Source organism: Neomonachus schauinslandi, chromosome X (assembly GCF_002201575.2).
Source record: "Neomonachus schauinslandi chromosome X, ASM220157v2, whole genome shotgun sequence".
Taxonomy (NCBI): domain Eukaryota; kingdom Metazoa; phylum Chordata; class Mammalia; order Carnivora; family Phocidae; genus Neomonachus; species Neomonachus schauinslandi.
Window position 1 is genome coordinate 576,207 of NC_058419.1, and position 61,621 is coordinate 637,827.

At 39.7% G+C, this 61,621-nt stretch overlaps 2 protein-coding genes and 2 pseudogenes across 2 annotated transcripts in view; 1 reads left to right on the forward strand and 3 right to left on the reverse strand.

Annotated features, from left to right (window-relative positions):
- VBP1 (VHL binding protein 1) overlaps positions 1 to 2,814 on the reverse strand; it is a 16,853-nt gene extending 14,039 nt beyond the window's left edge. The window contains 2 exon segments of the mRNA XM_021682681.1: positions 2,604 to 2,717; positions 2,719 to 2,814. Of these exon segments, the coding sequence (XP_021538356.1) occupies positions 2,604 to 2,717; positions 2,719 to 2,814 (210 nt within the window).
- A 20,633-nt stretch (positions 2,815 to 23,447) lies between these two features.
- Positions 23,448 to 24,982, forward strand: LOC110574398 (annotated as a pseudogene).
- A 1,213-nt stretch (positions 24,983 to 26,195) lies between these two features.
- LOC123323413 (phosphatidylinositol-binding clathrin assembly protein-like) lies at positions 26,196 to 48,471 on the reverse strand. The gene is made up of 11 exons (XM_044911894.1): positions 48,393 to 48,471; positions 45,696 to 45,838; positions 43,302 to 43,377; positions 42,528 to 42,630; positions 42,301 to 42,394; positions 42,071 to 42,182; positions 41,291 to 41,397; positions 40,615 to 40,656; positions 35,932 to 36,011; positions 28,185 to 28,356; positions 26,196 to 26,240 (listed from the first exon to the last, which is right to left on the reverse strand). The coding sequence occupies exons 1-11, from the start codon at positions 48,469 to 48,471 to the stop codon at positions 26,196 to 26,198; spliced, it is 1,053 nt and encodes a 350-aa protein (XP_044767829.1).
- A 4,089-nt stretch (positions 48,472 to 52,560) lies between these two features.
- On the reverse strand, positions 52,561 to 53,426 carry LOC110574405 (annotated as a pseudogene).
- Positions 53,427 to 61,621: the final 8,195 nt, after the last annotated feature.

Sequence of the window (61,621 nt, forward strand, 5' to 3'; positions counted from 1 at the left end):
CTAAGAGACAGGGCCTGCCTTGTTTGTATCCTGGCTTCACCACGTACTAGATGTGTTCACTTTGGAGAAGTTACTGAACCTCTCTCTTTGCGTCAAGTTTCTCATCTGTAAAATGAAAATACCTTTTTCTCACAGGGGACTAAATGAGTTAGCATGTGTAAAATGCTTACAAGAATACATGACAGCTAGTAAGTGCTCAACAAACATTAGCTATGTTTATATATGTCTATAATACAATGTGCTGAGGGAACAGATGAAAGTGCCAAAAATTCTGTCTTGGGGCAGTGCTCAAGAAAAACTACAGGGAGGGGAGCTTGAGTGGCTCAGTTGGTTAAGCGTGCAACTCTTGATTTTTGCTCAGATCATGATCTCACGGTGGTGGGATTGAGCCCTACCCTGGACTCTGCGCTCAGCACAGAGTCTGCTTGTCCTTCTCCCTCTGCTCCCACCCCCACCTTGCAAGCTCTTTGTCTTTATCCCTAAAATAAATAAATAAAATCTTTTTTTAAAAAAAGAAAAACTACAGGGAGGTCATATCTGAACTAGATGTTGAGAGATTAAGACATCAGCAACCGGGCAAGGGGGAAAATGACAGTTCAAGCAGAGAAAGAAAACAAACTATGGCACCAGTGGGAATGGAGAAAAGGATGAGGTCTGACTTTTAACCAGAACAGTATAGGGCCTCCTATATCACAGAAACTAATATATATTAAGCATCTACTTGTTATACTGAAAGCACATATTGCTTCTCATAGCAACTCTCTAAATATTGTTATCGCTATTTCAGTGAAAGTAACTGAGGCTCAAAGTGGTAAAAAATAAAATGGTCAAGATGAAGCAGCAATTGCAAAGTAGAGGCAGGATTCAAACCCTGGCTACTTAGAAGCCAATGTTCTTTCTACAGTACCATGTTATTCAAATAATTACATAAAATTTGGATTGCTTATGTATTATATTCTACTGGTAGAAATCTCAAGGTCTAGAAAAAATAACCCAGAGCAATTTTAGGGGGAAAAGGCATTTTAAGATAAGACTTTATAAAGCCTCAGATAAAGTGTACCCTCTTGAATTAGTTTTTTGAAGCCATCTCTAGCTGAGGATCAAGAACGTATTATTTAAGGCACTATGGAAATTGAATTCAACATCTAGTTATGAGCTTATACTATGTGTCAGGTGCTGTGCTAGGACCAAGAGAAATGACACTGAGCCAAGATGACTACCTTACTTTCCTCCCACTGGCAGAGCATGTAAATAGGGGCTCTGGTGCTCCACAGATTGCCGAAGTTCAAATCCTGGATAACTTGCTTACTTTCACACTATATGACTTGGAGCCAAGTGACTTAAGTTCCTCAGTTTCATCATCCACAAAATGGGAACGATAATACCTATGTCCTGGAGTTTTGGAAAAGCGTTAGGAAAGTGCGTGGCACTCAACAAATTTTGTCTCATTACCATTAGTTGGGAAACGAATGTAAAGAAATAAATGGCACAGCTCAGGGAGAAAACACAAAATAACAAAAGAAAACAACTACAAAATTGAATCAGCAAATGCAAATATGCAATACAGAGTGTATATAAAAGTGGTCTAAATAAAGAATAAATAAAAGAAATGGGTATTTTGAATGATGTAAGGTATCATTAACAAAAAGGTGGAAATAAAGCAATATAGGTACAAACCAAAAGGTCAGGAAAATTCCGTTAAGACTTTATAGTAGCTCGGTCAGAACTGAGTGAAAGACAGATGATACTGACCTGAAGGCCAGTCGTGTTTTCTCTCATTATTCAAACAGTTTTGAAATACTATTTCTAGAATGGCTTAATGAAAGGACAGTGTTGAAGTTATCTAGTTGCTTCTCTTTGATTGGACTTGGGTTGATCCCCGTGTTCTGTAATGCCTCCAAATTGTATTCCCTACCTCCTCTCTCAACTCCACACGATGCATTCTCTACTAAGTTGTTAGAATGATGTACCTAAAACCAAACATGATTATACCGTGCCTTTATTTAGATACCTTCTAATGACAGCCCGTTGCCTACTGGATAAAAGCCTCAATTCCTTAGCAGGACACACAAAGCCTTCACACTCTGACTCTATCCTACCTTCCCATCAGTCTCTTCTTCCATTCCTGCAAGGCAACAGACCACTGCCTTCCTTGAACAGACTAGGTGTAATTTCCTATTTTCACACCTAAGCACCAGCTGTTCTGCCTACTCATTGTATCCTAAGTCACCATATAACCGTCGGTCCCTCCAGCATCCAGGGTGAGTCCCTCTCCGGCTGCTCACCGCCTCCCCCTTCCCTTTTCAAGCAGCAGAGGGTGAAACTCGGCATCCGGGGGGAGGCCCCTCAGACCGCCCCGCTCCACAGTCCTCCCGCCCGGCGTCCCCTTCTGTTCGCCGACCGCGTTTCCCTCCGGGGTGGGGGGTGGGGGGGTACCAGCAGTTCAGTTCGTCTAGGCGTAGAGGGGGAGAGCAGGCGAAGCGCTCTCTTCCAGTTCCATTTGCTCAACTCCTCCCCCAATAGTCGAGGCCGGGGTGAAGGCCGGGAAGTAGGGGTAGCCCGCGGCCTAGCGCCAACATGCCGAGGACCAGCGTGCGTCTTACCACAAACACCGCCTCAGGAATCCCTAGGTGGAGCCGCCGCCCGTTCCCTGTGGCCACTTCTCCTAAGCCACAACCGTCCTTCGCGGCCGCCATCTTGGGAAAGCGAGAGCGCGAGTAACTGCCTCCCGAGCCGCCAACCGCTGGTGGTCCCTGATTGGCTCGCTCACAGCTGCAGGCCCGCCCCCCCCTCCTTGTGAGTCTGCGGGTTCATTGGCGCGCAGGAAGTAGCCGCCCCTTCTCTCTCCGACGAGTCGCCCAACCTCCGGGTGCTGATTGGCTGTGCACAGGTGAGTGACAAGCCAGGAAGTGCCGCGGGGGGAGATGCTGGCTCTGCAGGAAAAACCAATGCAGGGTTCAAGAAGAGGGGTCTTGGGGATTTTGTGGGTGGGAGGGCTCGAGGACCCTGGGAATCAGAGACCGAACCTGACCCCAGTACCACCCCAAAACGGGCAACACCTTCCAGAATAGCCTTCGAAGCGACCCGATCCCCTCTCGGCTACAAGTGAATCTGGGACCTAGACGCCGCGACGGGGCCTTGGTCTCGGTGCCTTTCTGGTCCCACAATCCGAGCGAGCTTCCTGGCCCTCAAAGGGGACTTGTTTTGTGTCTGTTTCGGAATGGAGCCATTGGCCTGATTTTAATAAATATCCCGCCCACTGCACCAACCTTTCCTGAAAGCCATCCTTGATCGGAATGTTGCCACCCCAATTCAACCATTTTCAAAACTTCATATTCTACACACAAAATCCTAAGAACTCTTCCGAGGCTTCCAGCCCTAAGGACTTCCTCCCGCCTTTGCTTGCACTGGAGTGCTTTGCAGTGAAGCGGTGCTTCATCCACTCACACAAACCCTACAATGAGGCAGACCGTTTATGAATAAAGGATGTTAGTTCCCTTACTTAGTGGGGACACATATGTAATAAGAATAGTGATTAACATTTATTAAAAGCTAACTGTGTGCCAATCACTGAGTCATGCTATTTAATCCCCACAAGCCCAAGCTGAGAGGGACTATCATCACCCATAGTTAACAGACAACTATAAAGAACCTTAAAATGAACCATTTGTGGGGCTCCTGGGTAGCTCAGTCGGTTAAGCCTCAGACTTGATTTGGGCTCAGGTCATGACCTCAGGGTCGTGAGATCGAGCCTCACCTCAGGCTCCACGGTGGGCTCTGCTGGGCATGGATCCTGCTTAAGATTCTCTCCTACTCCCTCTTCCCCTCCCACCATCTCAAAAAAATGAACCATTTGTAAGATAATAGGATAAATGTTATAAGAGTCACATATTGGGTAGCAAGGGAGCACAGGTGAAGACACTACACTACCTCAGAATGGTCGAAGTTTCATTCTTCTGCATGAAGAATAACAAAGAATAACAAGGTATACCAACAAGAATGTTGTAAAGATTAAATGACATTATACATGTAAAATATCTAATATGTACCGGCCACACAGTAGAGTAACCAAATGATTTTACTTTCATTATCTTGCATCACATTGCCCAACTTCAAGCTATATTACAAAGCAGTGATCACCAAGACAGCATGGTACTGGCACAAAAACAGACATCTAGACCAATGGAACCCAAATAACTCAGCTCTAAGTCCAGTGTTCTTTATTTCATGAAGACAGACCTGTGGAATAAAGTAGAATATCCAGAAACAGACAAGTACGCAGAGGTGGCATCTCAAACCACTGAAACAAAGACAGACTTTTTAACAAATAGTGTTGTGACAGCTGGGTAGCAATTTGGGAAAAGCTAAAATTAGATTAATATCACAAACCACATACAAGAATAAATTCCAAATGGATTACCAAAATAAATGTTAAAAACCCTAAATCATGTAAGTACCAGAAGAAAATATGGGGTAATTCCACCTTTAACTTTGGTGTAAGACATTCTATGACTCATCCAGGGACAAAGAGAGAAAAGGCCAATATATTTGCCCATTTATGAAAAACAACAACATAACTCCTGCAAAAATGATACCAGAGCAAATTCAGACTGTAAATTCAGCTTGAAAAAATTCAGCAAAATTATGTCACATAGACAAAGTCATACTGAAAAATGGGCAAAAGACAACCAAAAGATGTAAAAGTTTCCTTTAAGCATGAAACGTGTTCAACCTCACAAACACTAATAAAATTCAAAATAAAACTACTGTGAGGGGAAAGCAGTAAGATGAATGAAGACCTACCTGAGAGCTGGGGGATGGGGATGGGACAGGGAAAGGACACGAGAGAGGGTAGAGCAGAGTAGGATAATGATGGAGCAAGGGGCAGGCAAAATGATTAAGGACCAGAGAAGGGAAGAAGAGCAACATAATTAAAAAAGAGGGCCATGGGGTGCCTGGGTGGCTCAGTCGGTTAAGCATCTGCCTTCAGCTCAGGTCATAATCCCAGGGTCCTGGGATTGAGCCCTGCATTGGGCTCCCTGCTTGGCGGGAAGTCTTCTTCTCCCTCTGCCCCTCCCCCTACTCACACTCCCTCTCTCTCTCTCAACTAAATAAAATATTAAAAAAAAAAAAAAGAGGGCCAGGCCAAAGGACATTGAGCAGGGCTGGAACTCTGAGACATGGCATTTATACAGGGACAAAGAAGAAAGGGAGACAGGGAAATTGGAGGAGAGGCACACCCTCCACTCTGAACACACTCAGGAACCTGCTCAGGGAGGGGAACATGGCTAGAGGTATAGGAATTGCAGCAGGACTGGAGTAGTAAAAACAAATGGGCAGGGATGGAGAACTGAGGAGTGGGAGGCAGGTGGATTGGAGGGGGGCAGAACTGCAGACCTGGGGGAACCAGGATGGGGAGGGCATTGGAATGAGGAAAGTGGCCAGAGCTAGAGGACTGGGGAGAGAGGAGGAGTTCCAGGACTGGGGAGATGGGAGAGGTTGCTGGAGTAGAGAGAGGGGAGGGAAAAGAGAACTGGGGAGAGGACTGGACTGGTATAATGGTGCTGGGGGAGTAAGGAAAGTGGGTGGGGCTTAAGACTAGAAAGAGGGGTGTTTGTAGAGGACCTGATAGAAGAGAGGGTTTGGAAGACTGGAAGGGGCAGAACTACAGGACCTGGGACAGGAAGAAGCTGAAGGACTGGACATGGGGTGGGGCTACAGGACTGGGGAAAGGGGAGGTGGTGGAGGGCTGGGAAGATGATTGATGCTGGAGGAGAGAAGAGATTGAGCAGAGAAGTTGGACTAAGGAGGTGGAGGGGCCAAAGACCGGAATGGGGCGGTGGTAGAGGGCAGTGGGAGCTTCTATATAGTAGTAACAAAACCTTAGAATATGAAATTAAATAGTACCATTATATTAGAATTAAAAAACATAAAGTACTTGGTAGTTAGATAATGAAATATGCTAGTTACCATTAAAAACTCCAAATCAACGGAGAGAATTTAAAGAATGCCTAAATAAATAAATGGAGACTTATGCCATGTTCATGGTTTGGAAGCACCGATATTGCTAATGTTTCTATATGTCTATTTTCTCCAAATTTAACTATAGATTTGGTGTAGTCCCAATCAAAATTCTCAGGTGCCTTTAAAAAAAAAGAAATTGATCAGCTGATTGTAATATTTTCATGGGATTTTCACAGAGAACCTGAATACCTGACACAACCTTGGAAAATATGAATGAACATGGAAGACTGTTTTGTGACCTACAGAAAACAATCATAATCAAGACAGTGTGCTGTTGGTCTAAGGATAGAGATACGACTCAATGGAACAAAACAAAGTAAAAAATAGAGCCATAAATTTGTTGTCATTGAGTTTTGAGAAATCTACCAAGGCAACCCAAGGGGAAAAGAATTTGCTTTTCACAAATGTTGCAGGAACAACTGCATAACTATATGAAAAAGTAAATCTCTACCCTTACCTGGCACCAAACATAAAAATGTATTTTAGATGGATCATAGATCTAAACATAGAAACTACAACTATAGACCTTCTCAAAGAAAATGGGAGGATATCTTCATGACATTGGGAGAATCAAATATTTCTAATGACACAAAAGGCACTAATCATAAAAGAAAAACTTCATAAATTAGATTTCAAAATTAGGAAACACATTTACTCACCAAATGATACCATTAAGAATGTGAACAGGCAAGCCACAGACTGGGACAGATTATTTGTAGAATATATATCTAACATAGAATTAATATTCAGAATATATAAATAACTACAAATAAACAGTCAAAAAAAAAGAAAACATTAAAATGAATAAAGTAGTTGAATTTCACACACACAAAAAAAGATTGGAATGACCAATAAGTATGTAAAAAGTTGCCTAGTCATCAGAGAGATGTAAATTAAACCACAATATTATGTTACTACAAACCCAATAAAACAGGCAAGATTAAAATGCTGATAGCAGTAATTGTTAACCAGAATTTGGAGTGCCTGGAATTCTCATACATTGCCAATAGGATAAAGTGGAACAGGTGTTTTTGGAAAACTTTTGACAGTTTTAATTTTAGACAAAGACCTACCCTATGACCCAGCCATTCTACTCCTAGGCATTTACCCAAAAGATATATCCACATTTGTCCACAAAAAGATTTGTACAAGCATGCTTATAGAACTTGTATGTATACATCAATTTAAAATCTGGTTTAAAAATAATGAGTAACAAGAAATATATTTTCAGATAAACAAAACTGAGTTTATTACAAGCATAACTATACTAAATGAACTTCTAAAAGTTGTACTTCAGGAAGAGGGAAATGATTCCAGTGCAAGAGGGATAGCGAACAAAGAATTTGTAAACATGTGGCTAAATCTAAGCAAAAACTGTTTCCATAAATACTAATCCTTCTTTTTTAAGTAAGCTCTATGCCCAATATGGGGCTCAAACTCACAACCCCGAGATCAAGAATTGCATGCTCTCCTGACTGAGCCAGCCAGTCTAATACTTTTAATTTGGGGGGCTAACAAAATGGGGCAGGACTAAAATATGGGACCACAAAGTATGTAAGTTGGGAGGGAATGTCCTTGTAGCTTTAAAGTGTTCTAAGGTCCGACACAGGGAAAAGATGGCGGAGGAGTAGGGGACCCTATTCCAACTGGTCCCCGGAATTGAGCTGGATATCTACCAGACCACTCTGAGTACCCACGAAATCTGTCTGAGATGTCAGACGATAGATCTGGATCTCTACAAACAGAAGATCACAGGTGGTTGGTTTCGAGGTACGAAGTGGGGAGCCGTGATTCCATGGGCAGATATCGGAGGATAAATGGCAGCAGGAGGGAGCCTGGCCGTGGGGATCCTACACCACCGGTGAGCGATAACCTCCCATGCTGGGGACAGGGCACAGACTCGCAGACCGGTAGCAGCAGGGAAAGGACTTTAGATGGAAACTGGAGCGGCAGGGTCATGCATGCGAACTGGGGGCAGCTGGCAGTTTTAAAAGCACAAAGGGCGGAGACATGCCCCAACCTGGAGGCAGGACTGGGAGTGCTGCAGAGGGGCGCACAACCCAGGACGCTGCAGTTTATAGCAGCACAGACAGAAACGGAGAGACTGTGGCCTGGAGAGCTCACTGAAGAACAGACTGCGATCTTTCTGCTCTGAGGCAGAGGGTTGGAAACAGTCTCTTCTGCTCTGACTCTCGGAAGAGACGCAGAAAGCCGCCAGGGAAAGCCACCAGAGAACAAAAGCCCCAAAAAACTGGTTCCCACTGACGCAATCCCCTGCCACAGGGGGGCAGGGCAACTCCAACCCAACAGGGTTGCCTGAGTAACAGTGCAGCAGGCCCCTCCCACAGAAGATGGGCTGGGAGAACAAGAGGCCAGCAACTCTAAGGTCCCAAAAAAACAGGTGCATCTTGCTTGGGTTGTGGTCAATAATTTGGACTCTATACATTCCCTCAAACACCCACCAACGGAATGACTAGGAGGAGGAACCCCCAAAATAGGAAAGACTCAGAGATTATGACTTATGCCGCAGATTTACAAATGGATGCAGATATAACCAAGATGTCAGAGATGGAATTCAGGCTAGCAATTGTGAAGACAATGGCTAGAATGGAGAAATCAATTAATGGCAACATAGAGTCTCTAAGGGCAGAAACGAAAGCTGAATTGGCAGAACTTAAATATGCTATTAATGAGATCCAATCTAATCTAGATAATCTAAGAGCTAGGGTAAGTGAGGCAGAAAAAAGAATAAGCGACCTGGAAGACAATATAATAGATAAAAAGGGAAAAGAGGAGGCCAGGGAAAAACAATTCAGAATCCATGAAAATAGAATCAGAGAAATAAGTGACACCACGAAGCGTTCCAATGTCAGAATTATTGGAATCCCAGAGGGGGTGGAGAGAGAGAGAGGACTAGAAGATATATTTGAGCAAATCGTAGCTGAGAACTTCCCTAATCTGGGGAAGGAAAGAAACATTAGTGTCCTAGAGGCAGAGAGGACCCCACCCAAGATCAAGGAAAACAGGCCAACACCCCGGCATGTAATAGTAAAACTCACAAATCTTAGAACCAAGGAAACTATCTTAAGGGCAGTTAGGGGGAAGACATTCCTTACGTACAGAGGGAGGAACATCAGAATAACGTCAGACCTATCCACAGAGACCTGGCAAGCCAGAAAGGCCTGGCAAGACATATTCAGGGTACTAAATGAGAAGAACATGCAGCCAAGAACACTTTATCCAGCAAGGCTTTCATTTAGAATGGATGGAGAGATGCAGAGCTTCCACGACCGGCAGAAACTGAAAGAATATGTGATCACTAAGCTGGCCCTGCAAGAAATATTAAGGGGGTTCTATAAAAGGAGAAAGACCCCAAGAGTCACATACAACAGAAATTTACAGGGACAATCTATAAAAACAACGTCTTCACAGGCAACATGATGACAATTAATTCATATCTTTCAATAATCACTCTCAACCTGAACAGCCTAAATGCTCCCATAAAACGGCACAGGGTTGCAGACTGGATAAAAAGACAGGACCCATCCATATGCTGTCTACAAGAGACTCATGTTGAACCTAAAGATACATCCAGACTGAAAGTGAAGGGATGGAGATCCATCTTCCATGCCAGCAGACCTCAAAAGAAAGCTGGGGTAGCAATTCTCATATCAGACAAATTAGATTTTAAACTAAAGACTGTAGTTAGAGACACAGAAGGTCATGATATCATTCTTAAAGGGTCTATCCAACAAGAAGATCTAACAATTGTAAATATCTACACCCCCAACATGGGAGCAGCCATCTACATAAGCCAACTGTTAACCAAAATAAAGAGTCCTATTGATAACAATACGTTAATTGTAGGAGACCTCAATACTCCACTCTCAGCAATAAACAAATCGTCTAAGCAGAAAATCAACAAAGAAACGAGCTTTGAATGACACACTGGATCAGATGGACCTCATAGATATATACAGAACATTCCACCCTAAAACAACAGAATACTCATTCTTCTCAAGTGCACATGGAACTTTCTCCAGAATAGACCACATACTGGGTCACAAATCAGGTCTCAACCGATACCAAAAGATTGAGATTATTCCCTGCATATTCTCAGACCACAATGCTTTCAAACTGGAACTCAATCACAAGAAAAAATTGGGCAGAAATTCAGACACTTGGAAGCTAAAGACCACTCTGCTCAAGAATGTTTGGGTCAACCAGGAAATCAAAGAAGAACTTAAACAATTCATGGAAACCAATGAGAATGAAAACACATCAGTCCAAAACCTACAGGATACTGCAAAGGCGGTCCTAAGGGGAAAATAAATAGCCATCCAAGCCTCACTCAAAAAAAATAGAAAAATCCCAAATTCACCAAGTAAGTCTACACCTTAAAGAACTAGAGAAAAAGCAACAAATGATGCCTAAGCCATGCATTAGAAGAGAAATAATTAAGATTAGAGCAGAGATCAATAAATTAGAAACCAGAAACACAGTACATCAGATCAACGAAACTAGAAGCTGGTTCTTTGAAAGAATTAATAAGATCGATAAACCACTGGCCAGATTTATCCAAAAGAAAAGGGAAAGGACCCAAATTAATAACATTATGAATGAAAGGGGAGAGATCATGACTAACACCAAGGAAATAGAAACAATTATTAGAAATTATTATCAACAACTATATGCCAATAAACTGAGCAATCTGGATGAAATGGATGCCTTCCTGGAAACCTATAAGCTGCCAAGACTGAAACAGGAAGAAATTGACAATCTGAATAGGCCAATAACCAGTAACGAGATTGAAGCAGTGATTAAAAACCTCCCAAAAAACAAGAGTCCAGGGCCTGATGGATTCCCTGGGGAATTCTACCAAACATTCAAAAAAGAAATAATACCTATTCTACTGAAGCTGTTTCAAAAAATAAAAACAGAAGGAAAGCTTCCAGACTCATTCTATGAGGCCAACATTACCTTAATCCCCAAACCAGGCAAAGACTGCATCAAAAAGGAGAACTTCATACCGATATCCCTGATGAATATGGATTCCAAAATCCTCAACAAAATCCTAGCTAATAGGATCCAACAATACATTAAAAGGACCATCCACCAGGACCAAGTGGGATTTATCCCCGGGATATAAGGGTGGTTCAACATTCGCAAATCAATCAGTGTGACAGAACACATTAATAAGAGGAGAGAGAAGAACCATATGGTCCTCTCAATTGATGCAGAAAAAGCATTTGACAAAATACAGCATCCTTTCCTGATTAAAACTCTTCAGAGTATAGTGTCGGGGGAACATTCCTCAAGTTCATAAAATCCATCTATGAAAAACCCACAGCAAATATCATCCTCCATGGGGAAAAGCTGAGAGCCTTTCCCTTAAGATCAGGAACACGTCAAGGATGCCCACTCTCGCCACTATTGTTCAACATAGTACTAGAAGTCCTAGCAACAGCAATCAGACAACAAAAATAAATAAAAGGTATTCAAATTTGCAAAGAAGAAGTCAAACTCTCTCTCTTCGCAGATGACATGATACTTTATGTGGAAAACGTAAAAGACTCCACCCCCAAATTACTAGAACTCATACAGCAATTCAGTAACGTGGCAGGACACAAAATCAATGCACAGAAATCAGTTGCTTTCCTATACACTAACAATGCAACTGCAGAAAGAGAAATTAGAGAAATGATTCCATTTACAATAGCACCAAAAACCATAAGATAACTCAGAATAAACCTAACCAAAGAGGTAAAGGATCTATACTCTAGGAACTACAGAACACTCATGAAAGAAATTGAAGAAGACACAAAAAGATGGAAAAACATTGCATGCTCATGGATCGGAAGAATAAACATTGTTAAAATGTCTATGCTACCCAGAGCAATCTATGCCTTCAATGCCATCCCGATCAAAATTCCAATGACATTTTTCAAAGTGCTGGAACAAACAATCCTAAAATTTGTATGGAATCAGAAAAGACCCCAAATCACCAAGGAAATGTTGAAAAAGAAAAACAAAGCTGGGGGCATCACATTGCCCGACTTCAAGCTATATTACAAAGCAGTGATCACCAAGACAGCATGGTACTGGCACAAAAACAGACATATAGACCAATGGAACAGAATAGAGAGCCCAGATATGGACCCTCAACTCTATGGTCAAATAATCTTTGACAAAGCAGGAAAAAATATGCAATGGAAAAAAGATAGTCTCTTCAATAAATGGTGCTGGGAAAATTGGACAGCCACATGCAGAAGAATGAAACTCGACCATTCTCTAACACCATACACAAAGATAAACTCAAAATGGATGAAAGACCTCAATGTGAGACAGGAATCCATCAAAATCCTAGAGCAGAACATAGGAGTAACCTCTTTGACATCGGCCACAGCAACTTCTTTCAAGATACATCTCCAAAAGCTAGTGAAACAAAAGCAAAAATGAACTTTTGGGACTTCATCAAGATAAAAAGCTTCTGCACAGCAAAGGAAACAGTCAACAAAACAAAGAGGCAACCCACAGAATGGGAGAAGATATTTGCAAATGACACTACAGATAAAGGGCTGGTATCCAAGATCTATAAAGAACTTCTCAAACTCAACACCCAAAAAACAAATAATCAAGTCAAAAAGTGGGCAGAAGATATGAAAAGACACTTCTCTGAAGAAGACATAAAAATGGCTAACAGACACATGAAAAAATGTTCATCATCATTAGCCATCAGGGAAATCCAAATCAAAACCACATTGAGATACCACCTTACACCAGTTAGAATGGCAAAAATGGACAGGGAAAGAAACAACAAATGTTGGAGAGGTTGTGGAGAAAGGGGAACCCTCTTACACTGTTGGTGGGAATGCAAGTGGGTACAGCCACTTTGGAAAACAGTGTGGAGGTTCCTCAAAAACTTAAAAATAGAGCTACCCTATGACCCAGCAATTGCACTCCTGGGTATTTACCCCAAAGACACAGATGTAGTGAAAAGAAGGGCCACATGCACCCCAATGTTCATAGCAGCAATGTCCGCAATAGCCAAACTGTGGGAAGAGCCGAGATGCCCTTCAACAGATGAATGGATAAAGAAGATGTGGTCCATATATACAATGGAATATTACTCAGCCATCAGAAAAGATGAATACCCAACTTTTACATCAACATGGATGGGCCTAGAGGAGATTATGGTAAGTGAAATAAGTCAAGCAGAGAAAGTCAATTATCACATGGTTTCACTTATTTGTGGAACATAAGGAATAGCATGGAGGACATTGGGAGAAGGAAGGGAAAAATGAAGGGGGGGGGAATCAGAGGGAGAGATGAACCATGAGAGACTCTGGACCCTGAGAAACAAACAGGGTTTTAGAGGGGAGCAGGGAGGGGGGAATGGGTTAGCCCAGTGATGGGTATTAAGGAGGGCACATACTGCATGGAGCACTGGGTGTTATACGAAAACAATGAATCGTGGATCACCACATCAAAAACTAATGTATGGTGACTAACATAATAAAAAAAAAAAAAGTGTTCTAAGGTCCTTGTGTTATTTGGGAGGGGAGATTAAGATACTAACTTTAGTTTTTGATAATTTTGCAGGGTAACATTTCAAGGATAACTATTAAAACAAGAGAAGTAGAATGTATCACCTCCAAAACATTGAATTGAAGAATCTCACAGTACTGAATGTTCAAATGAATGTTTATTTTACTTGGAAGCTGTGGATGATTCAGTTCAGGCTGTAGAGAGATCATCACCTTTGTTCACCTCTGAATCTGAATCTTTTTGCTTTGGTACTTCTACATGGATTGTGTCTGCATGAAAGAAAGATAGATATGTAAATCTTTTATCATTTCTACATATTTTTCTTTGTGGTTCTAAAATAAATTACAAATATTTTTACATAAAACTCTGGTCAATCTTATTATCTAATACCCAAAGCTTTGTCAGGCCTCCTAAAACAAGCATTCAGGAACCCGAGGGCCCAATACATCACCTAAAGACTCAAGGAAGAAACCTTGTAAAGACTTCTAGAAAATAATACTCTGAAGCCATGACACGGTCTGCCATATGCTTCAGCTACATTCATCCACATTTTCACTTCCTGCATCCACTTCTCTGCCCACACTGTTTTCTCTGTGTATAATGCAAAACTTCTATTATCTATACATCTACTGATTGAAATCCTCCCTATCATGTGATACCCCTTACCCTGGAACCTTCCATCCCTGATCTAATCATTCCCTCCTTTGATCTCTCATGGTGCTTTGTGCTTTCCTCTCTGTTTATATGTTTATCTGGCCACCTATTTTTAAATCTTAGCAATCAACTTAGGTATCATTTCTCTGGAAAGTTGTTCCTGAAATCTCCAGGCTGAGTTATCCACCTCTCCAGCACCGATGACAGTTAGGTTTGTTGAATGAATGACTAAAACTGAATAGGTATCAGAACCCAGTTGAGGTTTAACAACACAAGTTTGTAGAGGACCAGGTCTGCACAGTTCTGTGTCTTTTTATAATGCTGAAAATGTTAGAATTAGTTTTTCTTCTATGAGAGACCAACAGTACACAAAAGATGTATAGAGTGTAAGACTCTTCTAACACTGGTCCTGCCTCCAGGGATTATACATCTCTGCCAAGGCCCTAAGCAACAGAAGTTCAAACATACGTTATTTCTTGTGAATGGAGCAAGAATTGCTGGTGCTTAAGCCTGGTTGCGTATGAATCATAGGTTGAGGTGCCATCAGGGAAGGAGCTCCCATTGGAGTTTGAACCTATGAATTCAAATGGAAAAGAAAACAAAAAGTGAAAACTTAATTACTATTTCTCCTAATATAATAGTGCCAAGAGGACAGGCAACCCCCCACGGTAAATATTACATTTGATGAATGTCAACTGAAAGGAATGCTAAATGCTGGAGAGAAAAATAGATCTGTGAAGGAGCTGCTTGTAATAAAGTGTGAAGGAAAAAGACCTAAAGAATAGTTCTTGAGGGGCGCCTGGGTGGCTCAGTCAGTTAAGCATCTGCTTTCGGCTCAGGTCATGATCCCAGGGTCCTGGGATCGAGCCCCGCATCAGGCTCCCTGCTCGGCGGGAAGCCTGCTTCTCCCTCTCCTACTCCCCCTGCTTGTGTTGCCTCTCTCACTGTGTCTCTCTCTGTCAAATAAATGGATAAAATCTTTAAAAAAAAAAAAAGGTTCTTGAAAAGGAGAGATGAATTAACTGCCAATAAGGCCTACAAAGGACTCTTTATGAGGAAAAGAACTCCTACATCTCAAAGCCAATAATCCTCATGGGAAAGAGAAGGGAAGTCTGTAGGTAGACATGGAACATATTAAATATACAACGAGATGTATGTATCTTTGATGAAATACTTTAGTACAAGTATGTGATTTGATATGACGATTTAAAAGTTAAATGTAAAGGATATATAGAAATTTTCCTGGTGAAAGGACGGAGGGAAGGGCAGGCAGGCACACCATCAAATCTTGCTTTGACATCTCTCTAGTTTGTATTATCTTTCCAGTGACCTGATAAGTTTAGATTTTTTTCCAGCTTTATTGAGGTATAATTGACAAAGCAGTATATATTTAAAGTGTACAACATTATGATTTGGCATTTGTATACAGATTTTGAAATATATTTAAAAGATGAAAGGACATTTAATGAAAGACAAATATAAGGAGGTTGCACAGACCTATTAAGATAAGACTCTGACCATCTCCTTCCCCATTTAAACCTCTTAAATGGATCCTCACTAGTGCAGACAGTGTGAAACTCCTCAGCATGACTTTCCAAGCCTACTGCTTCTCGATCTGTATCTATTGCACTTTTTCCTCACAAGTTGAGGCAGTATGGGCTATAGTTAAGGACAACTGGGTAAATTAGAAACTGTTGAAATGACTCATATCTAAAGATGAATGATTAATGTGTTGACCTGCTGAGAGGTTTCTGGTGATATGCTGCAGGACTATGTCCTTGGTCTTCCAGATTATCTTTATCTAAGTTATTAATGAAAATGTAGGACACTTGTGCATTGAACATGTGAATAACATATATATATTGGAAGGGATAATAAATATATTAAATAGACTCAGAAACATTAATGTGCTTGCCAGGCTAGAGATAGGATCCTAAATGAACAGATTAATTTTAACAGAGGAAATTGTTAAGTTTTGCTCCTGGATCTTAAAAATCCCCATGGGGGTATTGGTAGAAGTGAATAGGGGAGAAGTGAAAAAGACTAATAGAAGTTTAGTTGATAATAAGGTTAAGTTTTCCTGTCCTTCTTTCTTCTTTAACATTTATTTATTTGAGAGAGAGTGCGTACCCATGTGCACACAAGTGGAGAGAGGGGCAGAGGGAGAGGAAGAGAGAGACTCTCCAGCAGACTCCCTACTGGGTGAAGTGCCTGATGTGGGGCTCGATCTCACAACCCTGAGATCACGACCTAAGCCGAAACCAAGAGTCGGACACCCAACCGACTGAGCCACCCAGGAGCCCCTCCTGTCTTTCTTGTCTTAACCCTATGCCAGCAATTTAGAAGCAGCTCCCAGCTATCTTCAGTGTACAGGGCTGCCACTTCTGCAGGACCAAACAAAGGGCTTGATAAGACTTCCTGCCTTACAGGAATAGAGACAATATACAGTAACAGTCACCTTACAGGCAATAAAATGGCACTAAATTCGTATCTTTCAATCGTTACTCTGAATGTAAATGGGCTAAATGCCCCAATCAAAAGACACAGGGTATCAGATTGGATAAAAAAAAAAACAAGACCCATCAATATGCTGCCTACAAGAGACTCATTTTAGACCCAAAGACACCTCCAGATTTAAAGTGAGGGGTTGGAAAATCATTTACCATGCTAATGGACATCAAAAGAAAGCTGGGATGGCAATCCTTCTATCAGACAAATTAGATTTTAAACCAGACTATAATAAGAGATGAGGAAGGACACTACATCATACTTAAAGGGTCTATCCAACAAAAAGATCTAACAATTGTAAATATCTATGCCCCTAACATGGGAGCAGCCAATTATATAAGCCAATTAATAACAAAATCAAAGAAACACATTGACAATAATACAATAATAGTAGGGGACTTTAACACCCCCCTCACTGAAATGGACATATCATCTAAACAAAAGATCAACAAGGAAATAAAGGCTTTAAATGACACACTGGACCAGATAGACTTCACAGATATATTCAGAACATTCCATCCCAAAGCAACAGAATATACATTCTTCTCGAGTGCACATGGACCATTCTCCAGAATAGATCACATCCTGGGTCACAAATCAGGTCTCAACTGGTACCAAAAGACTGGGATCATTCCGTGCATATTTTGGGACCACAATGCTTTGAAACTAGAACTCAATCACATGAAGAAAGTTGGAAAGAACTCAAATACATGGAGGCTAAAAAGCATCCTACTAAAGAATGAATGGGTCAACCAGGAAATTAAAGAAGAATAAAAAAAAAATTCATGGAAACAAATGAAAATGAAAACAACTGTTCAAAATCTTTGGGATGCAGCAAAGGCGGTCCTAAGAGGAAAGCATATAGCAATACAAGCCTTTCTCAAGAAACAAGAAAGGTCTCAAATACACAACCTAACCCTACACCTAAAGGAGCTGGAGAAAGAACAGCAAATAAAGCTTAAACTCAGCAGGAGAAGAGAAATAATAAAGATCAGAGCAGAAATCAATGAAATAGAAACCAAAAGAACAGTAGAACAGATCAACGAAACTAGGAGCTGGTTCTTTGAAAGAATTAACAAGATTGATAAACCCCTGGCCAGACTTATCAAAAAGAAAAGAGAAAGGACCCAAATAAATAAAATCATGAATGAAAGAGGAGAGATCACAACCCACACCAAAGAAATACAATTATAAGAACATATTATGAGCAACTATATGCCAGCAAATTAGATAATCTGGAAGAAATGGATGCATTCCTAGAGACGTATCAACTACCAAAACTGAACCAGGAAGAAATAGAAAACCTGAAGAGACCCATAACCAGTAAGGAAATTGAAACAGTAATCAAAAATCTCCCACAAAAACTAATGATGTAATGTATGGTGATTAACATAACAATAAAAGAATTTTTTTTTAAATCTCCCAACAAACAAGAGCCCAGGGCCAGATGGCTTCCCAGAGGAATTCTACCAAACATTTAAAGAATTAATACCTATTCTGAAACTGTTCCAAAAAATAGAAATGGAAGGAAAACTTCAAAACTCACTTTATAGATGAACCATGAGAGACTATGGACTCTGAGAAACAAACTGAGGGTTCTAGAGGGGAGGATGGTGGGGGGATGGGTTAGCCTGGTGATGCGTATTAAAGAGGGCACATACTGAATGGAGCACTGGGTGTTATAGGCAAACAATGAATCATGGAACACTACATCAAAAACTAATGATGTAATGTATGGTGATTAACATAATAAAAAAAACTCATTTTATGAGGCCAGCATTATCTTGATCCCAAAACCAGACAAAGACCCCATCAAAAAGGAGAATTACAGACTAATATCCTTGATGAACATGGATGCAAAAATTCTCACCAAAATACTAGCCAATAGGATCCACAGTACATTAAAAGGATTATTCACCACGACCAAGTGGGGGATTTATTCCTGGGCTGCAAGTTTGGTTCAACATCCACAAATCAATCAATGTGATACATTAATAAAAGAAAGAATAAGAACCATATGATCCTCTCAATAGATGCAGAAAAAGCGTTTGACAAAGCACAGCATCCTTTCTTGATTAAAACTCTTCACAGTGTAGAGATGGAGCGTACATACCGCAATATCATAAAAGCCATCTATGAAAAACCCGCAGTGAATATCATTCTCAATGGGGAAAAACTGAGAGCTTTTCCCCTAAGGTCAGCAACACGACAGGTCACCACTGCTATTCAACATAGTACTAGAAGTCCTAGCCTCAGCAATCAGACAACAAAAAGAAATAAAAGGCATCCGAATCGGCAAAGAAGAAGTCAAATTCTCACTTTTTGCAGATGATATGATACTTTATGTGGAAAACCCAAAAGACTCCACCCCAAAACTGCTAGAACTCATACAGGAATTCAGTAGAGTGGCAGGATATAAAATCAATGCACAGAAATCAGTTGCATTTCTATACACCAACAGTAAGACAGAGGAAAGAGAAATTAAGGAGTCGATCCCATTTACAATTGCACCCAAAACCAGAAGATACCTAGGAATAAATCTAACCAAAGAGGCAAAGGATCTGTATTCAGAAAACTATAGAATACTCATGAAAGAAATTGAGGAAGACACAAAGAAATGGAAAAATGTTCCATGCTCACGGATTGAAAGAACAAATATTGTGAAAATGTCTATGCTACCTAGAGCAATCTACACATTTAATGCAATCCCTATCAAAATACCATCAACTTTTTTCAAAGAAATGGAACAAATAATCCTAAAATTTGTATGGAACCAGAAAAGACCCCGAATAGCCAGAGGAATGTTGAAAAAGAAAAGCAAAGCTGGCGGCATCACAATTCCGGACTTCCAGCTCTATTACAAAGCTGTCATCATCAAGACAGCATGGTACTGGCACAAAAACAGGCACATAGATCAATGGCACAGAATAGAGAGCCCAGAAATGGACCCTCGACTCTATGGTCAACTCCTCTTTGACAAAGCAGGAAAGAATGTCCAACGGAAAAAAGACAGTCTCTTCAACAAATGGTGTTGGGAAAATTGGACAGCCCCATGCAGAAGAATGAAACTGGACCACTTCCTTACACCACACACAAAAATAGACTCAAAATGGTTGAAAGACCTAAATGTGAGACAGGAATCCATCAAAATCCTTGAGGAGAACACAGGCAGCAACCTCTTCGACCTCAGCTGCAGCAACTTCTTCCTAGAAACATCACCAAAGGCAAGGGAAGCAAGGGCAAAAATGAACTATTGGGACTTCATCAAGATAAAAAGCTTTTGCACAGCAAAGGAAACAGTCAACAAAACCAAAAGACAACCAACAGAATGGGAGAAGATATTTGCACATAATGTATCAGATAAAGGGCTAGTATCCAAAATCTATAAAGAACTTATCAAACTCAGCACCCAAAGAACAAAGAATCCAATCAAGAAATGGGCAGAAGACATGAACAGACATTTCTGCAAAGAAGACATCCAAATGGCCAACAGACACATGAAAAAGTGCTCAACATCACTAGGCATCAGGGAAATACAAATCAAAACCTCAATGAGATACCACCTCACACCAGGCAGAATGGCTAAAATTAACAAGTCGGGAAACGACAGATGTTGGCAGGGATGCGGAGAAAGGGGAACCCTCCCACACCGTTGGTGGGAATGCAAGCTGGTGCAGCCACTCTGGAAAACAGTATGGAGGTTCCTCAAAAATTTGAAAATAGAGTTACCCTACCACCCAGCAATTGCACTACTGGGTATTTACCCCAAAGATACAAATGTAGTGATCCGAAGGTGTACGTGCACCCCAATGTTTATAGCAGCAATGTCTACAATAGCCAAACTATGGAAAGAGACAAGATGTTCATCAACAGATTAATATTATGCAGCCATCAAAAAATGAAATCTTGCCATTTGCAACGACATGGATGGAACTAGAGGGTATTATGCTAAGCGAAATAAGTCAATCAGAGAAAGACAAGTATCAAATGATCTCACTGATATAAGGAATTTGAGAAACAAGACAGAGGATCATAGGGGAAGGGAGGGGAAAATGAAACAAGACAAAACGAGAGAGGGAGACAAACCATAAGATACCCTTAATCTCAGGAAACAAACTGAGGGTGCTGGAGTGGAGGGGGGTGGGAGGGATGGGGTGCCTGGGTGATGGACATTGGGGAGGGTATGTGCTATGGTGAGTGCTGTGAATTGTGTAAGACTGATGAATCACAGACTGGTACCCCTGAAACAAACAATACATTATATGTTAATTTAAAAAATGAGAATACCTGAAAAGACATTTTTCCAAAGAAAAATGGCTAGATGGCCAATAGACACATGAAAAGATGCTCAACATCACTAACCATCAGGGAAATACAAATCAAAACTACAATGAGGTATCACCTCACACCAGTCAGAATGGCTAAAATTAACAACACAGGAAACAACAGGTGTTGGCGAGGATATGGAGAAACGGGAACCCTCTTACTCTGTTGGTGGGAGTGCAAGCTGGTGCAGCCACTCTGGAAAACAGTATGGAGGTTCCTCATACCCTATGACCCAGCAATTGCATTACTGGGTATTTACACCAAGAAAATGAAAATACTAATTCAAACAGATATATGCATCCCTATGTTTATGGCAGCATTATTTACAATAGCCAAGATATGGAAGCAACCTAAGTGTGTACTGATAGACAAATGGATAAGGAAGACAGAATATTATGCGGCCATAAAAAGGGATGAGACTGTGTCATTTGCAACAACATGACAGGACCTAAAGGGTATTAGCCTAAGGGAAATAAGTCAGACAGAGCGAGACAAATATCATATGATTTCACTGATGTGTGGAATCTAAAAAACAAAACAAATGAATAAACAAACAAGCAGCAGAATCAGACCTGCAAATACAGAGCACAAACTGATGGCTGCACGAGGGGAGGGGGGTGACGGAGGGGTAAAACGGGTGTAGGAGAGTGGGAGATACAGACTTCCAGTGATGTAATGAATATGTCATGGGAATGAAAGGCACAGCACAGGGAATATAGTCAATGATACTGTAACAGCACTGTATGCTGACCCATGGTAGCTACACTTGCGGTGAGCATAGCATTACAGAGAGAGATGTTGAATCACTATGCTGCGCACCTGAAACTAATGTAACATTGTCTGTCAACTATACTCAAATAAAATTTTTAAGAACGTTAAAAGAAAAGAGGTAGGAGGAAGGGAGGAAAACTAAGAAAGTGCGGTGTTTCCAAATCTAAGAGTGTTTCAAGAAACATCCTTCTTCCCTCACTGGCTACTCCTTTTCTACCTCCTTTGTAAGTTCCTCTGCATCTCCCTGCCCCATGAATGGCAAGTCATCCCAGAGCTCACTCCTTGGACCTGTGTTACTGTCTACACTCACTCCTAGGTGATCTCATCTGCTCTCTCCTGACACTCTTCAAGACTTCTGCATTGACCACTCCCTCTCCCTGGAACTGATCTTCCACATGGCCTATTCCCTCTCCTCTTTCAGTTTTCTACTTAAGACTGAGTCATATTCTCAATAAAGTGTTCACTGGAAACCTACCCCAATTCTCTAAATTCTCCTTCCCTGCTTTAAATGTCTTCCTAGCATGTCACTTTATTTATTTTATTTATTGTTTGTACTCCCCACCATTAGAATGTATGTCCCGCAAGGGCATGGATTTTTGTTTCTTTTGATTATTGCTATATGCTCAGCTTCTAAAACAGTACCTAGAACATAGTAGATGCTTAAGAATATGTGCTGGCTGAGTGATAGAAGTGTTGAGTAAGATAAGGACAGAAAAGTAACTCATTGGGTAATAGTGGGGTACCATTTATATGGGGTAGTCAAGAATGGACTCATTTGTTCAGATCCCCGAAGGAAATAAGGTAGTGAGCAAAATGGGTATCTAGGAAAATAGTGCTGCAAGGCCAGGGCACAGAAAGTTGCAAATGCCCTGAGCTGGGAGGATGCCTGGTGTACTCAAAGAGCAGCCTAGAATGAACTAAGCCAGGCAAGAGTGCCAGGATATGAAGACAGAGAGAGAGCATGGAGAACCTTGGCTTTTACTCTGAGAGAAATGGGAGGGGGGCAGTTATACCTGAGTGGCTTGGTCTAACTTATACTGTAAGCCAATCACTTATGAAGCAAAAAAAAGAGAGGCGTCAAGCAGGACTCCAAGGTTTTTGGCCTGAGCAACTGGAAAGATAAAGTTACCATCAGCTGTGATTAGGATGGCTGTGGGTAGAACAGCTCTGAGGAGATCAAGAGTTCAGTTTTGGACACATACTGTTTGAGATGCCTATTATGCATTCAAGTGAAGATGTCAATTAGGTAGTTGGATATATAAATTGGTAGCAGGGAAGAGCTCTAGACTGGTGATACAACTTTGGGAGTCATCAGTATATAAATGTACATTTAAAGCCATGGTGTAGATGGAATCACCAAGGGAATGAATGTTGATAGAGTAGGTACTCAGAGATTGATCCAGAGATTGATCCTGTCCAATATTTAGTGACAGGAAAGAGGAAACTGAGAAGGAACAAAAGGCTGAGACTATGATGTCCTAGAAGTTAAGTGAAAGAAAGTATTCAAGGAGGGAGCAATCAGCTGTATCAAATGCCATTGGTAAGACATGATGTGGACTGAGGAGGGGCCATTGGTTATCATAATATGGAGGTCACTCATGACTGAGATAAGAACAATGGGGGCAGGCAGAGTCCTTACTAAAATAGGTTCAAGAGAATTCTTTGGAGGAATTTTTCAGTAAAGGGATAAAATATACTACTACATGGTAGTATTCCTATGTAGAATGCCACTGAGCCATTATAATTAATAAGCACCAATCTATATAGATCTCAAAAACATAAGTAGGAAATGATAATGATTATAATCAGTTTTTTAAAAAATCATATAAAATAATACTACTTATTTTTCCACAGTAAAGAATGGAAATGTTCTGGAAGGCCATACATAAATTCGTCACAGTCATTGTCTCTGGAGAGGTGGAGAGTGACTAGCACTAGGAGTGTGCCAAGATTATTTTGGTTTTATTTGTAAAATTTCATTAAAAATGATCTGGAAAAATGTATGACAAAATATTAACACTTAGTAATTCAGGGTGTTGAAGCATGGATGGCTATTATCTTCTGTACTTTCCTGTATTTTTAACATTTTTCCAAATTAACAGCACCAACAAGAACATGAGTGAGTTGGTGGTGAGGCTGTGTAGACTGAACTTCAGAGTTTCCATTAACTGTATTATATCACATGAAATTTATGTAAACGCATTGAAGCTATAAAAACTATAAGAACTTATAAGCTATAAGAACTGCTGATTGCAAACAGTTTTTAAGTAAGTAAAGAAAAATTTTAAATCATGAAAACATTGCCAAATCGGCAGAACAGAAATAACAGATTAAATGAGCTAGAAAAGGGTTGGATAAAAAGCCTGAAATCAGAAAAATTCCAGATATTTTGCTTGTATTAAAATTTCTCCCATTGCAAGTCTTGAACAATAAGAACAAATTCAGCTTATTAAATTTCACTTTTTTTACCTGCTTGATAAAGAAGGGAAATGATCCCAAACAAAACAAAATGAAATAACAACAAAATCCCTGCAGAAAGGGAGGAAAACCAGCAGCAAACCAGGTCTAAACTTAAGAGGTAAAACTATAAGAATCTTAGAAGAAAACATAGGGGCTCCTTGCTGCTATGGACTGTGGGCTGCCGGGGTCGGTGAAGGATCTCAAGATGGCTGGGGCAAAAACTTGCTCTAGAAACTAGTGACTGGGTAGCTTTTGGGGAGATCATACCCTGAAACCAGAAGGCCATTGCTAACACCCTGAAATCCTGGAATGAAACACTTACCTCCAGGTTGGCTACTCTCCCTGAGAAACCACCTGCTATCAACTGGGCTTACAACAAGGCCAATGTGGTGAAAGCTGGTTTGGTAGATGAGTCTTTGAGAAGCACTTTAATGCCCTGAAGTTTCTTGTGCCAGAGAATAAATACACTGTTCAGGTGGATGCTGAAGAAAAAGATGTGAACAGTTGGGCTGAGGTTTTGTCTCTCTCAAAGGCCAGGATTGAGGAATATGAACAAGAGCTGGCGAAGATGAAGAACATAATTCCATTTGATCAGATGACCACTGAGGACCTGAATGAAGTCTTCCCAGAAACCAAATTAGACAAGAAGAAGTATCCCTATTGGCCTCACAAGCCAATCGAAAATTTATAAACTTGAGTTGGGGAGAAAGCTCTGGCCCTCGTATTATAAACGCTGGACATTTAAAATAAAGAAAAAGAAGAAGAAGAAAACATAGGGGGTAAATTTCATACCACTGGATTTGGCAATGAATTCTTCAATATGACACCAAAAGTCCAGGCAACGAAAGAAAAAAAAAATAGATAAACTGGACTTCATGAATGTAAACTAAGGCTTAGTTGAATCTCTATTATGTGCATATTGATTATTCCTATTTTGGATTATCTATTAATTCTAGAACAGCTTTCTCTAAACTATTCCACTACCACACATCCCTTCTCCTCCCCATTTCTAGGGTTCCTTTCTCTATTCCCTTTATCCATCACACAAAGCCTTTGCTATATCATTTCTCAAAGGGCTGCTATTTCTTTTTCCAATGTGAGGGAAGGACATGGATGGACTACCTTCCATTTTAAATGATCTATATCATGCTTTTTTTGTTAGTGCAATCCATGAGGAATTTTACCTATATCTCTCACTCTTGATATCTTAAAAGGGTTTTTTCTTACCGTTCTATATATAGGCACTTGCTGTGAAGTCACTGGATAGCCCACTGGAGGCAATACCTTAAAGAAAAGTGTCAGTTACTATATAGTACATTTTCTACTAGTATTTAATAAGAAATGTTGTAAGATACAGAAAAAAATTCTGCTACATATTTAATTTTGAGAACAAATATATGGAACCATTTCTAGCCAGGACAATGATCTTTCCTTGAACATGACAAATTTAGGACTAGACAGACATATAAACCAATGAAATAGAAGAAGGAGCACAGAAAAAACCCTCACATATCTAGTCAATTGATTTCTGACAAGGGTGCCAAGACCATTCAATGGAAAAAGGACAGTCTTCGACAGATGATACAGGGACAACTGGATAGTCACATGCAAAACAATAAAGTTGGACCTTTACCTCACAGTATATACAAAAATTAACTCAAAATTGATCAAAGACCTAAACTTAAGAGTGAAAACTGGAAGAATCTTAGAAGAAAACATAGGCGGTAACTTTCATACCATTGGATTTGGCAGTGAATTCTTAAATATGACACCAAAAGTCCAGGCAACAAAAGCAAAAAGTAGATAAATTGGACTTCATGAAATCTCTAAAAATTTTGTGTATTTAAGGACACAATCACGGGAGTAAAAAGACAACCCACAGAATGGGAGAAAATATTTCCTAATCATCTATCTGATAGGGGATTAATATCCAAAATGTATAAGAACATCTACAATTTAACAACAACAAAACAAATAACCAAATTCAAAAATGGCCAAAGGTTTTGAATAGACATTTCTCCAAAGAAAATACACAAAAGGTAAAAAATCACATGAAAAGATGCTCAACGTCCCTAAACATTAGGGAAATGAAAATGAAAATCACAATGAGATATTAATTCACACCCATTAGCAGTGGCTATAATAATTTTTTTTAATCCAGGAAACAAGTGTTGGTGAGTGTGTTCAGAAGCTGGAACCCTCATGCATTGCTGGTAGAAATACAAAGTGCTTTAGCCACTGGAGTAAATGGTATGACAATTCCTAAAAAAATTAACCATAGAATTACGATATGATCCAGCAATTCTACCTCCAGGTATATACCCGAAGAATTGAAAGCAGAAACTCAAACAGATATTTGTACACCAGTGTTCATAGCAGCATTATTCACAATAACCAAAAGATGGAAACAACCCAAATGTCCATCAGTGGATGCATGGATTAAAAAATGTTGTAAATATATACAATGGAAAATTATTTCGGCTTAAAAAAGAATGAAATTCTGAGGCTACAACATGGATGAATCTTGAAGACATTACACTAAGTGAAATAAGCCAGACACAAGAGGACAAATAATGTATGAATGCACTTATAATGAGGTACCTATAATAGTCAAATTGATAGAGACAGAAAATAGAAAAGTAAACATCAGCAAGTAGAGTACGGAAAACACCAGAATTAAAAGTACCACTGAACTGGAAGTGAATTTATCCTTTTTCCCTTCCATTATCCTCCACAATGGACTGAAAGCAGCCTGAAACCTGGAAGAGATCACTATTGTACAGATGAGAGAAAATTCCAGAAGTCTAGCTCTGACCTGAGTAGCTCTAAAGAGAACTTCTAAAGCTCAGAGAGAGTCAGAAAGTCCCCCAGTGTTTTTCCTTTTTCCTCCTTTTTCTCTATTCTATCACACCCCAGCTCCCAGTGCTATCAGGGCAACAAAGGTGGCCAATATTCCAAGGAGAGAAGTTTTCTTCTCCATTAGGTGGAGCTGTGGCTCCATGAGCGGAGGGACAAATATATATATATATATATATATATATACATATATATATTTTTTTTTTTTTTTAATTCTCTCTGTCCTACCGCCACTTGGAACGCTGACTTGTCTCAATCACAGAAGTGAGTAGGGTTTGGGACCAGAGGAAAATACTGGAGAGAAAGCAGAGAGAGAAAAACACAGGGAAGCTGTTTGTGAACTCCTGCGCTCATGGTGCCCCTCCCTCCACCTGTGCAGGGGTAGGTTTGATTTTCTTTTAATTAAGTTTTTATTTAAATTCCAGTATAGTTAACACAGAGTGTAATATTAGTTTCAGGTGTACAATATAGTGATTCAACACTTACATACAACACCCGCTGCTCGTCACAACAACTGCACTCCTTCATCCCCATCCCCTAGCTCACCCATCCCCCCGCCCACCTCCCCTCTGGTAACCATCAGTGTCTTCTCCATAGTTAAGAGTCTGTTTCTTGGTTTGCCTCCCTCTTTTCTTCCTTTTGCTCAATTTGTTTTGTTTCTTAAATTCCACATATGCGTGAAATCATAGGGTATTTGTCTTTCTCTGACTGACTTAGTTCACTTAGCATACTAGCTCTATCCTTGTCATTGCAAATGGCAAGATCTCATTCTTTTTTGTGGCTGAGTAATATTCGTGTGTGTGTGTGTGTGTGTGTGTGTGTGTGTGTGTGTGTGTATACACACCAAATCTACCAAATCTTTTCTTTCCTCAGACCTTAGAGTAGGGTTCAGTGTAGGGCTGGATAATTTATTGGGGACCCATATTTCAACTTTCAATCTATTAGCAACTCCTGTCAGTTCTCTCTCTCAAATCTCTTTCTTTTGATCTACGGCTACCATTCTAGCATTCTAGGTAATAATACCTAATAAACATTACCATGTGGGGAACAGGAGGAATAGAAATATGTTTCCAGAGCGTTGATGTGCAGGTGTAGGTATTCAACTGCCACTTCATTCCACCAGGAATTTCCATCTCTGAAGGCTGAGGCCACTTCATGTCAGATCTAAGATGGGATTTATAAATCAGCCCATTTTGGAGAATGACAAATCTACGATTTAAACATAAAGTCAGGATACAGCCCTTGAGACAATGTTCATGCTTCTCAACAGGTAAGAGATAATAGGACGGAATCACAAAACAACGCCAAAAAAAAGACCATTGGCTGTTTTTGTATAGGAAATTAAGTTATCATTTCAAAACTAAAAGTTTCTACTGGGTTTTGCTAGATAATGCCAAGTTTAAATTCCCCACTAATGAAGTTTGAGAGTTAATAGAAAGAATTCAGTAGTAGCAGTTTCCCATAAATAAAGTGACTTGAGTGAATATATTTTATTCTAAACTATCTTAATAGTGTATCTGGAGAAAAAAACTGTTGCATAAAGTATTTTTAGTGTATTTTAGTCTCGCCTACACCTGTGGTCATGTCAGCCCTCTTAATCTTCATGTTGTTATACTTTTACACTCTTTTCTGCTTAGTCAGAGGATCTTCTTTTATTGGACTTTACAAAGAAATAAGTTTTGCGTTTATTTGTTTTTGTTTGCAATTTTATTAATTTGAGCTTTTATCTTTATAAATTTTATCTAATTTGTTTTTTTACAATTTTACATAGATTTCTTAAGATAAAAACTAAATTCTTATTAATTTCTCTTTTTTACAATGAAGAAATTTTCCTCTGAGTTTACCTTTTGATAGTTATCAAACTATGTATTTCCTCTTTGGCAAAGGTTAAACTTATAAATAGTTAAGATTTTCATGCCCAATTTTTTATTAACAAGTTCTGATTTCATTAGATTATGACAGAATGTAGCCTGTAAAATTCTTTAGTTTTTTGTCATGTTTTTCTTTTTGGTTGCTTTGAAGAAAATAAACATTGTGTGTGTATGTGTGCGTGCACACACTCAGGATTATTATTTATTATTTTCTTTTCTCAAGTTCTTCCTGTATTTCTAATAATTTTTACCTTATATATTTAAATTTGTGTATACATAAAACAGTGTCTCCATAATAAGTGTCTTTTATCATTGTATGATATCCTTCCTTATTCTGTTTAGTGATTTTAAACTTACATTCCACAGTGTTTATTGTTAATATTATCACTTCTGCCTTCCTTTGGTTTCAATTTGCCTGCTTTTTGGAGTTTTTTTTGGCTGAAAATGTAGGGATTCACACACTGAAGTAACATTGATTATCTTAAGATGCTGAGGAGCTCCAACTGGTGGTTTTATTGTCTTTGTTTAACAAAATAAAAAATAAGTATTATTCATTTAATACAGTATATATAATAAAGTAAGAAAAGAACCAAAAGTACAAAAAATTTGAGAAATGCCAATATTTAAAACATGCTTAGAAAAAGAAGATCCTTCAGATGAACCATAAAGGGATTGTCAGAGGGGTAGAAGGAGAACCATGCAATACATAATACATTGCACTTTAACCAAGAACTTCACCTATAAAAACTGGGATAGAATATAAAGAGTAAATTCTCTACTTTAATTTTTGAAGGAAAAAAAATTCACATATTATAGAGTTTTGTAACAAATGATTCCTATATCGAATTCTAAAATAATTATTTTCTAGTTGTTATTCTCATGAGTCTCTTCCTCTAACGTGTATGTGTTATCGGCTGTCCTTTTTAAATAATAAAAACTTACTTGTTGACTGGGCTTTCTCCAAGGTTAAGATCTGTTTCATAAAACAAACAAATTTTACATTAATTTTGTATGCTTTTTCTTAAAATGCATTTAAAAATATATATATATCTGGATTATTGATTTAAAAATAGATGCTTACTTCCTACAAGGCTAGCAAGTGAGCCATCCAGATTGTTCGCTATGGTTTTTCCACATTGCTGTCTGGCTCCAACAGGTTTGTGGGCTTGTGAAGGTAATGTTGGTTATAATATATCATATAGGGAAGATAATCTGAAAATAAGAGACAGAATTAGATGAAAAACTAAACCAAATTTATATCAATAATGATATATATGTACCTCCCATTACAAACTAACAGCACATCAAGTTCTTAGGTTAATGAGTTTAAATAAAGTCATGTAAAATTATTCATTAAATACATTTTAATTGAGGATTCGTTAGACACCGTACTAGGTGCTAAAGATACACCAGTGAAGAAAAAAAAGATAAAAATCCCTGCCTTCTTGTAGCTTACATTCCACTGGAGACAGAAAATAATCAATACAAATGAAGTATATGTTAGATTGTGGTAAGTGCCGAGGGAAAAATAACAGAGAAAGAAGTATGATATGTTGGTGGGGGAGGGAGTATGTAAATTTAGATAGGAAAGGCTCACTGAGAAGAGGACTTTTTTTTTTTTTTTAAAGATTTTATTTATTTGACGGAGAGAGACACAGCGAGAGAGGAAACACAAGCAGGGGGAGTGGGAGAGGGAGAAGCAGGCTTTCCGCTGAGCAGGGAGCCCGACGCGGGGCTCAATCCCAGAACCCTGGGATCATGACCTGAGCCGAAGGCAGACGCTTAACGACTGAGCCACCCAGGCGCTCCGAGAAGAGGACTTTTAAGTAAAGACCTAAAGTATGTGAAAAGTGAACCATGTGGACCCAGCAGAAGGAACAACATGAGCAAAGGCCCTCAGGAAGGAGTATATTTGAAGAATAGTGAAGAGGCCAATGTGTCTGGAGTCAGAGTAATCAAAGGAGTCAGAAAGGCAATTGAGGGCCTTGTAAAGAATTGTAAGGACTTTGCATTTTACTCTGAGGCCACCATCTTAGGCCAACTTCCCTGAGATGGGGAAGCCACTAGAGGGATTTGAACAGAGGAGAGACATGATCCATCTGACTTATATTTTAATCGGATGATTAAAGAATGGACTGTAGAGGGCAAGGGAAGAAGCTAAGAAGTGATGGTAACTTGAACTAGGGTGGTAGCACTGAAGATAGTGAGAAGTGGTCAACTGTAAAATCAGCAGGTTTGGGATGGAATATCAGAAGCTTAGTTTTAGACATATTGAGTTGTAGAACCCTATTAGATAATTCAAGTGAAACCACTGGATAGACACTTGGATATATAATTCTGGAGTCCAAGAGAAATGTCTGTAACTAGAGATACTAATTTGGGAGTCCTTATCATGTAAACAGTATTTAAGGCCTTGAGTCTGGATGAGGTCATCTAGGCAATGAAAAAGTATACATAAAGAGGAGAAATGAGGGAAAATCAGTATAAAAAAAAAAAGTCTAAAAAAGAGCCAAGAGTCGCATAAGAAGAAAACCAATAGGCAAACTGAAGAAAGTGTATGAAGGAAGTGGGAGGATGAACTAGGGGGCCTAATAAGAGGAAGACCAAGTAATCACCATCAGATCTTGCAACATGGAGGTGACTGGTGACTTTGACAAGAGTCATATAGTGGCGTGGAGGATAAAAATAGTGCTTAACATAGCTTATGAGGAAACAAGGGAAATTTTAACATACCTTTCTTAGTAACTCTATGAACAAGCAGGCAAAATAATGAAGATACAGAGGATTTGAACAACACAATTAACAACCTCAACCTAATGGACATACACAGAACACTGTATCCAGCAATTACAGGATACAGTTTTCCAGTGCACATAAAACTTCTACCAAAAAAAAATGATTATATGCTGGGCCATGAAGCAAGTATCAACAGATTCCAAAGGACTGAAATTATAAAGAAGGTTCTTTGACACAGTGCAAGTAAGCTAGAATTCGGTAGCAAAAAAGATCATTAGAAGATCCCATTTATCCAATAGACACATGAAAAGATGCTCAACATCACTCAGCATCAGGAAAATACAAATCAAAACTACAATGACATACCACCTCACATCTGTCAGAATGGCTAAAATCAACACCACAGGAAACAACAGGTGTTGGCAAAGATGTGGAGAAAAAGGAACCTTCTTGCAGTGTTGGTGGGAATGCAAACTGGTGCAGCCACTGTAGAAAACAATATGCAGGGTCCTCAAAAAGTTAAAAATAGGACTAGCTTATTTTCCAGTAATCTCACTACTGGGTATTTACCCACAAAATACAAAAACACTAATGTAAACAGATATGTGCATCCCTACATTATAGCAGCATTATTGACTATAGCCAAATTATGGAAATGGTCCAAGTGTCCACTGATAAATGAATGGACGAACAAGATGTGGTATATATACACAATGAAATATTACTCAACCATCAAAAAGAATGAAATCTTGCCATTTGCAATGACGTGGATGGAGCTAGAGGGTATTACGCTAAGCGAAATGAGTCAGTCAGAGAAAGACAAATACCGTATGATTTCACTCACATGTGGAATTTAAGAAACAAAACAAACGATCACGGGGCGGGGGAAGAGAGAGACAAAACAGACTCTTAACTATGGAGAACACACTGATGGTCAGCAGAGGGGAGGTGTGTGGGGGGATGGGTGAACTTGTCCTGAGGAGCCCCAGGTGTTGTATGAAAGTGTTGAATCACTATATTGTACACTTGGAACTAATATAACACTGCATGTTCACTATACTGGAATTAAAATAAAAAATAAGATTAAAATATCCCCATTTCCCATATACATGAAATTTTAAAATGCATTTCTAAGTAACACATGGGTCAAGCCCTGTTCTAAGCACTCTAGAAGTATTGATTCATTTATCCTGACAGCAACCTTATGAGGATCAGGAAGCTGAGGCACAGAGAGGTTAAGTGGTCTGCCCAAAGTCACACCATCCATGAATGGTAGAGTGAAAATTGAACCCAAGCACTCCGGTTTCATGGCAGGTACTTTTAAATCAGTGATTTAAGAGAAAACGTGCTTTCAGCTGATCATAGGATTGTCAACAGAATTGGTTCAAGCAATGAGGGTAAAGGCAAGCCATAGGGCTTTATAACAGAATGGTAGTAGCTCCCCATTCCCCCTGTACTTGGTTTGGAACTCACACTTACAACAGACTGAAGCCACAGCTTGTCAAATACTATATTTACCCTTCTTGTAATATCTGTTGTAAGCACTAATGGTTCCCAAACCACGGGAACTCAGAAAAGCAGTCATTCTTTTGGAAACAAATCAAACGTGCCACTTTTGCTATAGTAGGATTTTACTCAAAGGACTTATGTTCCTCAAAATTTTGGTCAAACTCACCCATTGAAAATGCAGAAGTTGTGTCCATTGAGAGTATATGTACAAAAGAAAAGTAAAAACATTTAAAATAGATACAGTTTAAGTCTTCAAGTTAAATTAAGAACAAACTTTAATTCAAACAATATAAACTCTATGGTAATATAACATTATTACATGAATTTGTGTCTAGAGGATCAAGTGACATCACTGAAACGCAATCACCCATTAAAGAACAGAATATGACTGATTATGAGCTGTCATGTGCCAGGAAATGTATAACAACCAGCTCTCCAAGAAAAACAAAAGGCCTGTCTTACAGTGTTTGTCCATTTCTGTGGTGTAAATACTTTCATCATGGCCAATTTCAAGTTACCAATGTGACATCAACCAGCTTGCAAAATTCCTGAAAATTCAGCACACTACTGAAGTATGAGGCAAACTAAAGAGGTTACAAAAGACTTCCATGTTAAGCATAACAAAGTATCACACCGTATTTCTGTATGTGTTTCTTTGTTAAATTTATCTTTTAATTAGTAATTATTTACAAGTACAAAAATCAAAAGTTACAAAATGGTATAGTGAGGACTCTCCCACCCATCCCTTTACATGAACCACCACGTTCTTCGTGGAGGCAGTACATTTTATTCATTTTTTGTATATCTTTCCAGAAGTACTCTTTAAGAAATTATACAAATGTATATATTCTTTTTTCTGTTTTTAAAAATGAAGATGGGAGCATACTATACTTTGTTTCACACCTTGCTTATTTTCCATTTAACAATATATCTTAGAGATCATTCCATTTCAGTACATAAAAACAAGCCCCTTATTGATAGTCATTTTGCTATCACAACATTGTTAACGGATATCCCCGTTCATATATCATTTCACAACCCTGAATGTATACATTAGATAAATTCTACAAATGAAATCACTAGGTCCAAGACTGCTTCAGGAAGAGGCAACAGACACAGTAGGTGGTTAAGCAGTGGAAGAATTAAAGACTCTAATTCTGCTTTCAGTGATTACTGATATAATCATATAATCGAGTTATGTTACCTGCAAACCAAGCTCTGCTTGCTGAAGCTTTCATAACTGGATTATTTGGGATAGAGGGGGTCAATGCATGCTGGAGACTTAAAAGATTACAAGAAAAATGAGACACACTGGAGAATAAATAGAATCACATATATCCTACCCAGCTGAGCCTACATTTCCTCAATTCAACCATTTATCCATCCATTATTCCAACCATCCAACTTTGTACCAACTATACATCTATCTATGATAAAGAAAAGAAACAGTCAACAGACTTGTTGTCTAATAGGACATGAATATAAGTCAATTGTAATCAATATAACCTAAACAGTGGAATGAATGAATAATACATGAGCCTTATAGAAATTCTGAACAATACTGAAAAGTAAAAAAAAAAAAGAAAAGAAAAGAAAATTGAAATCAACCATAATTTTTCCACTCAGAAATAACTCACATGAACATTTTGAAGTGATATACCTCAAAATTTGTATTATTTAATTTGTATATATACTTTTTTAAATTTTATTTTATTATGTTATGTTAATCACCATACATTACATCATTAGTTTTTGATGTAGTGTTCCATGATTCATTGTTTGCATATAACACCCAGTGCTCCATTCAGTACGTGTCCTCCTTAAAACCCATTACCAGGCTAACCCATCCCCCCACCCCCCTCCCCTCTAGAACCCTCAGTTTGTTTCTCAGAGTCCATAGTCTCTCATGGCTTGTCTCCACCTCCGATTTCCTCCCCTTCATTTTTCCCTTCCTACTATCTTCTTCTTCTTTTTTTTTAACGTATAATGTATTATTTGTTTCAGAGGTAAAGGTCTGTGATTATCAGTCTTACACAATTCACAGCGCTCACCATAGCACATTACCTCCCCAATGTCCATCACCCAGCCACCCCATCCCTCCCTAGAGGGTATTATGCTAAGTGAAATAAGTCAATCAGAGAAAGACATGTATCATATGACCTCACTGATATGAGGAATTCTTAATCTCAGGAAACAAACTGAGGGTTGCTGGAGTGGGGGGGGGTGTATATATATATATATATTCTTATATAGAGGAGTGTATATATGTATGTGCATATACATGTGTATAGACACAGATCTTGAATGTTACTATGCACACTGTTTTGTGGATAAATATTAAATAATCGTCTACAACAGTTATTCTCACTAGAGGAGCCTCTAAGAGAAGAAATCAAATTCTTCAAAAGAGGGTTTATTCCAGTCCCAACTTCTGACTTTGAGAATCATTCAACATAATAAAAGATGTTTCCTTGGGAAGCATATCACCCCTGTGGAGAGTATGGGATCCCAGAAAAGACTGAAAACCTCTCTTCCATATTATCATTTAAAATGTGTTCCAGCATGTTCAAAGCCTATTATTTACTTAGTCACTTTCATATTGTTAAAAATAGGGAAATTATTTAGAGAGAAACAAAAGTAATCTAAATTAAGACATTTATTATCTTACCTGTAAGGAAGCAAACTGTCATTGTTCTCTTCCAAAGAAGCTAAATGCTGTTTTAGTGCTTCAAGTAAACTGTGGGGTGCCTGAAGATAAAGTTATTGTGAGAGACATATTTTCTGAAAGTTCTTAGCAAATTCATACTCTCTTACATCATAAAAAGGTTCTGAACAAAAATGAAGACACCTATGAATGAACAACCACAGTTGACCTTCAAACAACGTGGGAGTTAGGGGCACACACCCTTGTGCAGTTGACTCCCCCAAAACTTAGCCACGGATAGCTTACTATTGACTGGGAAGCTTTACCAATAACATAAACAGTCTATTAACACAGATTTTATATGTTATATGTATTATGTGCTGTATTCTCACAACAATACTTAACTTTTTCTTCATTTTTTCACTATTTATAGCCTACACAGTTCATCTGTGAGTTTTTTCAAATTGTCGCAAATCTCCAAAAAACTTTCCAATATATTTATAGAAAAAAGCTCCACATATAAGTGGACCTGCATAGTTCAAACCCATGTTGTTCAAGGGTCAACTGCAATTGCTACAAACAAATTCATTATGAAAAGCAGCATCTTGATTTCAAATCAGATTTTCAAACTGTGCTTTTGTGTACATTTTTTTAAAAATGGCCAAAGCACTGCTAAAACATCTATCTCTTTTGGACTTGAAATCATTATTTTTGACTCCTTCACAAGGAAGGGCAACAAACACATGGGCCTGAAAACAGAGGGGCCTACCTAGCACTCAGTGAGAATGACACAGCCAAGCAGATACCTGCTCAGAGGGCGTTGGAGCCAAATGTGGGGACCAGGAGAAGACCTGTCCAGGAATGCCTCTTCACAATGTGGGCACCCTGAGTACAGAAGACTTAGAGAATCTGTCCCTTGACAAAGCCCACAGGCACCTCAACAGTGGAAAGACCAGGACATCTGCAGCCTCGGGTGAACCTCAAAGCCTCAAGCATACAAGATGGGCAAGAAGGGGCAATGGGACACCCAAAAATGATCAGGGGGACTGCCAGTTTCATTAGGGCAGACACACGGTTGCCAAAGGGATAGAGTATACTGGTTCATTCATTCAGTCATTCAATAAATATATAACAAAATAACTACCAAAGAATAACTAAAATAACAAAATAACAACAGTTATCAGGAAATTTGAACAATGTTTGCTGGAAAGAATCCTTTTCATCCGAGTTGTTTTCAGACAATTCACTGACAGCTATAAATCTGTGGCCATGCTGCTGCCCAAGGTTAGCAGACGTGATTAGCAGAACACTGCTTAGGACTACCGGAAACTTAAAACGCACCAAGGCGCTTTACAATGGAAGCATAGATATGAATCTGTAAGACCTCTTCTGTGAGGCACGCAGTTACCCTCCACCCACCAAAACCACAGAAACACTGTGGTGAAGTGAGGAGAATGCATCCAGGTATACATTAGGGTGGAACCATCTGGTAGGTCTTTTGAGCTCTGACGAGGGATGTGGCCCAGAGACGTATGTCTGAATATGCTGGTGTACAATAAAGATGCATCAGATGGCAGACGGAGCAGACCTTGCCACCAGAGTTTCTGGGAGTCCCATCGAGCACAAACAGCACAGAATGGTGGAACAGGGAGGGACAGACACAGACACATGAGACAGTCACTCACAGGAGGAGGCTCTGTGAGCCCCAGACCATGTCGAAATCAAGGTAGAAAGGGTTAGCTGGAGAAACGGGGGAGATTTCCTTTTAAGAAAACACAAGGGTTTGGGCGAGCCTTAAAATGGTGAGCCTGCACCGAACAGTTCAGCATCCATTCATATAGTAAAGACTGATGGAACCTACAGCATGTCACTCCATTCCAGGGTTCCCAGGGCACCCAAGAAAGCACATCATGGGAGCAGCTCTGCCAACCCTATGCCATGACAAATGACTTTCTGTACTGACTGAGGGCCAGGGGCTGGCGTACTGATAAGGAAGCGCTCCCAGTAAAAGGAGTTGATTTACGGAGGAAGGAATGAAGCTCTACAAGAAAGTTTAGCAACAAAGAGCTTCGCCTGTCTTCCACAGCCTCTCCCATAGCCATCTACTTTGTTTTTGATTCAGGGATCCTGGGAACCAGAATTGAGGTAAGGAGGAGAGAGGGTGGCCCAGTGGGAAATGTGGTCCCCCATCCTGGGACTCCTTCTGTCTGATATTCCCCTTGAAGCTCTGACCACAGGCACTGAGCAGTGAAGGAGGCCAAGGCCAAGGTGCCAAGTCCAGCTCAGTTAATGCTTGCCTGTGCCCTCATGATGGCCAAACTGCAGTTCTCAGCAAAGGAACCCTTCCCACCTCTACCACCTACCTGAAGAAACTGAGGTTAATGTGGAGAAAATTCAGAGAGAGGGCTACATTTTGGGAGTTATCTAGGCATGCTTCTGTAGTCTTTTTCAGGAACTCAGGAGCGGGGACTGTGTCTCATTCATTATAGCTCCTTCCTCCTGAAGGGGTCAAGCATGTGTTTGTGAATGACTGTTGATTGATATCCACCAGTTGAGGTGCCTTTGGGCAATGAAATCCCATGTTCTCCCCTAGTCACCCAGACATTCTCACTTTTTCTGTGTTCTGGTTGTCTGCTTTCTCATTCAGGAAGCTGTGAATTACTTCATCCAACAGTGGGGTTCAATGTCTGTGCACAAGTCCCCTTTGTACTTGCGCTGTGTATATGTTAGAAAACACATTTCTTTAAAGATGTATGGGAAGACATCAGACAGAAAGTCCCTCCTTCTCTGCCGCCAAACCTAACATTTATTTGCATCTACAACCATCCTATCCTTGCCTCCTCCATCCTCTTACTGCTACTCCTTACTCCTCCTCCTCCATCCTCTTACTGCTACTTACTCTTCTTACTGCCACCGCTACATCCACAGTGTTCTGGATCCAATGTCCTATAATTCCTGAGGGGACCTCGATCTACTACCCCTGTCTCCCCCTACTTCTTCACCCTCTCTCTCTTCATATGACTGCCACCTGTCTGAGTACTTCACCTTCCTCCAGTCCCAACCAAGGCAGGCCTGCCACACCAAGGTCAGGGTTGGGCTTTGAAGCCCTGACTTACGGGATGGGGAGAGCTGGGGGACGGCCATGAAAGTCCTGAGTCTCTGGGCTATGCTGCAACTTAACTGTAGTTAGAGGCCTAGAGGCCAGGAGTGGGTGGGGGAAAATCCTGATGGGGCATGTAACCTGTGGGGTGGAGATCTCTGTATCTTAAATAGTCTCCACCTACCCTCCAGGCAAAATAGTAAACAAAAACACAATCACCTTCCAGGAGGATGCAGAAATTGGTGCCAATCTTAAAGATAAAAAGGATGCAGGGGTGATGTCCCCATCATATCTCCATGTAATTCACCATTATGGCCCCAAAACCAGTCAGGCCCTGGAGAATGAGAAACTACAGCATAATCAATCAAGTAGTAATCCAACTGTAGCCACGTGCCAGGTACAACAGTTTCTCCGGTACAGGTAGATTAATGTAGTCTCAGATGCACGGTATGCATGAATGTTCTGCTTTCCATTGCTATCAAAAGTGTAAATCACAAAGAGCTTGTAGGCATGGACTGGACAACTGTATACACTTACGGTTTTGACCCAGAGTGTGTTAACTCTTTCAACATTCTGTCATACTATGATCAGAAGAAGTCTAGATCATCTGGTTATCCCTCAGAAAATCACACTGATCCACTTATATCCATGATGTCATGCTAACTGGATCAGATGAGCAGGAAGTGGCCAGTATAATAGAGACCCAGAAAGCTACATGTGTTCCAGAAGGTAGGAGCTAAATCCTACAAAGATTCAGGGGCCTTCTATTTTGGTAACATTTTTAAGGTTCCAGTGGCCAGGGATTTACCAGGAAATTCTATCCAAAATAGAAGATAATGTAGTGCATCTTGGACCTCTCACCATCAAAAAGGAAACACAACACCTGTTAGGCCTCTTTGAGTTCTGGAGACAGCATGTTCCCGCCCCAGGGAAAATAATGCTTTGGCCCATATCCCAGATGACCTAAAAGCCTGCCACATTAGTTTGGGGCCCAGAGCAGGAAAGGACTGCTCAAGCCCAATGGCACGTGTGGGACAGAGCACAAGCGAGTCCAAAAGGCACGTCAGGCTGCCTGAGCAGGTTGCCAGACCTTCGTTTCCACCACCCCTCTACCTCATATCCCACCCACTGCCACGTGAGAGATTCCTGATGAGCGGCTTCTAGGGAAGGAAAAAGCCTGAGTTCATTTGATTCGCACAACACTGCTATGAGAAAGACAACAGTATTACACCCATTTTGCAGCTGCATAAGTGAGCCGTGGAGAATGGAAATGAGTTGCTTGAGAGCCCAAATATTCTGCTGTTGCCACTGATCAGTTCTGTCCATTTAAAAAGCAGAGTCTAGTTGTTCTACTACGAGTCACCTTTTAGCACTCAGCAGGGACTGGCCTCTTTTATAAAAGCAACAGCTCAAAGACCTGTTCAGAAAACACATGTCTATGTATCTACATATGTATGTATGTGTGTATGTTAGTCATGAGGAAATGAAAATACATATGTATATTTATGGCAAAGGATGGAGTCTCATATGATATATTATGAATATAATAAATACATATACATAACAACAACAAAACTCATTTAAACACATAGGAAAGATACACTGACCTGTGTAAGATATGGAATGTTGTTCTGGTCAATTCCAACTTGCTGAATTCACAAACGAGGAGGGAAAGTACACATTACAACAGGGAGTGGCAACAAAGAAAAGTAACTGTGAGATCAATGTGCACACAAAAGAGAAAATACCTAGTTGATCAAGAAAAACATGTCAAGCTAAGGTAGGCCTTATACACTCAAACTTATAGTCACCCTAAGGATAAACCTATGGAAAAAAAAAAAAAAAAAGACCTGCCAGATATTGAATCTTTGCTGTTCTGGAAAGAGCTAAGCTACATTTTGGATATTATACAAATGTGTTCTAATTTGTCAAGTACTCAGAAGTCAGCTGTTATACAGATTGTTGTTCTCCTGTGAGTAATACGTTGTGTTTTGTTTTTGTTGTCTTGTGTTTGCTTTGCTTTGGTTTTCAGAAGTTCAACTGCTTCTGAGTGTCAGGGGAAATGTGTGGGTCACCTCATGTGTTTCCTTCTTCAACTGATCACAGACCTATTGTCCACTGCCTGAAAAGACAATATGTCATATGAGCTGTTTCTGGCAGAAGGATAAGCTTGGCAACAGTTATCTTCATGGCTACAAACAAAAATCCTTAAACTGCTTAATTTTAGTGTATAGTTTCACTGTTTTGTAAAGAAAAGCCTTGGATAGAAATAGATTTCCACACCTCTGCAACTTTCAGGAACTGTACCAGTTTGGATGTTCTTTCGAGGAACTTGATGTAAATATCCAAACTTTCCTTGCATTCGTTTTTCCTCATATCAAAATATTTGTCTAAAAATAAAAAAAAAATTACCATGAAGGAGCCAGGATCTATTTTAAGCTGAATCTATATATCATTTTAACTTGTTCAGAACAATTATAGCTTTAATCCAGTTATAGTCTGTCTTAGCAAGCAACGACACTATTCAATCCATATAATCAACAGATTTTTATGAAGTACCATATGCTAAACACTGATGCTGGGAAGATATCTAGAATTTAATAGCATACACAGATAGTTTAGTTTAGTTTAATCTCTACAACTTCCAGTCTGTAATCTTATTTACTAACATCAAGCTCTGAAGCTTTTTGAGGGAATGAGCTGTGTTTCCTACTCTTTTATAACTCTACAAATGTACTAGATACTCCTTCAGTGTAAGAAAAATCATGGAAGCTTGGAGAACACTTCCTGCAAAATGAATCATTCATGAAGGCTAAATTAGGACAGAAATTTCCCAGAAATATCAATTAGCACTTATACAAAAACTATACAGTTCTGTGGCTAATTAGTCAAGGAATTTTTATCCAAAAAAGCAATATGATATCTCATTATTTTAAAATATGTTTGACCTTAAAAGATCTTCTATTTGGAATCTAAAATAAATGTAGTCTACGTTAGTCTAAACATAGAGGTAAAAGGTTTTTACCAGTTTATTTTTTAAGCAATGTTTATTCTTTAGCCTACCTAGCAAATTAAGGATCCCCTCATTATAGGCTGCAAAGAGGCGAAGAGAATCCTTAAAGAGGAGCATGAAAGCAGCATGTATTATACCATTCGTTAGTTCATCAGGATTTGCCTGGAAATTAAATAAAAGAGTAATCAATTACCACCACAGTTTAAAACAATTCCTTCTCCACTTACTGCTAAACAACGTCATTTACCAGTATGTTTAACAGGATTCATAAAGCTCTTACGTTAAAATTAAGAAGAGCATCAAACTGAGTTTGAATAACTGGAAGAGTGTTTAGCAGCTGTTTTGTATCCATAGTTCTCATCATACCATCCATCCTATAAAAGAGAAAAGAGACTCATGATATCAGTAATTAAGAGTTTAAGAAGCACTGTGTTTTTGGTCAACGACATATCGGAGGACTTACGTATTTCAGTATTTCTTGCTTACAAACTAATGATATTTACTGACCCTCTCTTGGTTTTGGTGATGTCAGATGCGATCAGTCTATATGCGAGTGACTTCTCATTCAAGTACCTGCTATATCGTCTGATGAAGGTTGACATAGCATAGCCTAAAAATGAAATACTTCATTATTTTCAATTTATTTTTTATTTTTTAAATTATTTTTAATTAACATATAATGTCTTATTGGTTTCAGGGGTACCAGTCTGTGATTCATCAGTCTTACACAATTCACAGCGCTCACCATAGCACATACCCTCCCCAGTGTCCATCACCCAGCCGCCCCGTCCCTCCCACCCCCCACCTCTCCAGCAACCCTCAGATCGTTTCCTGAGATTAAGAGTCTCTTACAATTTAACCAATACTAACCATTTACAATATATGTCAATAAATGCACAGACTTATCATTTCACATCCACCCATATACCTCAACAAATCTTTGAAGCACAAAAGCTAGAATGGACCTTACTAATTATCTAGTCCAATATTCCTCACACTTTCTGCTAAAGATTATTTCTTAATTCCTCAAAGCCTTGAAATCACCTCATGATGTAGTGTTGATGGTGACATTCCTGAATAGAGGAAATAATTGAACTTTATCAGTTTCTTTCACATCTCCACAGAAACTATTGTAAATTCTTAACATTTTCCTGAAACTCCCCATTCCACTGTCACCATCCCTTCTCAAACCTCCCATGTTTTGAAAACCAGGCATGGTTTTCAAAACAGAGCTTTTCCCTCCTTGCCACATGGACTATTTCCATCAAAGAATCATCTTACCTTCCATGACACTTTTATCCAGGAAGTTGTGTAAAGTGAACAAAGAGTTTCTAGATGCAAGATGTTGGATAAAACGCTGTCAAATGTGCCAAATTATAAAATTAGCTTCTGTCCACAAATAGAGCTCTTTAATGAGTTTATCATTGTGAATACATATTTAACATAATTCTATCATATAGCTTCTAGCTATTTCAGGAGCATTGATTAAGGTGAGCGTGATCATATCCTGGGTTACCCAACATAAGAATATGCACCGTTGTCAATTCTCCTCTGTCTATATACCTCCCAGAGAAAAAAGGGGTTAAACATTAAAGCTCGTGGGAATATACAGTCTTTGCCCCCAGGACTTTCTATCTAGCCATTCCCCCCTTTTTTATTTTGAGAAGTTTTAATTAATTACAGAACTATTTCAATAGTGAACCTTAAACTATTTAATAATTTAATTTGCAGAAAATTTTAAAATAATTTGATACATCTGGGTGCCACACTACCCAGAAATGATAACAGCTAACTTTTTAACATAACTGCTTCAAGTCTATTTTTAAAATAAGAAGAATAAAGTTTTATAGACAAAGTTGAAAGTGCCCTTTGCCCATCCCCAAGTTCCATTTCCTTTTCTTCCCCTGGAGGTAACTGCTATCATAATTTTAATCTTTATAGTCTATTTTCTTTATAGTTTCAGATATATTTGTTTCATGGACAAATATTAAGTATTTTTAAATTTACATAAACAATATTATATCTGAATGTCATTCTGCAACTTACTTCCTCTATTAGCATTGTTTTTGAGATCTAGCCTCATTGGTATTCATCCCATGTAATGTTATATGGTACTTCATTGTATATATGCACTTCGTTTTAGCTATCTGTTCTGTACTGATAGAAATTTAGGTGATTTCTACTTTTTAATTATTATAAATATGCTATAAGATGTGGATGTCCTGGGTCACTGGGCTTGGCATTTTCAATTTTACTAAACATGTCTCAATGATCTCCTCTCCCCAGTCATAAATTCCAGCAACTAATATTTTACATGTCATCCACAGGGTATGTGAATTCTCATTTCCTCAAGGCCTTCCCAACTCTTGATACTGTCATGCATTTTAAATTTTATCTGAGCACATTCTCAGATGGTTATCAGCAATTCTGGTTTCCTTTTCTATGAATTCTCTGTTCATTTGTCTTGTGCATTATTCCACTATACTGCTTTTTTTCTTACTGGTCATGTATCCTGAACATTAATCTTTTTTCTGTAATATATATGTTGGAAATTATCTTATTCCAACTTTATGGTGTCTCCCCTACTCAAATGTTATAAGCATATTCTCCTACATTTTCTTCAATTTTAAAATTTAGGTTTTTGCATTTATAGATGTTTCATTCATGGGGAACTTATTTTTGTATACTGGGGTAAGATTAAGATCTCATTCTATTTTTTCCAAAGGATGTTATTTCTACCAAAAGGCTTTATTTTATTGTATTGTATTTAAATTCTAGTTAGTTAACATCACTTATATATGACACCCAGTGCTCATCACAACAAGAGCCCTCCTTAATACCCATCACCCATCCAGCCCCCCCATTCACCTCCTTCCATCAACCCTCAGTTTGTTCTCTACCTTTAAGAATCTCTTATGGCTTGTTTTCCTCTCTCTCTCTTTTTTCCCCCTTCCCCTATGTTCATCTGTTTTGTTTCTTAAATTCCACATATGAGTGAAATCATATTGTCTTTGTCTTTCTCTGACTTATTTCACTTAGTATAATACACTCTAGGTCCATCCATGTCGTTGCAAATGGCAACATTTCATTCTCCAAAAGGCTTTATCTTAAATTCTATACTTTCCCCCACATTTTTTGTGCCACCAAGTTCCCATATAAATACATAGTTCTACTTTTTATCAATACCATACTGTATAATTAGTTGCTTTATAGTACGTTTCAAAATCCAGTCAATTTCTAAATCCTAATTTTTTAATGCAAAGCTTACTGAGACAAAATGTTAAAGGAGAATAAGTAATTTGATGTTAAAGAACATTTCAGTTCTGTAAAATACAAAGAGTGTATGTGGGGAGAGGTGGACAGGTGATGATGTAATCCACTCAGGCACCTGGTTTCTCCTGGTAAAGTAAAGCAATACATCTTTGAGGGTTTTCTCTCTTTGGTCTAAAGAATCTAAAGAATTGAGAGAAATGTCCACTCTATTACCCTCCAATAAAGATTGCAAAGATATACTCCTAAGTAAAAATGCAAAAATCAGCCTTTTGGTACCTATTGCTATTCACTTCCCCCACTTGTCACAAAGTAAAGGATAACAAGCCTTGACAAACCAAGAATATTTTGCGATCATGAACTGACAGTGCTTTGACTGACCACGTGAATACCCGGCGTGCTCACCTCATTTCCATGCACCATAAGGTGATGTACAGTAACCAGGGCTTTGAACACTACCACCCAGCTGCTGCTCCTGGTTTTCTCAGAAAGAATATCAGCCAGATGTTGAACACTCATATTTGTTCCATTTATGTACTGTATTAGGTCTGAATTAGAGACAGTGACAAGTATTAAAACACAGACTGAGAAATAATTTTCAAACCCAAAATTGGTAACTTTAACTTAAATACAGAGCAGTCAAATGTCAGAAATGACAAAGGGAATAATCCAAAACATTTTCTTCATTACTGGTATTACAATTTGTACGGATATATGTTACATTACAGTTAATGCCCATCTACGCTATTGTCCTGGGTACTTGATGGGGGTAGGAACTGTGTCCACTTTGGTCACCAGGTGTCCCCAAGACCCAGCGCAATAGCTGGCATACAACGAGTTATGGTAAATAGTTGTTGAATGAATGAATAGGACTCAAGAAGCTAACATACACAATGCCATGCAGGTTGTTAAGTGGCAGGGCTGGTATTTGAAATCAGACTTGTTTGACCAAGATATTAACCATTATGTCACACTGCCTCCTGAAAGAAAAGTGTCATTACATGAGGTTCAGTCAGGAGCTTTCCTTGTAGTGTTACCCCATGTCTGACCCTTTTGATTGCATCCTTCAACCTTTTGGTGCTTCTTCTCCTTTTTTAAAAAAAATTTTAAGTAAACTCTACCCCCAACGTGGGGCTCAAACTCACGACCCCAAGATCAAGAGTCACATGCTCTGCCAACTGAGCCAGCCAAGTGCCCCTATTGCTTGTTCTTCTTGAGTCCACTTTCATATAGCCTTATACCTGGTTTACTTTTTTTAAAAGATTTTATTTATTTATTTGATAGAGAGAGAGACAGCGAGAGAGGGAACATGAGCGGGGGAGTGAGAGAGGGAGAAGCAGGCTTCCCGCGGAGCAGGGAGCCCGATGCGGGGCTCGGTCCCAGGACCCTGGGATCACGACCTGAGCCGAAGGCAGACGCTTAACGACTGAGCCACCCAGGCACCCCAGAAACAATAGAAACTTAAATGTAAAAAAAAAAAAAAATCATTATGAAAATATTTTATTTATTATTTATTTATTTATTTTTAAAGATTTATTTAGTCATTTGACAGAGAGAGAGACACAGCAAGAGAGGGAACACAAGCAGAGGGAGCGGGAGAGGGAGAAGCAGGCTTCTTGCTGAGCAGGGAGCCCGATGCGGGGCTCGATCGCAGGACCCTGGGATCACGACCTGAGCCGAAGGCAGATGCTTAACGACTGAGCCACCCAGGCACCCCTATACCTGATTTACTAAAACAGCTTCCCAACTGCCTGCTTAGGGTTATAACCATCCATCAATTTACTTCATACCACCCCTCAAAAGCTAACTTTCATAATTTCATTTGTCCATTCAACAACATGCAATGATTCCCTACTGTTTATCACTTCAAAATCCTCTGTGGTTTCAAAACTGTCCGTAAACTGGGGCGCCTGGGTGGCTTAGTTGGTGAAGTGTTTGCCTTCAGTTCAGGTCATGATCACAGGGTCCTGAGATTGAGTTCCGTGTCGAGCTCCCTGCTCCACAGGGAGCCTGCTTCTCCCTCTCCGTCTGCTGTTCCCCCTGCTTGTGCTCTCTCTCTGTCAAATAAATAAATAAAATCTTAAAAAAAAAACTGTAAGCTATCATTATAAAACAACTTCATCCCTAGCACTTATTAATTAGCATGTTCACATGCGTAGCACCAGGATACGTACTGAGGAGGATGCTTAGCAAATATGCTAGTGGAGCAATAGGTGACCTTAACCTAGATCCATTTATTCAAGTATATATACTACATTCCAGTGGCTATGCCATGGTTAAGGCTATGAAGAATGAGCTTCTCTCATGTTTTTTCTCTCAGTCAGGTTCATTCCTCTTTCTGGTAAGTTTCCTCTGCAAGCTTTTTGTTTCCACTTTCCCACTATTTATTTCAGCCTTTGGACTGAACCTTTGGGAATCATGGTACTGACTCAAGTGCCCCCTTTGGTTCCATGCACCTCTCACATAGCTAACTATTGTTCATCTTTTAGGGCTTGAGAAGCCAATTTTGGCACATACTAAATCAATACTAAAATGGAGAGTTTTTAAGCAAAATAGCAAAATAAGGAGGTGATCATAAGAGTGAGTTGGCTGTGATGTTTTCCAAAGCAGTGGAATTAATGTATATTGCCAAAAGTACATATTGTTGATGAAGTCAGTGCTTGATGTGAACTCAAACAATAGGGGGCAAGGCTAGCCTGAGAGTCTATTCTGTCTTTGAGCATTCTAAAGCCTATTCATTGACCTTAGGTTAGGACTGCTTATGGGATGATCTGCTCTATAGACTTTTCCTTCCTTTATCTCACAAGTCTTGCTGAATGTAGTGATTTATAAGGGGGTTCGGGTGGACTTTGGAATTAGGCCCTTTTCAGAAGGCTGGGTCGTTATTCCACCACTTCGTGTGTCCTAAGTTATTGGAGTAACTTATAAATAGTTCAGAGTTTGGACTTAAAAAGGCCAGTGGTTCTCTTCCAGGTCACTCCAAGATGACTGGGGGTAAGAATTCAATCTCCCCTCAATGCTCCTGCAAGAAAATGACGGTTGGGGGAGGGGAGCGGGGGCCCGACATTAGAGGCACCTAGGCCTCACGAGCTGTCTACTCACCCGCCAGATGTTTCGCCTCGGGTTCTGTGGGCTCATCGGTGGTCGCCCTGTGGGCAGCCTTGGACGCAGACGACCCCATGTGTGCGTCGCAGACTGTCAGCCACGAGGGTGATGGCTCGGGAGTCTGGTCCCTCCTCTTCCGGACCAGCGGACTGAGCAAGGATAGCTCCGCAGGCAACAGGTGGCGCTCCGGCGGTGACGGAATAAAGGCCTGCCCTGCAGCCAGCCTTCGCTAGGCAACCTTTATCCTCTTGCTGCCTGACGCAGACCTGCAGCATTATGAGGTGGGATTTAAAGCAGCGAGGCAGGGCGCCTGGGTGGCTCAGTCGGTTGGGCGACTACCTTCGGCTCAGGTCATGATCCCGGAGTCCCGGGATCGAGTCCCGCATCGGGCTCCCTGCTCGGCAGGGGGTCTGCTTCTCCCTCTGCCCTCTTCCCTCTTGTGCTGTTTTTCTCCCTCTCTCTCAAATAAATAAATAAAATCTTTAACAAAAATGTAAATAGCAGATATATAGCTGGATGAAATTTCAAAAATTGAACCATAGCTATATAACTGAAACTGATCAAGAAAGAGAATGTCACCAGTGTCCTGAAAGTCTTTTGCACATCCTCAAATAGTAACATCTCACAAAGGGTAACCAATATCTTGGCTTCTGACACCATAGTTTAGCTGTGCTTTTTTTTTTTTTAAACTTAATATAAATGGAATCATCAATATTCTCTGTTTTGTATGTCCTCTTTTGTTGAAAATTAAGGTGGTGAAATTCGTTCCTTTTACTGGGTGTTGCTTTAGTTTCTTCATATTGCATATTCAACGTTGCATATGATCATCTTGGATGAATGTTGCCAGATTTCATAGGTATGTTGGCCCCTATCTTTTATATAAGTTAGTTTTTTAACATTGCATATGATCACCTTGGATGAATACACCGTCATGTTTGCCCCCATTCTACTTCTGCGTGTTAAGAAAAGTTTGGGCTCTTATGAACAGTATTGGTGTGAATAACCTTATAAGGCTCCTGCTCTCATGGCAGAGATGACCTTAATAAAAAAATCCCATTCCCTAGTTCAGAGAAACCAGGAAACTTCTGTCACACTCTGGGTTCTGATTAGGGATGAGTGGGAATATGCCCTGAAAATTTAAGTATGGGCCTGCACTCATATAAGTTTAAATTATTTTCATCTGGAGAAAACCAAGCCGAGAAATAAATATAAAAAATTATTCAGAACCCTTTATTCCCTCGGGGTAACTGGCAGAAGCATATAAAAAACTACTCTGGAGGAACAGGTCCACAATCCAAATCACACAGGATTCCTACAGATAAAGTCCCAATGAAAACAAGGCTCACAATAAAAAATGACAAAAAGTACAAGAAACAATTCATTTACCATGAATAAGAATCACTGTTATAGGGGCGCCTGGGTGGCTCAGTTGGTTAAGCGACTGCCTTCGGCTCAGGTCATGATCCTGGAGTCCCGGGATCGAGTCCCGCATTGGGCTCCTTGCTCAGCAGGGAGTCTGCTTCTCCCTCTGACCCTCCCCCCTCTCATGCTCTCTCTCATTCTCTCTCACTCTCTCAAGTAAATAAATAAAACCTTTAAAAAAAAATAAAGCGGCGAGGCATCAGGGTATTCTGCAAGAGTGCTGGGAAAGCGGGTTGGAGGACAGGACTGAGCTTGGGGCAGGGCATCTCCAGAGGAGCGAGGGCAGATCCTTTGCAGAGTAGATGCTCAATAACAAAATAAACAACCATCGATTGAATATTATGAAGAAGGGGGGGACATGTTGGGGACTCCAGATGAAAGGTCTGCAGATCTTCAGGTCTTGGAAAGTTTACATATTATGGGGACGATTTCCTGCTTCAGGACATGTTCTTCTATCCTTCACCCGGCATCAGATATATAAGTCCATAGAGTTGTTCATACGATCACTTTATTATCCTTTTAATATCTGTGGAATCTGTAGTGATGTTCCCACTGTCATTCCTTATATTGGGTAAGTCTTCTCTCATCTTTTTCTGCATAGCTCTGGGTAGAGAGCTATCAGATGTAATGATCTTCTCAAAGAACCAACTTTTGGTTTCATTGATTTTCTCTATATTCAGTTTTCTATTTCATTGATTTCTGCTCATTATTTCCTTCTACTTCCTTTTCATTTATTTTGCTCTTTATTTTCTGGTTTCTTAAGGTAGGTTAGATAACTTATTTGAGATTCCTCTTCTATTATAATACAAGCATTTAGACTTAAGTACTGCTTTTCTTGTCAAAGAACATATTTCTTATGATTTCAATCTTTTAAGCTTTGTTGAGATTTATTTTATGAAACAGAATATACTCTATCAAGATCAATGTTCTGTGTACCCTTGAGATGATGCATATTTTTCTACTATTAGGTGCAGTGTTCCAATTAAATGTGTAGTATAGTTCCTGACATTGTATCACAAGTGACTGAAATTGTTCATTTTTGGTTTTGGAGCCTTCCCCCACCATGCTTAAAATTGGAGAGTTTCTTTGGGTATTTCTTCAAGTTCACTGATCTTCTGCACACTCATCTTCTGTTAATCCCATCGAGGACAGGTTGCATTTCTAATATTCTATTTTTCATCCCTAGCAATTCCATCTGTTTTTTATATCTTTTATTGCTCTTCTCATTATGTTCACATTTTCCTTTAAACCCTTGAGGATATTGATAACAGTTGTATTAGTTATTTTAAGATGCATGTCTGTTAATTCATCTTTGTTAATTCTAGCTCTGTTTCTGTTGACTTATTTTTTTCTTGTGCATGAGTCACATTTTTCTGCTTCTTCCTACGCCTAGCAATTTTGTATGAATACTACACACTGTTAATTCTACTTTGTTGAGTCCTATATTTTGATGTATTCCATTAAAGAATGTTGAAGTTTGTTTAGATAGGCACATAAACTACTTTCATATCACTTGTATCCTTTCAGGACATGTTTCCTTAAACGGCTTTATTGATATTTAATTCACATATCATACTATTCACCCATTTAGTCTACAATTCAGTAGCTTTTGGTATATTCAGAGTTGTACAACCATCACCAGGATCAATTTACATCTTTACCACCTTCAAAAGAAACCCCAGACTCATTAGCTGTCACTTCCCATCTCCCCCTAAACCATGCATTCCTAGGCAACTACTCTTCTACTTTATGACTCTAAAGATTTTTTTGACATTTTATATAAATAAAATCATTCAATATGTGGGCCTTTGGGACTGCCATCTTTCACTTAGCATAATATATTCCAGGTTCATTCATACTGTAGCATGTATCAGTGCTTCGTTCTTTTTATGGCCAAATAATATTCCATTGTGTGGGTATACTACAATTTATCTATTCATCCACTGATGGATATTTGGCTGTTTCCATATTGAACTATTAATACTGTTTCTTTTACAAGTATTTGTTTCAATACCTGTTTGTAGTTTTGGGTATATACCTACCAGTGGAATTGCATGGTCATATGGTAATTCTATGTTGAACTTTTTGTGAGAAACTGCCAAGCTATTTTCCACAGTGTTTGAACCATTTTACAACACCAGGAGCAATGTATAAAGGCTCTAATTTCTTCACATCCTCATCGACGTTTGTTTGATTATAGCCATCCTACTGTGTGGCAAGTGGTATCTCTTTGAGGTTTCATTTGCATTTCCCTGATGACTAATGATTTAGAGGACTTTTTTTCATGTGCTTATTGGCAATTTGTGTATCTACTTGAGAGAAATGTCTATTCAGACCCTTTGCCCATTTTTTATGTATTTTTATTTTTTTAAGTAGGTTCCACACCCAGCGTGGAGCCCAATGCAGGGCTTGAACTCATGACCCTGATATCAAGAACTGAGCTAAAATCAAGAGTCAGATGCTTGACCAACTGAACCACCCATGTGGTCCCCTTTGCCCATTTTTAAATTGAGTAATCTTTTTTTCAGTTTTATTGAGGTATGATTAACAAATAAAAGTTTTGTATATATTTAGGTTGTACAATGTCATGTTTTCTTTTAAGGTGTTATGAGGGTTTAGTTTTTACATTTATAATATTCTTAATAGTTTATTATAAACTAGTTTCACAGGCCACAAGGAAGTAAAAGGACTATGTACAGCCTTACAGGAAACAGACAGGGTGCAGAGGAGGGCCAAGATGAGTCTAGGGCCTTGGTGGGTGTATTCCAGGGGGAGGGGGCCCTGAAAGGGAAACCAGACAATCCCGTGACACTCTGAGAACAAGGGCATAACAAACAAACAGGTCTGTGGTAACCTGGCCCTGGGGTATTAGGCCTCTGTGGAGCTACTTCCATAACTCTGTGGCCAAGGGTCAAAGAAGTCCTCGCATCCCTGGGGGAGGCGGCCGCATCCCTGGAAAGGGCATGCCCATTGGAGTTCCTTGTCCAGAGGGGGATCCCCACTGGGGGGCCCATGGGAGGTCTCATGCCAGGTGGTGGGCCCGTCATGCTTGAAGGGGGTGCCCTCAGCTCATAGGTAGGGGAGGGCCGCCACAGCCAGGTGGCTATTGGGATGGGGCCCTTGCAATATTTACTGGCTGTGGCAGCAGCTACAGTGGCTGCAACATTGCCTCTTCCTTGTGTGGTCATCACCTGTTGGGATGGCCCACCAACCCCTCAGACAGGCAGACTGGCCCAGCAAGTCTTGCAGGAGCCTGGGGCATTGGAACACCAGCTGGGATTTTTCTGCGAGGAGCTTTCCCAATCCCTGGGTCCCTGGCAGCTCCAGCAAGTGGCACTCAGGCAATGCCAGTATCTCTGGGAAGAGATCCCTCTACTGTCATTCAGACTAGGTTCTCCCCTCAAGCAGCACCAGACCAAGGGCTCACTTCTCTTCTCTTTCTGCTTGTTTTGAGTTCTTCAGCTAGACCTTCCTGAACTCATCACAGTCACAGAGGATCAAACTCATATGCTTGTTGAAAGCCTTGAAGGTGCTAATGAAGATATGGCCATCTTGCAGGGTGCACCTCATCCTGTAATCAACATACTGCAGCATCTTACTGCTCTTGCCCACAGTTGTGGTGGTGGTCCTGATGGCTCCACTTCCTGCTGGGTTCCCCTCAGCACAGCCCACTTCATGCCACCACTCCTGGATGTGCAAATAGGGTCAGGTAAATCCTACTTTCCACCCTGTTGCTGGGCTCTTGAGTTCACCTGAGGACTTAATATATGTAAACACATACTTACAGTTTTTCTGGATGTGGTACTTAAAATCTACTCTTTTAACAAATTCCAAGTACATAATTTTATTAACTATGGTCACCATACTATATATTAACTAATCTCTCTTATAACTGAAAGTTTGTACCCTTTGACCAACTTCTCCCCATTTCCCCCAACTTCAGCCTCTGGCAACCACCATAAGTCTACTCTTTGGTTATGAGTTCAATGTTTTTATATTCCACATATAAATGAGATCACGCATTATTTGTCTTTCCGTGCATGGCTTATTTCACTTAGCATAATGTTCTCCAGGTTCATCCATATTGCCACAAATGGCAGCATTTCCTTCTTTCTTATGGCTAAATAATACTCCATTGTATATACACTATATTTTCTTTATCCATTCATCCATCAGTGGACACTTAGATTGTTTCCATATCTTGGCTATTATTAAAAATGCTACAACAGGGGCGCCTGGGTGGCTCAGCCGTTAAGCGTCTGCCTTCGGCTCAGGTCATGATCCCAGGGTCCTGGGATCAAGCCCCGCATCGGGCTCCCTGCTCTGCGGGAAGCCTGCTTCTCCCTCTCCCACTCCCCCTGCTTGTGTTCCCTCTCTCTCTGCATCTCTGTCTGTCAAATAAATAAATAAAATCTTTACCAAAAAAATGCTACAATAAACATGGGAGTGCATATATCTCTTTGAGATCCTGATTTCATTTTCTATGGATATATACCCAAAAGTGGGATTGCTGGATCATTCAGTAGATCTATTTTTAATTTTTTTAAGAATCTCCATACTGTTTTCCATAATGGCTAAACCAGCTTACATTCCCATTAACAGTGTGCAAGTGTTTTTAAAGATTTTTGTTAGAGTAAACTCTACACCAAACATGGGGCTCAAACTCATGACCCCAAGACAAAGAGTTGCATACTCCACCAACTAAGCCAGCCAAATACCTCATCTCTTGTCTTTTTAATAATAGCCTTCCTTACAAGTGTGATGTGATATTTTGTGGTTTTGGTTTACATTTCCTGGATTTTCATATACATGTTGGCCATTTGTAGGTCTTCTTTGGAAAAAATATTTATTCAAGTCCTTTGCCCATTTTTTGACAGGTTGTTTTTGTTTTGTTTTGTTTGCTACTGTTGTATTAGTTCCTTATATATTTTGGATACTAGCTTCTTACCAGATATATGATTTGCAAATATTTTCTCACATTCTGTAGGTTACATTTTCATTTTGTTGATGGTTTGCTTTGCTGTACAGAGCTTTTTAGTTTGATGTAGTCCCACTTGCTTATTTTTGCTTTTGTTTTCTGTGCTTTTGGTGTCATATCCAAAAAATCATTACCAAGACCAATATCAAAGAGATTTTCCCTGTGTTTTCTTCTAGGAGTTTTGTGGTTTCAGGTCTTATATTTAAGTCTTTACTCCATTTCAAGTTAGTTTCTGTGTATTGTGTAGTATATGGGTCTAATTTCACTCTTTCGTGTGTGGATATCCGGTTTTCCCAACACCATTTATTGAGAAGACTATCATTTCCCCATTGTGTATTCTTGGTGCTCTTGTCAAAGATTAGTGGACCATGTATGTGCAGGTTTATTCCTGTGTTCTTTATTCTAGTCTGTTTGTCTATGCGTCATCTGCAAACAGAGATAATCTTGCTTCTTTTTTTACAGTTTGGATGTCTTTTCTTTTTCTTGCCTAATTGCTCTGCCTAGGACTACCAGTATTAGGTTAAATAAAGGAGTAAGAGTGGGCACCCTTGTTTTGTTTTCTGAACCTTGAGAAAAAGCTTTCAGCTTTTCACCATTGAAGATGATGTTAGCTGTGGGCTTGTTGGCTATGGCTTTTATTATGTTGAAGTACACTTGTAACCTTCATTTTGTTAATTTGGTGTATCACATTGATTGGTTTGTCAATGTTAAAACATCCTTGCATCCCTGGAATAGGTTCCATTTGATCATGATGCATGATCCTTTTATGGTGCTGTTGAATTTGGTTTGCTGGTATTTTGTTGAGAATTTTACACCTATATTCATCAGGGATATTGGCCTACAATTTCATTTTATTGTGTGTCCTTATCTGGCTTTGGTATGAGGGTAATGCTGGCCTTATTAAATGAATTTGGATGTGTTCCCTCCTCTTTAATTTTTTGCAAAAGTTTGAGAGGGATTGGTATAAATTCTTAATTAAATGTTTTGTAGAATTCACTCATGTACCGTTTTAAGCCTTTTTGGGGCAGGGGCTACACAACTGAAAACCAGCATTGGATAACTGAGGCTTGGTCCTGGCGCAGCACACACTCAAGGCAGGCGGTTTGGTTCGTAAATGTGTCAGTTCCCTCCTGGAAAGGTACCTCCTATTTAAATAAAAATATTTAATTTGGGGGTTGGAGGGGGTGAGAAACCCATTTTGGCCTTCAGTGAGCTGATATATCTTTGAACTAGGCCTAGGCATCTACAGGAACGTCAGTGTAGGAAAGGGAAGACATTGGGGTAAAGATCACTGTACTAATGAAGGAGCTTGGGGAAACAGGAGTGCTTCAGGCTGTAGACTTCATGCTGAATAGTTTGCTTAACAGCTCCTGTTTCTATTGGCTGCTTCATCAGGATTGTGATCCCCCACTTCTCTTGCCCTGGTATCCTATACTGCTTCCCTTAAACCACACTGCTGTGTGCACCCACCCCACCATCACTGTTCTAATTGTGGAACCTCCCTCACAACATGAAGCATGAAACATTCTCAGCACATCTAGTCCTATGGATCAGCCATAAGCATAGGGGTATGAGGAATGTCCATCAGAAAAAAACAGAATAGAAATTAGCTTCAAGGACCTCAGTGGTGTGACCACAGTCAGCTGACTGCACTGAAATAACAACACTATAACCCAAAAAGGTCTTAGCACCACCAATAGCCCAAGAGGGGATCAAAAGTCTGATGCAGCTTCTTTTACCACAGAAAAAATAGGCCAGTTTTTGGCAGGAGTTACAGCTTTTTTTTTTTTTTAATCAGGAACATAAAGTTCTTTACTTTGTGAAAGACAGCTGTTTTCCTCCGGCTGACAGAAAGAGTAAGCATTGTGAATTCACCCCATTGTTTCAAGAAATGCTCCCTGGCAGGCAGGCATCTGGATTTTGTTGGGGATTATCAGCCACAGCCATTGAGATTGAAACTTTCAACTTGCCACAACCAAGACATTATTTATACAGTAAAAATTCTGGACATCAGAGAAAGTTTCTAACACTTTATAAATATGTGTCATTTAAACATGTAACATATTTTAACACCAATTACACATTTTTACAATACATACAGTTAAATGGCCCAAGCCTCATTCACATCACAAGGTTACTTTAAACTTTTTTTCTCTTCACTGCAAGTTTTGTCCAAACTCTAAGAATTTTTTTGTTTTTGTTTTTGTTCTAAGAAAAAGAGATACTACATCTTATCTCCTCAGCTGGGAGCTTAGGGAGTTCGAGGTAGAGAGGAAGAGGCCAGCCTGCAGGGTTGGCTGGAGCTGCACAGAAGATTTTTCTCTTTTTTTCATTTTTTATAAGCAGCTTTACTGAGAAATAATTTACAGACCATACAACCCATTTATTTTTTTATAGAGTGCCCAATTTACTTTGTTTATAAATACTTGTAATACTATCGAACACTACCAAAAAGTATACATGAACTGAAAATTGGAAAAAGTTACAGTTGAAAATCATTGCTATATACTGTGTTGGACACTGTACACACTGGCCATTAGTCTTAGACTTCTATGCTCCCACTGTTTTCACTATTTTTTTAAATTTTATTTTATTATGTTAAGTTAGTCACCATACATTACATCATGTAGTGTTCCATGATTCATTGTTTTTGTATAACACCCAGTGCTCCATGCAGTACGAGCCCTCCTTAATACCCATCACCAGGCTGACCCATCCTCCCACCCCCCTCCCCTCTAAAACCCTCAGATTGTTTCTCAGAGTCCATCGTCTCTCATGGCTCGCCCCCACCTCCGATTCCCCCCCTTCATTTTTCCCTTCCTTCTCCTATTGTCCTCTATGCTATTCCTTATGTTCCACAAATAAGTGAAACCATATGATAATTGACTTTCTCTGCTTGACTTATTTTGCTTAGCATAATCTCCTCCAGGCCCATCCATGTTGATGTAAAAGTTGGGTATTCATCCCTTCTGATGGCTGAGGAATAGTCCATTGTATATATGGACCACATCATCTTTATCCATTCATCTGTTGAAGGACATCTTGGCTCTTTCCACAGTTTGGCTATCGTGGACATTGCTGCTATGAACATTGGGGTGCATGTGGCCCTTCTTTTCACTACCTCTGTGTCTTTGGGGTAAATACCCAGGAGTGCAATTGCTGGGTCCTAGGGTAGCTCTATTTTCAACTTTTTGAGGAACCTCCACACTGTTTTCCAGAGTGGCTGCACCAGCTTGCATTCCCACCAACAGCATACAATCCATTTAAAGTGTACAATTCAATTGTTTTTATTATAGTCACAGAGTTGTGCAACCACCACCAGAGTTAAATTTAGAATATTTTCATCACCTCAAAAAGAAATCCAATACGTTTTTGCTCTCATCCCTGTGTCCTCACTTCCTCCAGTCTCTGGCAACCACAAATCTGCTGTCTCTGTGGATTTCCCTATTGTGGACATTCCATATACATGGAATTATAAAATATGTGTCCTTTTGTATCTGCCTTCTTTTACGTAGCGTAATATTTTCAAGATTCATCTATGTTATAGCAAGGGCCAGTAATTCATTCTTTTTTATCACTGAGTAATATTCCATTGTATGGGTAAACCACATTTTCTTTATCCATTACAGTTTGTAGACATTTGGGTTGTTTCCACCTTTTGGCTATTTTGAATAGTTCTGACATAAACATTCGTGTATAACTTGTTGTTTGAATACCTGTTTTCAGTTCTATGCGATGTATACGTAGGAGTGGAGTTACCTTTTGGAGGAACCACTATTGTCCATTTCACACTCCCACCACCAGTGTACAAGAGTTCTAATTTCTCCGTATCCTTGTCAACACTTGTAATTATCATACTTCTTTATTCTAGCACATGTGAATTGGTATCTCATGGTGGTTTTGATTTGCATTTCCCTGATTACTAATGATGTCAAGCATCTTCTCATGTGCTTATTGATAATTTGTTTATCTACGGAGAAATACCTATTTATATCCTTTGACCATTAAAAAAATTTTTTTGTGAGTTGTCAAAGTTCTTTACATATTCTGGATGCTAGACTCTTATTTATATGATTTGCAAATATTTTCTCACTCTCTGCATTCTTTTCACTTTTTGAAGTCCAATTTATCTATTTTTCTTTGTTGCTTGTGCTTTTGGTGTCATATTTAAGACTCCATTGCCAAAACCTAAGTCATGAAGATTTACTGCTATGTTTTCTTCTAAGGTTTTTATAGTTTTAGCTCTTATATTTGGGTCTTTGATACGTTTTGGGTTGATATTTGAATATGGTGTGGGGTAGGTGTCCACCTTCATTCTATTGCATGTGGATATGCAATTGTCCACACATCAGCTGTTAAGATTATTTTCCCCCCATTCAATAGTCTTGGTATCCTTATTGATAAGTGGACCACAGATGTGTGGGTTTACTTCTGGACACTCAGTTCTATTCCAGAGATCTATATGTCTATCCTTGTGACAGTACCAACCTGTCTTGATTACCATTGCTTTGTATGAGTTTTAAAATCGGTTAGTGTGTTCCTCCTACTTTGTTCTTCTTTTTCAAGATTGTTCCAGCTATTCACTTCCACACATTGGCTTTCACCATAATCTCTACCATTTGTACAAGGGCCCTTAGGCTTGAACTGTTCCACATTCTGTTGCAAGTGAAGTCAGTTCCTCTGGGAAGAGATTAGGAGTATCTGTTTTCTGGGCTGCTTCTCCGCCTAGGCAAAATCTCAGAGCCACCGCTCTGGAGCTGAAGATGGGAACAATGGCAAGCTTCTCTCTGTATGACACCCCTGCTCTAGGAGTTAAATCGTCAGTTTGGTTGGGGGGGGCGGGCATTGCAGTAGCCTGAGATTACTGGGTACTCTCAGTGCACCATGCCCAAATTAGAGCCTCCATCCAATGAGTGGGGGCTGGATGGGAGAAGGGAGCCCCCACCTCTGAACTGCACTTACCTGCACTTACTAAGTCTCAGCAACAGGTAGTGGGGAGCAGGATGAGGAACACTGAAGTCCTGCTCCTCCTGGGAAGAAAGCCCTCCAACTGGGAGTGGGGGGGAAGGGAACCCTGTTTTCTTGGCTGCACCAGTCTGAAGTGGAGCCTCCTCCTCGTTGAGTTGGGAGAGGGGAAGGAGGTAGCAGATCTCAGTTCAAAAAGTAGAGATTCTTACCAAATTTTTGTAGATTTTCTAGAATAGACATTTGACTTGGTGTTTGCCCTCAGGACCACTTCCAGAGACTTCAAGTTTTTAAAAATAATTTTCACCAGTTTCACTGGGGAGTCTGCAGACCTCCTCACATTGTGGTGCTGGAAGTTAATGGACCTTTCTTCTCTTAAAGCAGCTGAAATTAGGGTAAAGGACAGAGGGATTTGGGAGAGGCTGCAAAGCTGCTCATATCAATAAGCACTGCTTTGAATTTGCTTTTGGTTTTAAGTGGCCTTTTGTCAGCTGTAACAAATGAACTTTTAATGACAGCTAAGGCACCAATCAGGTGGCTTATTTCAGTCCTACTTTCTGCTGCTTTACTTCCAAGTGTCTATCTTCTAACCTAGACCATGCAGTCCCTGAACGTGTAGGACAGTGGGAGCTGTGCTACCAGATCCTGGGGAGTCAGTCTATCTTATCCCTTAACCTGGCCCCGTTTGTATTTTAAAAGGGCATTTTAAGTTTACCAGCCTCATGTTGGGCACCAAATTTGTAAAGCACAAGACCAAGACTGACAGATTTGGTGAGTTAAGCCACCCAAGCCCTTTTTAGATTCAGATAGTTTATTACTTACATCATCTGCAGAAGGAAGAGAAAACAAAGGTACCAGCTCCTTGTGGTCCTTGTCCCACACACCAAAATGGATGAAACCAAAATGAAAGGGGCCGGAAGACTGCAGAGTGAATTGTGAAACACCCCATTGCTGAGGAGCCCCTGCTGTGCTGCAGCTAAGCATTTCTACTGAGAGGGGTGAGGCAGTGAGTGATCGTCATACCTCATCAGAACCAAGGAGGCAATGAGAAACTGCTTCAAAACAGCCTCCCAGGGGAGCTAGGGAGATGGGTGGCAGATGGCCTCAGACAAGTTCTTTACAGGCCTCCATCCTCTCACGTAACAGGAGGATCTCAATCCCCCCCCCCCCAAATCAGGGAATACAACACTACAACCCAATCCAAAGACCCCATTGAAATATCGCAACTGTCCCAACAATTTCTTTTTCCTTTCTGGTCCAGAATCCAATATAGGAACACACATTGTACTTAGTTCTCATGTCTTAAACGTCTTTTTGTCCAGGGAAACTCCTTGGCCTGAACCTATTTTTCATGTCCTTGATAGTTAAACCACCCATCAACCTGTCTTAGCATCCACTGATGACCCTCACCTGAATCAACCACTACTATGATGATTACCCAAGGGTAATTTTCTAATTTCATCATTCCTTCTACATTTATTAGTTGACCCACCTATTCATTTTTATCAGTGTGGACTCACATTATTATATTATTCAAAGTATTATAATCCTTCACTCTATTTTGATGCACAAATTGTCCCAGATTTGGCCAATGGGAGCCCCTTCAGGCTGGACCAATTTGCTTACTTAAATGGTTCAAAAAGATGGTCTGGGCATATATCATACTTTCTCTGCTCTAGCCCTGGAATGAGCCATTTCTTTCAGGGGTCGCTGTTTACCTTTAGTGAAAGACAGTATTTGAGAACCAAAATCTAGGTGATGTGTTCATAGCTACTTCTAATCTCTGTTAGTGGACAGAGTGAAGAAATGTATATATATATATATATATATATATATATATATATATATATATATATATATA

What these genes read in the sequence shown, in the direction of transcription:
- LOC123323413 (XM_044911894.1), bottom strand. Translation starts at nt 48,471, where the DNA reads ATGGGGTCGTCTGCGTCCAAGGCTGCCCACAGGGCGACCACCGATGAG. An exon ending in CGAGGCGAAACATCTGGCGG is followed by an intron (nt 45,839 to 48,392) that starts GTGAGTAGACAG and finishes TCTCTAATTCAG; the next exon opens with ACCTAATACAGTACATAAAT. An exon ending in ACATTCCATATCTTACACAG is followed by an intron (nt 36,012 to 40,614) that starts GTCAGTGTATCT and finishes CTTTATCTTCAG; the next exon opens with GCACCCCACAGTTTACTTGA.